Source organism: Filicampus tigris, chromosome 17 (assembly GCF_054856515.1).
Source record: "Filicampus tigris isolate MCC_2025a chromosome 17, RoL_Ftig_1.0, whole genome shotgun sequence".
Lineage (NCBI taxonomy): Eukaryota > Metazoa > Chordata > Actinopteri > Syngnathiformes > Syngnathidae > Filicampus > Filicampus tigris.
In genome coordinates this window covers 3,525,458-3,597,546 of record NC_141233.1, presented here as the reverse complement: position 1 = coordinate 3,597,546, position 72,089 = coordinate 3,525,458, and the positions used below count along the sequence as shown (strand labels likewise).

The following is a 72,089-nucleotide window of genomic DNA, read 5'->3' as shown; positions in this document are numbered from 1 at the left end:
AGCCCATTGCCATGTTCGAGAAAAGATGTGGATGAGAACAATGATTTACAGTATAAGATTGGAATCAGCCAGGTAATGGATGGCGTCAGGCATTTCCGATAATAGAGGAAAAGGTCTAGAATAGAAAGTCATTAATAGACTCAACAAATCTATTCATTCAGAGAAAATGTACCTTGTCCCTCCTCCAGTTGAATCATAGATCATGCTAATGTTCTGTAAAATGTAACCTGCCCTTTTGACTGACTCTCCCCTGTTGTAATTTTGGATTATAATGTTTTCATCAGATTCACATTAATACTCTCTTGTGTTTTTTTTTTTCTCAAATTATCGTTTTAGTTGATGGGATATCAGACTTTCTTGGTAGTACATATTACATTATGTTCAGTCACATACAGTATGCAGTTAAAACCTCAATAATTCATACCAAGGCATAATTTTGAGTTCACCTGTTCTGGATTAGAGACATTAATGGCATTTATTTTCCATTATCATAGTTTTTTTTTTTTCTATAATTCAATCGAATCTAATGATTTTGCTTATTTTCTTCACCTTTTGTCTGCAATTGGCTGACAACCAGTCCAAGGTGCTCACTGCCTCTTACCCAAAGGTAGCTGGGATAGCGCCCAGCTCACCCGGGACACTTGTGAGTGTAAGCAGTCCAGAAAATGTATGGCTTGAAAATCTTTTGCACGGTTATTGTAATTTTGAGCATAATCTATAGCATGTTAATTAACTATGAATTTACAACACTGGATATTCTTGTACTGAAAATTAATCATACTACTGAATTAATGATTTACAAAATCATTTTTTGGAACAACGTATGAGTAATGAAAGTTGTAACCAATGATAAAACAGAAAACATATATTGTACAGTATTCCACACTCACTCAAACTGCTCATTAGCTCTTGTTTTGTATCTCATTAGATTGTCAAAGTGTACTAAACACTTTTTCCCAGTGAGTGTAATGTTTTATGCAGGCTGTAGTTACAATAACTGCACAAAGCATGACTGATACCATTGTCAACGCCAATCTCTCATATCACACAGGTGTGGATATAATATGGGTTGACCTTAAAGTGACCTGGTGAAAAATAATCCAGAAAGTAGAAAGGACCTCAGTAGAGTGTCGTCGGCCAGCAAACTTGAAGACTGCGGTTTGCATTATCAACACAAAGGAAGACTGACAAAGAACAGTTTTAAAATAAATATTTATAATCACATTGTTACATGTATAAAAGGAGAAGTATATTCAAGAAAAAAAATATGAAAGCAAAACTACAGTAGGTGGAAGTGATAACTAGACAAAAATGAATGAGCAAACACGAGGGAATGGCACAAAAGAATATTGTCGGTGTCCAGTGAAAAAGACGTACGTCCATTTTTTAAAGAATTTCTTATTTTTAACATGAATGGTGTTTCCGTGTTACAGACATCCCATTAACGTGACTTTTTTAAATTTTGGGCATATGTGTTTTTCACAGGACATTGATGATGTGTGTGAAGCGGGGTACACAAATACAGATTTTTAGCATCTGGAACAATTTCGTCATACATTTACTTACTGTTCAAATAATGTGTCATATCTACACTGAGAATTGCCAGCCAAGACTGACCTGTGAGAGGCAGCATGTGGTCTCAGGGTAATTCAGTCTGTAGAAGAACAACAAAATAGCAGTAGTATCCAAACTTCGAAGAAGTCATAGTAGTAGTTGTAGTCATCGTCATTAATAGAGCAGACTGTTCAAGTAATGACTGCATGTTATGGTGGAAAAGACTTATCCTTGTCATTTTTATTGTGATGAATGACTATACAAACGCTCAAACATCCAATCAATTGTTCCTGTGTTTGAGTCAGGCAACAATGCAAACTTCTGGTTATTCCCTCAGTGTGTCACAATCACAGTTGGTGGTTTAGCTGAAGTTGTCGTAGACCACGCACATAAAATTGCACCATTACCTGTATAAATATTGAGCTGGTTTAAAGAGGAAGTCAACCCAAAAATGTTCTTTGCAATAGTATGTTCTATGCGCCTTCACTAGTCTAAACATGGCATTCTGAATAATAGCAGACTGAAAATGACATCACTGTTGCTCAGGATAATGACCAATCATGGCTCAGCTCCAGAAAAAGGTGAGCCATGATCGGTCGTTACCTGAGCCCTGAGCAACTGTGATGTCATCTTTTTGTCGACAGATGGTGGCGAAATGGCCGCCCAATGAGATGGCTAAATATGGGTGGATTTTAATGCTTAACTCATATTCCCCAAAAGCAATATTAATCAGAATGCCGTGTTTAAACTAGTGGGGCTGCATAGACATTTTCTTGTTAAGAACAGTTTTGGGTTGACTTCCCCCTTGAATATTTATGATTGTCAGCCCTGAAGGTATTCCAAAAAAAATCACTCTTAAAACTCATTCACTGCCAAAAACGTTTTTATGTGTCTTTTCACAGTCCAACCATTCAATCCAAGGAATTTAGGTAAAAGAGGGTCTGAAAATATCTGGCAGTTAATAAGTTAACCTGCCCCACACCACAGGATAATCGCTCAGGATCATATTTTAGAGACATCTGACAATTAGACCTTGCTAACTTTGAACAGAAATGAGGAAAAATGCTCAAATTAGGCCTGATCATCATCATGTTTTAACATTACTTTGTTGAAACAAAAATCTAACTACAAAAAAATAGAACAGACAGTCCAAATCAACATTTAACTAAATGTTTTTCTAAAAGCTAAGTTACTACAAAAATTACTCCGAACAGATGTCAAGTGCTGATGACGTGTCCAGTGCAGTAACATGCCACAAAGTAACAAAGTCACGGTTGACTTTACTGTGTGCTTGATGCAGAATCTAAATGGTATTGTATCAACTTTGAACAGGATAATATAGCCAAATTGTAAAAGGTTCAGGAAAAAAAATGTATCCTCACCAAGATGTAATAATAATGAACTCCCTACAAAGTTACGTAAAGTTGTGTAGTGAGAAAAATAAATTCCATTAGATGTTTTTTCCAAGGTGCACCAAAAATCTGCCACTACTTTAGACACAGCATATTAACGGAAAATGACAATATTGTAATCTAGCTAATCAAGGCCATGATCAAAAACTATATTTCTACATTTTTATTTTGAAATGGTCTTGTCTAAACAACCGCAAACCAAGACAAACCAACCTGCCAAATCAAGGTCAAACAGGCGGCAGACTCAGATCTCAGATTTGGCTGTGACACCTTTTCTCCCACTTTTCATCTGCCTGTGAATGCGCGGCCTCCTGAATTCTCCAATATTACCAGCACTCATACAAACAAATCAATAACGCTGCACTTAAGGCTACTTCACCCCCTTAAAGATTTAAAGCCCCGCTCTCTGTCATCACTGCCTCCACAAACTTCATTAGTGCACTGTGCCAGAAAATATTTGCCACATCTAGTGTATTGCTCCCTTTCCCCTTACCATAAGTCTCCCGCAGTTTCACCTATGGGCACCATTTTGTTGTGGGCACTAATAAGACTCCATAAATTTCTGTGTTTATCATTGACAGGCACAGACAGGGAACAGAAGCTCTCTACTGCCACCTTGTTCATCAGACACTATAACCCACTTGCTTGCCCCTGTGGCTCCGGCCAACTGGCCCTGATGCCCCTCTGACACATCACTGCTATAGTTAGTGTCTGTGTGGTGGTTGTAGTGTTGGGTGCGGGGTATGGGGCGTATTTAATGCTGCTGCTGGTACCCACACCACTGCCTGCCGCAGCCAGGCCCTCAATGGCCCTCGGGCTGTTCTGTCTGTTCAGCATCTCCCTTTAACCTTCATCTCGGAAACAATAAAACAAGAGAACAGACGGGAGGAGGCGGAGGGAGGGGGTGTGAATTTGTGTGTGCGTAAGTATCCGTGTGGTTGGAGAGACGGAGAAAGACGCAGTAGACATTTGACACATCTCCTTAAGCCAATGTCTACTTTATTATCTTTGGCAGCCCTTATTGGTAGCACTAATCAAGCGGAAGGCAGGAGCGCCGTGTCGGAGGCTAACACTGCGTGTGACAAATATATTATTAACTGGAGGGAGACGGGCGACCTTGGCCATGTCACCTGAGGACCCCACTGGCGCTTGCTCTGCCAGCAGGAAACGACCTTCATATTAAATCCCCACAGAGGTCAATAAACTAAATAATTCACAAAGGTTATAATGCTTTGCACCGAAATCTGCGAAAAGAGAGTCAGAGAGAGAGGGGAGATGGCAAATCTTTTAACTTGTGAGCAGCTAAATGAGAAACGGTGTCCTTGTCACCGTGCAGTCCCTTTATCATTGGGGGCGTTTATATGAGCGTGTCAGGGGACGATGTAAATCCTGAATCTCTCTATTTCGTCACCGCCGTCACTCTTCCATTGATCTGTCATTCTGTGTCTGAGGTGGTGGGGGTTGACAAGGAGGGATCTGGTAACACAATAGCATTTTTCAACATAACGACTCCATCTATAATCATATTGACAGCCTGTCTGTAGTTGATGAGTCGTTCAGTATCACTTCATTTGAACACACCAACAAGAAGATTCACTTAATTATTACTGAGAATTTGTGTTTCTGGATCAACAACTCATCAACAAATCTCATCAACACCACAGAGCGACTTCAGTTCATTTCAGTGTATTTAATGTGACGCCGGGCGTTTGTGAAAATCAAGGAAAGGCTATTCTCGCGGGCAGCAGACACGACACAGCTAAAGGTCACAGTTAGAAAAAGCCACTGTGTCATTGCCAGACGGCAACACCAGGGAGTGGTCAGTAATTTAATATGTGATATAGTAAATGGCTTCAGTTCACGATTCCTAGGAATGTATTTTAACAGCCTATGTAGGCTCTCGAAATATGTGAACTGGTAGTTTGATTTAACTGTTCAAGTAAGATGATCTGAACCTGCAGCTATGTTAATGACTACAAAGGGGCACCATTTGCTATTGCTTCAATTGTCATGTAGCATGTTGTGTCCTAACACTAACATTTTTTTTTACTTGATTATTAACTGATTAAGTTGGCAAAACTGTCCACCTTTCCTGTTAAGAAATCCACAGCTAAAGAGTTTGAAAGGAGCATCATCTCATCGCCACCTGACATTCAGAGGCACACATTGTTTGGCCAAAGATCAAATTTAACCAAGTGCATGTAAACTGAGACATCACAAAGTGTGAAAATGGGCTTTGTGATGTATGCTTAAGTAAACAACCTTGTAAGGTGATCATCATAGACAAACAAACATGTACTTTAATCATCTAAACCAATGGCACCCAACCTTTTTTTCAAGTACATGTTATTCACGGACCGGCAACCATTTGCCCCTTTGTGATGGGGTGAATAGGGGGCATGTTTGGGTGGTAAAAAACCCACAATGAAGCAGTGAAATACTACAAATTTCCGCCTCAGGAATAATAAACATTATCATTTTGAAGTTATGATCCTACATATGTAGTTAACATCATTGCTACATTGCTGTATACACAGGTGGCTACATGGCTATAGATAGTAGCGGCTAAACTGTTAATGCAACTGGGGCAGGCTTTGCAAACTCCGCTCTCACACCCCCACACACACATACACACCCCCACACATATATATATATATATATATATATATATATATACATCCATTACCTATACCGCTTGTCCTCGCAAAGGTCGTGCTGGAGCCTATCCCAGCTGTCATCGGGCAGTAGGCGGGGGACACCGTGAACCGGTTGCCAGCCAATCGCAGGGCACATAGAGACAGACAAACATTCGCACTCACAATCACACCTAGGGGCAATTTAGAGTGTCCAATCAACCTACCATGCATGTTTTGGGAATGTGGGAGGAAACCGGAGTGCCCGGAGAGAACCCACGCAGGTACGGGGAGAACATGCAAACTCCACACTGGAAGGCCGGAGCCGGGATCGAACCCACGACCTCTGAACTGTGAGGCGGACGTGCTAACCAGTCGATCACCGTAGATACCACGTACATGTCATAACGCGCTGCTGTCACCATGCATGCCGCCATCTTGACTGATGAGGAAATCATTTTGTTTTAAAAGAGTAGCGCCAAAGGACCGATAGGAAATTTTGATATATTTATTTTTATTTGGTCTGTCTCTGTGTGACCCGGTATCAAATGGCCTACGGACAAGTGAATTGCCCATTTGGAGGAAAAAATATGGGCGCACCTAAATGTAGCAGCAATTAAAATACATACAGTATATAATTTCAAAGTTACACACTTTTTTATGTAGTAAGTGACCATTTCCGTGCAGAAAGATTTGATAACACACTTGTAAATATTAAATTCAGAAGGTTTCTAGTCATTCTTTTAGAAATTGAAAGGGGTAGGAGTAACAACAATCAACCTGTAATACAGTTAAAGAGCCAAATACAGTATGTCACAGCCCAAAGACTTGTGGGGGGTACTCTTTAATATAACCAGGTAGTATCTGCTGCTGCCTTTGCATCATGCTCATCTGCCTTTGAGGCGCACTAGCAGATCGGACACATCAAAGCCATCAGGGCTTGTCACGAGGAGTAATCATGTCTTGAAATAACACAAACAGCCGTGCTGAAGGAACAGACATGAAAAGATGACATGCATATCAAACTTTCTGAAGGCCGTGTGTGTGCGTTGGTGCGTCCATGTCTTTATGCGTGTAGATGTGTGTGTTTGTTTCCCACATGAATAGATGAGGAGAATAAGTGTTACGTTAGGTTCTGGGCATATGTGGTATTAAATGAATCTAAGTGCTTGAGAAGGGTGGCGAAGAGAGTGAGGGATAGAGAAAGGAATAAGAGAGACAGGTGGGGGTGCAGGGAGGGGATGAGAAGGATAGACTTTAACTGTCTGAAGGACAAAGCTACTGACCCGCGGATCATTCCGAGGATTGCCTTTCAGTTTCAGAGCAAGGTCAGGCTGCTTATTTTACCTCAGTGTTTTCGCTAATCTGTTTTTTGTGTGACACAAACAAACACATGCGGCATGCACATAAACGTGAATAGCACACACGTATGCAGATGCCAAAACTAAGCCTTCCCATACTGCCTTGAAAGAACCACAGCCAATGTAGGATTTGCTATCAATAAACATTAGATGTGCAGGCTTTGTGCCTACATGAGTATCGCACTTGTCATGAATATCAATTGCTGGAAAGGGTCGTCACACACGGCTAATGTCTGGGAGACATGAATAAAAAAAAATAAAAAAAGAATAAAATATTCATCTTTATTTTAATCTATTGCTACACAGCGTAAAAGCATAATGAGCTAAAAATCTACCTTTGTATTATATTGACAAGACTTAAGGAGCTGACAGTTGTCGTTGCTTGGCAGCTCATTAGTAGCCACACTACATTTATGTCAACACATTTACTGACAGTCAGGAGGGGATGCTAAGCCAAGGCCATCCCGAGGGACGAGGCAGCATCTGTGAAGGAGACGCACCGATGGGCGCTGAGCTCCTGCTGAATGGTTCCGCGGAAACACAACAACACAGAGGCAAGATTACTGCCCTAATGTGATTCGAGGGTATGGTTTGCACTTTGCAGCTAAGAGGCAGGCCAAAATACTTATCAGTGTGTGTGCTGTGTGTGCGTGTGTGTGTGCGCGTGTGGGTTAAAGTGCCCCAGCATGTTCCATGCTGATCTGATAATGAGTGAGCAGGGTCAATAGGATGTTAACGGCCCCGTGGGAACAGCAAGTGGTGGATGGGTGGAGGAAGGACGAGGGCCTCGGGACAGCGAGCTGTGTTGTGAGTGTTCTAACTGATCACCATACGTGTGAGTGCATCGGGGACAGTAAAGTACCTCTGTCCCTGATATTTGACTCTTTAGCTCTCCCCCTGCTGTGTCCTCTTTGTAAAGCATTAGTCAAACAAAGGTGCAGATTTAGTGTAAAATTGTCATCAACACAACAACTTTGCCCAGGAGTTAGTCTTTAAACCTGTAACTAAATATGCCTATGTGTAGGTTGACTATAAAAATCAGAGTTGGGCAGTAGCAGTGTAACAAGTGGTGGTGTTACTAGTTTAACTACATTTCTCAGTAGCATGGTTGTAGGAGTTGTTGTTTTTTTTTTAACATCAAATAGCTTTTCAGTAGCAAAAGCCACTTTTGAGATCAACTCTAAACAGATGGGTTTTATATATATATAGGGATGTCAGTTTAGCGCGCTATTCTCGGCGTTAATCCAACCCCCTTTTGACGCCGTCAATTTTTTTGATCGCGTGATTAAGGTTTCCATAGCAACCAGCGGCTGAATTGATCAAGAATGCTGGTCACCACGATCTATACATGTATATTAAAAAAAAAAAGCTTTAGAGTAGAGGAGTGTTACACCTGCTTCAAAACATTGACGATGAGGATGAATTGCTCGGCAGGCACATGCACGGCTGTGTCCCCCTTAGGGGTGGCCACCGAAAACCCGGAATCAAGTGGATTCGGTTCCATCATTACAGTTCACCCGGAACCGTTCAGATTTTAGAATGTCGATGCTAAGTTTCGATTCCTAGTTAGCTGCGCGGAAGAGCTACTAACGAAGTACGACCGATTAAAAAAAAAAATGTGTGCGCGCGTGGTGCGCAGCCTTGGGCTCCTGCCGCCGAAACTGCGTAGCAATAGCACGTTAGCTCGTCCCCACTCGCGCTCAGCTCCTCGGCTCGCTTCGTCCCGGCCGGCAAGCGTGGGCAGCGGCGGCGACTCTGAGTGTGCTCCGGGCCCTTCCCACGGATGTCCACAGCTGCAGTGGCCGCTGGATACCACGGTGGCAGCAGTCACTCTTCACGCGGTCGGTGATCCTGCCTGGGGCGGCCCGGCCGGCTCATTCGGCCGACGCCGATCCATAGAATGACGCGATGTGGCTCATGACCCAAAGTCAGAATCGCCTAAGTACGTCTGATTGTAACATTGAACCAACAAGTTCAACACACAAATGCACATATATATAGCTAATATTTATCTTATATCATATGTAGTTGCAGCATATACATAAATACTGTTTATACAGACACATCCTATGGTTACATAGACTGCTTAGATTAGATAGACTTTCCTTGCTTGCCCTTAAAATGCAGCGTTGTGTTTGTCATATATATTTTCTTTCTAAAGCAAGACAAGGTTAGCCAATCAATTGGTGTTCAGTTGAATCCAATGCTTGTTTTTTCAATTGAAGGGAAAGTCAACCCAAACATTTTTTTTTCAAGAATATGTTCTATGCCGGCCCCCTAGTTCAAACAAGGCATTCTGATTAATATTGTGTTTGTGGAATATGAGTTAAACTGTAAAATCCATCCATTTTTTACCATCTCATGGGTCGGCCATTTTATTATTTCGCTCGACTCAAAATGACGCTGAGGGCTCAAATAACGACCAATCATGGCTCAGTTTCAGAAAACAGGTGATCTGTGATTGGTCGTTACGTGAGCCCTGAGCAACTGTGATATAATTTTCAGTTGAAAGACGTGACAAAATGGCCGCCCCGAGTGATGACTAAAAACAGGTGGATTAACTCTTATTCGACAAACGCAATATTTATCAGAATGCCTTGTTTCAACTAGTGGACTTGCATGGAGCATATTCTTAAAAAATAATATGTTTGGGTTGACTTCGCTTGAATAAAGTATTTGCATAAGAAAATCAATCATCTTATTCATGTTAAGGGTATTAAAATTCAAGAAAATAATGGGACAGAAAAATCAAGGGATTTTTTTTTACAATAAATAAAATATGCGATTAACTACAAGTTAACTATGAAAAAATGCGATTAACTATGATTAAAAAATTGTATCGCTTGACAGCACTAATATATATATATATATATATATATATATATATATATATATGTATATATATATATATATATATATACATATATATATATATATATATATATATATATATATATATATATATATATATATATATATATATATATATATCAGTGTCGCTCTGATCCAGTGGGTCAATATGAGCAAAAGATGCTTGCATTTATGTGTGTGTGCCAGGGGGATGACAGAGGGCTCATGAAGAGAGAAATGGGTCTGGAACAAAAAAAAAATGTGTGTTGCGTTGGCAAGCATTTCAGTCAAATCCCTTGTCAGTTCTGTGGCCCCGCCTTTGCCATCTGATATTCAAATGCACAGGAAACTGGAGGAGAGCTCCTCCCAGACCACCCGCAGAATCACTCGGGATTAGTCAAAGAGAACCAACTGGGTCAACAAGATGCAGGGCCGGTGCATGTGCAGGGGGACAACTCACCCACACAGGAGTCGGCCTAGTCCTGTCTGCTTTTCTATTCACATGTGTGAACTCTCTTACACGCTCAAACGCAGAGAGACAGCTACACTTATGCAGTGACCTGTTTTCCCATACTTTGACAGTTACCCAAAAACAACTCCAAAATTCCTCTTGATTTTTCTGTTTCAGAACAGGCGGGTATGGGTAAAGCGTTAGATATGAGGACAGGCGCAGGGAGATGTAAACATTCCCACTGCTGTCATCCGCCTTAAATTGGTTCTCTTTGCTTTACTAGGTTAAAGAAAGATTATGAAATTGATCATTTTGGTAAGTAAGTGTTGCTAGCATGAGATGAGAACTTGTTTTACCCCTTAAAAATCACACTATGTGTGTTTGGGTCATGCTGCCTATTTGAATAACAACTGAGTCATGTGGTAATCCTGCTTTAACAAAACACATCCAGCAATGGTGTTTTGGTGAAGTTGTTCTTTCAGTGACCTGTTGTCTCAAAGTAAAAGGTCTTGCAGCCTCCCTCATGTGCCAGCAGTGGAGTAAACAAATCTTGAATGGGAAAGAAGACACCATACTCACTATGAGAGCATGATATCCTTTCGCAAAGTAACACGTCAAGTCTGGACCATTTGATGTACAAGCACAGCAAAGAAACCCAACACGAAGCTGTTGAACTAAATAACACTGACATACCTGAATAGGGACTGTAGTATCGACTGTCTGTGCGTCAGTGCCCCCGAAGCCATTTCTCAACACCCCATGATGACCTCAGTCAAATATAATTTTTGCTTTCCTGGAGCACTTTTCCTTGGAGTGAAAATTCAAATAACTCACATACCGTGCTGCTTAATTCTCAGACAACGAAATAATGTAAATCGAGAGAGATGGCGTTTTACAAGAGTTGACTATCAGGCACAGTTTAATCTCTCTGCCACACTTCAATGACAAAAGCAGAATATTTACTGAGATGACTGAGATGGCTGTTTAGCATGTCCGCCATAATCCAGTTATAATCACTCTTGTCTGTTTATTTTGCACAGAGGTCAAGCGCTTTTTTCTGCTTCCACGCTTTGTTGCACCAATAAAGACAGTTTCACTCGTTAATGAATAATCTACTCATCAACAGTCCGTTGAAGCAATGTCATTGTGTTTTATGTTTGTCAAGTTCTTTCTCTAACCTTGTCTAAATTCATTTTTGGAGATAAAATTGGTGTGGTTTAATTGCTTTAACTAAATATGGCTCAGTAAATGTTCATTTTTAAACAAAGATCATTGTCAAAACTCATTTAGGTTTCACCTGTCACTTGTGTTTTGCAGTGTCATATGGCTCAAGATGAACCTTCCCTGCAGTTCGTGGGGAATGTCACAACTGTCCCAGACTGATTTCAGTTCAAAGGTTACAGTATGGTGTGACTTCCAAAGGGCCCTCCCTCTGCAACTTGCACCTGCCTCCTCCCAAAGAGGCTCTTGCTCTACTCTAAACCTTGGGAGTCACTGTGCCTGAAACTGGGTAGAAAAAGGTCAAAGGTGGAAGGTTAATGTCTGCTGACACTCTGGCTCCTTTCCTCAGAGACAATCAGGCGTCTGAATCTAAACTCTCTTCTGTTTGCACTGCTGGGCCAGGAGAACATCAGTGCAGAGCAGACCTTTGACCCCAACATTCATATGTTTTCCATTCTGGTTTTTGTTGACCTTTAAATATTCAATAGAATACAGTATGAGTGCATTATGAACATAATTCGCACAGGGCCAGGGTCATATTACTGTAATCCCGAATTGAGGAAACAATCTAAAATGCACAGTCCATTCAAAGGTTTGAATGCCCCAGTAATCCAGTGAACTGGAATCAAAGGCGAGACTCATATACTGGTAATTAGCAGAGCTGGGCATTTTACTAAAAATTGAGCGTCCGTTATTCGTCATCTCTTTGCAGCGTGGGTACCCTTCCGTCGTCTCCTTTTTTTCGGAAGGGAAAAAAATAGTAGCCACCTTTAGGCCAGTCCGCCTCTGATTTTAAACGGGCTTCTGTCAGCGATTCCGACTCCAAACATCAAATGACATCAATGCCACTGTCTCTAAACCATACATCATGGTCACAACATGCTGAACTACTCCACAGCCACCTTTCCTAGATGCTTACCTTCACAGGTATATCCATCAGGACAAACTGCCTTTCCATTTTTCACATCCTAGAGTCCCCTTTATTAAGCTTTACTACTTCTTGTTCGACAACAATCACCTCTTCAACTTTTCTTCACTCGCTAGCTATCCAACACCTTACTGGCCACCTTCCTTAATCACCCTAACCTGCTGCAGATCCTTTTCCAGGTCAACCAGTATAGATTTCACTCCCTCTTTACTATCCAACCTGGCATAAGTCGTTTGCCTCTAGTTTGGTCTTTTCCATCTCTGTCTTGGCATTATGTCACATCTCAATGTATTTTTGTCTCCTCTCGTCAGTGGCCCCACTTTGAGGTAACTTATATCCCTGTATGCTCTCCTGCACTTGACGGTTCGACCACCAAATCTCCTTCTCCCCTTTCCGACCGGAAGAAATGCCAAGTACTCTCCTGCTTGTCCATCTCTTCAATTTTGTTGCAGTCTTCCAGTTTTCTGGAAGTTCCTCCTGCCCACCAAGAGCCTGTCTTACCTCTGAATGCCACACAAGACTCTTTCTTTCTCAACTTCCACCAAATGGTTTTCTGCCTTTTCTTTGTCATCTTCATCGTTCTCACAACAGAGTTTGAGTTAATGTCTGTTGTTGCTAACAACCACAATTGTTAGCAACAAGCCAAACATTGCAACCAGCCTGTTAACATCTGTGCACAATCCTCTTTTCCTCTGGCCCTGATAGAGAGTGTTTAAATCACATACATAAATACAATCATTGTGTGAAATGTTTTTTGTTAGTTAAAATCTTTCCCTCCACCTCAGGTCAAAGGACAGAGTTCTCAGAGCCACATTTCTGTGAAAAGATTCAAGGGCAAAGTTCAGCATGTTGGGGGAAGGAATGGAAGGCAGGATATTGTATCTCCATTTATGTGGCATTCAGGGTTGGAGTTCAAAGATGAAAGGTCACACCAGTGCAAAGGTTACTAGGCGAGATACCATCCATAATCCTGAACCAGTCAAGTTCCTCTAACTTGAGGCTTATCGTAATGGCTGAAGCGCACTGCAATAATAATATCCTAAACAGGATTTGTGGCGCAATAAGATGGCAAAAAATAAAATGGCGTAACGGCAACTTTTTATGTATCTGACTTTGGTCAGGACTTTGAGCAGACTTTTTATTGTGTTGTAGCCAATCATGCAAATTGCTAGAAACACCCACTGTGAATTCTTTAAAAAAAAAAAGGGAAAGAAAATGACTGTTTATGATAATGGCAATGACTTGAATTAATCTTGTTTAAACACTAGAATGAGGTTACACCAGGTTAGAAGGGACAGGCTAAATATAAGTGGTCAAGAGTGTGGCACGATGACAGAGCTGCTGGGAGGGGCGTGCGCGCACACATGCTACTAGCCACAACCACTTTTACTTCTACTACTACTACTACTACTACTACTACTACTACTACCACTACTACTATTACTGGTAATTGTACTCCCATTTTAAAATGAGACAATGTGGGTAAAAATAAATGGAAAATGTTGTGTTTTTCTTCCTTATGAGAACACTGATGTTCCCTTGGTCCTTAGAGACATTTTGTTCAAGGCCATGTTGACATGACAGACTGCAGGCCAACAGACTCGATATCACAGATTAGCACAAGATGTTTGTGAGGAATAAATAAGTGCATTTGCCGCATAATTGTGAGATATCCATCATAACGATCACTTTTAAAACGATCCGAGGTCAATAAAAAGGGTCTGTGGACACATCTGCTGTTTGTGAATGGCTTCACACTTTGGTGACATGCTTTCACACCTGGGAGCAGCCTCAGTTCCCGATCAAGGGCACCCTGCAGCACTAATGAAGTTCATCTTTTATTGGTTACTTTGTGCTCAAACATGCAGCACATTCAGGTCTATGGCAGGTACGTTCATATATTGGAACTCATTCTGTGATTTATTATAGATGTAGATAACTGAAAGCTTTATTGGTCATCATCCTACTATTCTGATTTAATGGAAATACTGTATTTATATCATCTGAATTAAGATATTCACCTCAATGCCAATGTGTCTTGTACTGTTTGCCATGAATGCTTATTAGGTGATGACATACAAAGACTTGGACACTTTGAAATGTGAAAATGTGGTAAAAAGTAATAATCAGAATAATTATTATTAACATCATTCATATGTTTTAGCATGAAGTGCAATGTTTTTTGCAACGTTATTTTTGTATTTACTGTATGTAGGAAATGAGTTTAAAACAAGATGAAGAAAAAAACGGGAATTACCTGAAAAGCATGAGTGATTGAGATAGCTCCAAAAATGCAAAGTGAAAACCAAAATAAATAACAATAAGATATTCAGAAATGAGTGAAGATACAGAACACCTATTTAATGCTTCCTCTTCTACGTAAATCATAGTTTACTGCTCTTTGTCCATCATCATATCCAATAGTGTAACAACCAATTCTTCTCTGTAAGATATGGAAGACGTCCGTAAAGATGACTGGTTCATGCATTTGACTCCAAATATAAAATTAAGAGCCGGTGTGAGCACTGTAAATACTGAATAAACAACACCCCAAATAATTGTAATATTATCTACTTCATTATTTTTCACTTTACAAAAGTTATGCGCTCTTTGAAAAAATACAAGATGCACGCATTATAATATTGAATACACAAATGAGTACGTAGATTACCCCAATACGATCTGATTCAATCACTTTTGCAGAATGGATTGTAAATGTTATGGATTGTTTAATATTCCTAAAGTCCACACTTACTGTAGTAAATATGGCGATGCTTGAGCTAGAACCCCCTTTAATATACATATATATATATATATATATATATATATATATATATATATATATATATATATATATATATTACATGGCAGTTTACCCTCTATTTTTGTGTAATTTATTCAGATTTTAAAATATATATATGTATATTTTTTAGAATTATTTTTTGTTCCCATGCATAGTTCTTTGTCTTATTGCATGTGACGATTAAATTCGTCACATCAGTTGACACGAACCTGATGACGTCACCGTTGTTGCATGTTCCAGTCTAGTATGTCAGAGACATTCTACCTTCAAACAAAAATACGTTTTGTGTAACGTTGAACTGCCTGTGCATGGTGTATTTAGAATAGATACTACATCAATTGGGGACAAAAATGACCTTCTAATCACTTCCGCGTCGTTCATCCAACGTCTTCACTTTATTTTGATTGTCATGTGTGGGTGGTGGAAGTGCGTGCGTGTTCCTTTAAGGGTGGTGTCAAAGCAGCAGGCGGGGAGGAGGAGAGCGATTGTCCCCGCTCAGTGCTCCACAGAGAGGGGACACCGCGAATAAACAATTCCCACAGACTAGCCACACGCAGCACACCTTCGTTCAGGCTGAAAAAAAAGAGTCACTGAGGCATTTCTGGACTATGTTTTGATTTCGAAAGCCCGACTCGCCATTTTTGGGTGTCGTGCCCGGAGTGACAAGACAGATGTATGCCGTTTTCAATGGATTTGCTGCCCGTGTCGAATATTAATGCGCCTCTCCGGCTGACTGTGGGCTGGACACCGCAGGTAGGAGATTTATACACACGAGAGAAACATAGTCACATATACCGGGGTTTAAAAAAATGACACGGTGACTCGCAACGGACGCGGTGTGGACTGTTCTGCCGTATTCTAACGTATTTTATTGAGGGCAGGCGAGGTTGGTTGTTTGGGTGTCGTAAGGCGAGTGGAGCGTATGGATGTAGCACCGAAAATGCTGCATGTGATGAAGTACAAAGCCGCCGACAGACGCTATCTGCATCGCCGAACAATAAACTAGTCCCGGGCCAGGCGCTTTTTATGTGGAAAATGTTACTAGAAAAAAAAAATACAAGTTGTGAATAATGGATCGTTAACTAGAAAGCCACTGGAAAAATGAAAGCAACGGCTGCTACTGGAACGTTACTGTTAAAAATTCATTTTAAGGCTCTGAGCATCACCGTTGTTTTAACGTCAATGCCATCCCACCGAATGGTTTCGTCTGAGTGTTACATTCATTTTTAGTTAAGTAGTTATAGTAGTTCAAACACTACAGGCAGCCTCAAATATTGGCTAGTTTTAACACCATCAGTGGGGTCGAAGGGGGTGCGCTGGGGGGCAAAATTGAAATGTTTATGTGTTAGAAATTACAAACATTAGGTTTGTAATGTAATATTATCTTATATATTTACGTATTTGTTTGTGTCCCAATCAATGTTTATTTGTATATTAATTTTTGCATTACGAGTCACCCACTCAGTGATAAGTGAGGACGACGTTAACTGTAGAATAAAAAAATAAATAAAAACGCCTTTAAATGTAATTTACAAAGCCCAATAATTCATGGCTTGGGTAATGAGCCATAAATGGAAATTTTGTCTTGCCTTATAACTAGAAAATAGAGAGAAAACTCGTGGTGGTTCTTTCTTGTGCTGGTGAAGTGCATCCTGTAATGTTTGTGTCATCATGACGTGTTGCCGGAGTTCAAAGTTTTGCGTTGTGTAAGTAAGCAGCCTTTGACTGGCCTTTGCGTGTGGTGGTGTGTTTTCTTCAGTCGTGTCCTGTTGCTCCATTTGACTTTGGCAGTGAGCAGAGACAAAAGGTCATCCGCTGGGGTTTGCGACAAGTTACATTAAAGAAGGCAAAGTACAGCACCGTCTTAGGTTTGAAAAGGGCATATTTGAAAGCCTCCCAGCAGCGGCATGATGTTGCAATAAAAGTCGACAAAGGAATGGTGTATTCAGCTAATGCACCACCTTTCACAAACCTAATTTAGCATCTGTCAAATGTAGAATAATGTAGAGAGGAGTCTTAACTTTTTTAAAAGCCGTGTCTGGGGTTCGACCATTTAGCCTTCCTTTTGTTGAGCATTTAAGCTGCTTAATTATTTGACCTGAACTTAGACAAGATTTTCAAGGTTGTTCAATTTGGTCTTTGTAGTCACAAGAACCAAAAACCTCCCCATTCAGAGCCAAGCTCTGTGTATTGTGGGTAAGTTGAGTTGAGAGTTATCTGCTATTATCCTGGAAGTTGCGTTTGAGTGAACGAGCCTACAACAGAACCAGCGGGCATTCATCTACTGACTTCAAATTCTTGGGAGGCTGCTGAATATTCACTCAACTTTTTCCCATGTGACTTTTTGCAAGTGTGTTGTTTACGACGTCATCGGAAATGACACTTTATTTTGTGGCAGCCTTGAAGTACTAATACAATGTAAAAGTATGTGGATGACACATTAGCACATCATTCCACAGGAAAAGGCGCCACAGACAACAAACTTGAACTCCACAGTGTTTTACAAATGGCAGTCACACACCCAAGAAAACGTTGAGGGTTGAGTCACACATGGGGTGGGGGGGAGGATGGGGCAGTTGATCTAATATGCAATCTACTAGAACAAGTGTCAAGGCATTTACTGCACTTTTTGAATTATTATACACCTGGGAGCTGCCCAGCACTACGTTTTGGCCACTAAACATTGTTCAAGGGCACTTTGACAGTAGATGTTAAGGAACACAAGTGCATTCTCATCTTTTTAGAGCAGGCCAGGGAATCGCACCAGACATTTTAACCTCAAATGTATTTCTCTAATTGTCTGGGCTTTATATTTGTAAACGATGCGCATTGAGTCAGATTAAATAAATCTTTGTTTTATTGCAGGTTTAGTAATTGTATTTTGCTCCAGTGCTGTTACTGTACTGATGTTTATATCATAACTAAATAATAGTGCTATCACCAACCTGTACGGAATCAGTGATTGAAATAAACACTTTTCAGTAGTGGATCCTGAGATTTTGAATGTCCTAAAAATGTTTCAGAAATGTTTGCCTCACAAGTCTTACAAAATAAAGGGCGCCATGGCATGGCTCAGTGGTAGAGTGGTCGTTTCCCAACCCAGAGGTTGTGGGTTCAATCCCCGGCCATTCTGACCATGTTGAAGTATCCTTAACTAAGATACTGAACCACCAGTTGCTCCTGATGCTGCATCATCAGTTGGTATATGAGGTACTGTGTGAAGCGCTTTGAGTAGAAAATCGCTATACAAGTGACAACCCATTTACCAAATAACGGAAAGTGAAGTACAGGCTGTGTATTTTACTGCTAATTTTCTCTTCTATCTGCTTTTCTGCTTGTGTGACATCCACTGTCATCCTCATTCACGATTAAGGTTAATATTTTTTATATAGTGTTTTATTGTATTAGCATTAAAGTGGTGATGAACTGATTTTTGCAACTGTATAGTTGCTAATAATGTTAATGTTTCTCAAAGCATTGCTTGTAAAGTTTTATTATGGTGACAGTTTTACGCTGGGACAGATTCATTGAAAATTCGGTATATTTTATGGGAACATTTTGTAAAGCCGAACAAATTGGAAGTTCACCAGTGTCCTAGAATGGATTTTGGCTTTGCAGGTTGTACTGTGTCGTATAGCAACGGTGATGGCATGAGATTTACTCATACATGCTGGTTTACAGTAATATGCGGCTTTCAGGATACACAAGGGTTAAAAACCCCACAGATAAAACTTCTCAAGATTAATTTTTAGCTGAAATAATACTGTTGCTTGGAAGATTGCATCGTAGCGAAGACCTCAGCTATGGGAGCATTATCTCATTGACAGACGATTGTTCTGGCTCCTGTTGGTGCTTCTGTCGTGAACAGAAGGCGACCAAAGTCAATGGGACTCATTTTGATGACAAGGCAGGAACGGCTAAATGCGTTTTTACAGCTATCGCTCTTGGATGCAGGCTGGGATGATGGAATGAGAGGAAGAAAGATGGACACATCCACTGCAACCCTCAAGAGCTATACAAGCCAGGGCTCTTCTGTTGGTTTTTCAACCACCTGCAACCCTCCGACCCCCTTCATTCTCATCCCCAACCATGCTCCTTGCATGCTTGCACAATGACAGGCCCAATCCTCAAGTGCCCGCATGGCCAACTAGTGGATTGAAGTAGGGGGTCTAAAATGGTCATTTTGTCCAGTAGCCATATTTGGACGAGTGCCCTGCGACTCTCTAATTACATAGCAGAGTTCCCAAATATGATGATAAATCAGTTGGAACTCAACCAACACAAAACATTTACAAGATACGGACCCCCAAAATGTAAAAAAAAGTAATGCGTCATTAAAAAAAACATCCACATTTAAAGGGTTAATATCTCTACAAATAGTACACCTGTGTTTTAAGTGCAGATTCTGATAGTTGGGGTCAGAATACATAGATGTAGCTATTTACAGGTCTGTACCTACCTTAAAACAAAAGATTAGAGCCTCCAATATGGTCCAAAATGTAGTGTGCAATTCCTGGATCCCCAAAGTGGGCGTGGCACTCAAACTTTGATGGGCAATAACTCAAAAACCGTTTGAGCTAGGAGGCTCAAACTTCGGACCCTTTAATTTGACATCATATGACACTAAATGAATAAACATCAGGCAAATTCAACCCTAACCCTTGTATCACACCTTTGTGTTTTGAGTAGTTCATGTCAGGCAAATTTAACCCTAACCCTTGTATCACACCTTTGTGTTTTGAGTAGTTCATGTTTATTTTTCCAGCTCCCTTGTTCCTCAATTCAGGTCACTTCTTCCGTTTCAAATCACAATTTACGGAGTCGTGATTTAGGAGTTGTCGGCTTCTCCCACAAACACAGTTGTGGGCTTCTCCCACAGGACAAATTCACTATCAGCACATATCAGACCACAGGATAATCTTATAGGCTAACATAAAATAGTTTATCATCCTTGGTCAGAAAGGATACAAATAGCGACAATAACAGACCTTGATGTGTATACCAAATCTAAACTGAAGAAAGACAATATGCAGGTCAAATGAATGATATGTCAGCCCTGCTTTTTAAAGACAAGAAACCAACTAGACCTGTGCAAACCACGAATGAGCTTCTCAACTTCCAATCTCTGCTGCCCCTTTATGAAACATTAAAGACAGAGGAATTGTAGAATGGAGCAGTGATGTGAGAGGAGCTGACTCCTTTCCCGGCTGGGCTGGTGTGGTCAGAGCAGAGGAGTGGAGTAGAAGTGACTACCTCCCCTGCTTCTCCTCCTGTAGCGGAGCTTCTGCCCTTGGGCTGTTAGAGGTGCAGTAGGAAGGTTTCTCTACCAGTATGACAAGTCTGCTGCTGCAGTCAGACAAGGGAAAGGTCTCCGTTGCCACAAGCAGGCTAATGTCACAGCCGTGACAGAGTGGGCGGGTTGCAAGGGGAATGAGGACAGAGTTGCTCTGAAATAGGACGGACGGACAGTTGCGTTGCATCTGCAAAGGAAGTGCTGTACAAAGGAAAATGTGTTTGTCTTTGTGTGCTTGGAGCATTCGAAGTATCAAGTCTTGAATAATAGCTCCAGAGAATGTTCAAATATGTCCCAAAAGGCCATGTGATGGGTGACAAACCTTTTCTACTGAATGATATTTATGTTGTTACATAAACGGCACCATTTAAGAAGTCTTTGGTTGAAAGCTAGAACAATGGGTCGCACAATCTAGAGAGAGACAGAGGTCGGCTGTTATTCAACTGTGTCTTATTTTAACCAGTTTATGTGCCAGGAGTGAAGGCGAGTAGCTGAGGGCTAAGTGAAAATGCCACTCATTCCCGAAGAGTCCCTGGCCTCTTCAAGGTTAGTGTCTTGTCTTTGGAAGCTGAGGTATTGATGCATGAGGCTGTCTGGCGCTAAATTCAAAGTCCAAGGCTGTCACTGCAAGCTGTCCCCTCTCTCACTATGCAGGCTATCACCAGGCCCTGGCCTTCCCAACTTCTTAGCAGCGTATCCTTTTGAGAACCTTGAGCAGCCTAGGCATGGGCAAAGTGTCTGGTGCAGTAAGCCGGCGCAGGGAGGGGGCGGGGGGGGGGGGGGGGCTTTACGTAACAATCGACGCGATACATGGGTGGATGACTACCTTGACACCTTGACACAGAGCAGTGCAGTTCACAGCAGCATAGCTTTCAGTTAATGTACCCCCTCAACGTCACCCCCACAGCGGGGGGGGGGCGCTAGAGAGATCCCTGCAACTTCATTATATTTTTCTCTTTTAAAAGCTTTCGTTAGGAATTACATTTTCCTGAGCAATCAACTAAAGAGGAGTTTTCAGAATTTATGAATGAATGATGGATATGTTGCACAGGAAGCAGGCATGGGAGGGAGAAGAGGTAGCGGGGTTGCATATGCATTATAGGTGGCGCGCTTGCCCCTCCACGATTTATTTCCATTCAGTAAAATAGTAAAAATGGTTCAAATTCAGGCGTCAAATCTTTTTGTAGCTAAGAGGTACTTTGTAGTTTTTCAGGTTAAAGCACATGGAAAATCTGGGTTAAAAGTCACTTTAATCCAGTATACTTTTACAAGTAGTTTGATGAAACTCTTATCATATGCTTAAACCCCAAATCCAAGTTGACATAGTGTGATGAACTGAGTTGTTGCTAAGCAACAAGAGATAGCTGGATTTGCAGCACACTATATACAGTGCAATATACAGTGCGTTGTGTAGAATAGGATTGTCAGAGTGATCCTGAAAGATCTTTTTTTTTTGTCTGATTCTCTACTGATTATCAATGCGTGTCATTTGATTTGATACATTTCACATTTCTTGTCTTTTTATAACTGGGACTACTTACTACTAAAATATATTGCAGTTACTCATATTTCCCAAGTGTATTTACAAAATTATAAATTACAGATATATTTGCTTTCATTCATTCATGTCTTCTAAGTTTAAAGGGGAAACAAGGCAGTCTGATTAATACTGCGTTTGTGGATAAAAAATTGAAAGGTCTAACTCATGGGTCTTCGATCCTGTTCCTCGAGGGACGGTGTCCAGCCTGTTTTCCATCTCTCCCTGCTGCAACCCACACCTGATTCGAATGATCAGGATCGTCATCCGGCTTCTGCAGACCTTGTTGATTATATGGTCATTTGATTCAGGTGTGTGGCAGCAGGGAGAGATGGAAAACAGGCAGGACACCGCCCCTCGAGGAACAGGATTGAAGACCCATGAAGTACACCTTTAAACCATCTCTACTTTGCTAAATGGCTGGAGTGATTGAAACCGCAACAGTAAATGAAGGACCATTCTGAACACATAAAATGAATGACCCTTGCTGTAAAAGACAGAACAGTTTTCAAATGAAAGCAGCTACCAACTGTCACAGCTAAAAAAACACCATCTTTTCCAAAACGGGGGACATGAGTGTGCATGTGCTTCACATTAAAAATAAACTTTTGGATGAGTGAGGGCGGTCAAGATTGAAAATGTTGAACAATTTATCACTGTAGATGTACAAAACTTTCGTTTTCCATGTAAGTTACTTTCAAATTAAAGTTTGGGGTTTTTTTTGCCTTGAAAGAAAATGTTAAATATTTGGAGATTGGTTGAGTCTGACAAATGTCGGTTTTGTTTCTCAGAGTGAGTCCTTGACACACTTGTTTTGTCATTGTTATATTGTGTCCTCCTTTTGAGGAGATGTTGAAGGAAATTATCTTATGTCGAAAACTTAGACATAGCTTCTGTGATGGTTGGGGGATTTATAAACTGCAGTCTATGTTAATAGAACATTGGAGGGGTACATATCTGAAACAAACCATTGAAATTACAGATTAAAGAGGAAGATGAGAAGTTTTCAACAAATGTTTAAATCCAGATTAAGAATAACAGACATCCTGAACTTTGATTTTCTTTTATCTTTGTTGAGACTTTTGTGCTCTGCAAATTTTGTTTTTGTTGCTTTGATGTTTGTGCGTGTTTTTGTGTATATGTGCATTTGCAATGTTGATTAATTGTGTTGTTTTGGGTTATTTTTCACTGTGGTGATGTTGCGGTCCTCCTCCTGTGTAATATGTTGACTTAAAAAAAAAAAAGTCTATTATGTGTGTCAGCCAACCGCATCATGCATTTGAATATAAAAAGAGCATTCCAAGATGCACATATTTGTCAATTATTAAGCCACGTTTGTTTTAACTTACTTTAAAATGCTCTAGACTAGAGATGAAATGGTTAATAGTTTACCACTAAACTTAATACTAAACGGTTAGTATTACCATGATCCATTTTAATTGTTGCTACTCTGTTTAGGATAATGATTTGCTTTATACGACCCCTTGCAGTGTGTGCATGATGCGCGACACTTGTTACAACATGATACGCGCTAACAATAAGAATGTGGGTGCAAAGAGAAAACCAAAACCATAGTGTATGTCCACTCGTTCCTGCAGTGGAGGGGAAATGGGGAATTAGCCCTGAAGTCCCGGAATTACTGATTTCAGCTCTCAAGTAGCAGACAGCTCCAATGGGGTCCTCTTGCGGTCTTGGAGGCTTCAGCAAAAACAGCTCAGGCCAAAGTAAAATGTTAAGGGTTTACAACAAGTGTTTTAAAAGATTGAATATAGCCAATGTCACTGTAGGAATGAGAACCTTGTAAATGTCAGTTCAGAATTTAGCTTGAAATCATTCGTATTAGGATGCCGTATTGGGCCGGATACTCGACATGTGTATTTGTATTTGGACAAAAAAAAAATAGTACATACTGATACTGCCAACTGCAAAATATGCTCTGCAAAATGGGTTATGAACACCGCTTGAGGGGTGATGGAAGCAGTCCGGAAAACACCCAAGTTTCTTGAGCACAAGCCAGCCATGCTCCATTCACGAAGAAAGGGGCAGAGAAAGCCTGGCGGGCAACACAATTAAATGATAAAGAATCGATAGTATCACCTCAGCTGTCCCGTCATGGTTATATTCCATAACTTGTGGTATTCTCAAGAGGCAGTGGTGTATTCCTTTATTTCACTTTATTTTGTCGTTAACACACATGTACTCCTTTACATAGTGCCACCTAGTGTTCAGACTGAGACAATACATAACTGATATGCCTTGTGTTACAGGTTACATCTAAGGAAATATGTGGCAAGGTTGTTAGAAAAACATGCCATTGAATGGTAACATTTCAGAAAGGACAAGTGATTACTTTTAAGAGTGTTTTATTTAAGTGAAACTTGTGCCATGTTCAAGAAATGTTGATATTTTTTAACAGTATTTGAAATAAAAATTTTCATCATGATTGTGAGCTGTCATAGCATTATCAAGTACTCGTACTTGGTATCGTTGAATACTCAAATACTGTAAATACTTGAACTAGTATTCGTACAGTGAAAAAATTGTGTTGAGTTTACTCAATTTTATTTAGTCAAGTCATTCAAAAGGTTTTTTTCATTGTGTTCATCTAAAAAAGGAAAACAAGTGGTATCAATGAATCCCTAATTTACACTTGTACAGTTAAAAATGGCATCGATATGTGTGTATTTCGTAGCTTTTGGAAAAATGAACTGTTCTGACTTGTATTTTAGTTGATCAAAATCTAATTAAAATGTTGTTTGTTGTATCAATATGTGATTTGAATTTTTCATACCGCTTCATCTCCACTCCAAGCATTTCACAGAGCTGTCCATCACCAGCTGCACTGCAATGCTACATTTCTGTGACTGCTTTTTTTTTTCTTAAGATTTGCTGGCTTCAGCTATATAGTACATACCACTTTTTTTTTTTTTTTTTTTAAATGATAGGTTTGTTTCCAAAAGATTTTTCATGATTCAAATGGGTACCCAAATGAAGTAAAAGACTTAGTATTTATCTACTTCAACATTTTCCACTGGATATTTTGGATGCTCATTCATATTGCCACACAACCACACTTGGTAATGGCTGAGCATAGCGAACATAAATCCTGGTCCATAATATTCATGCAAACATGAAAACAAATTCTAGGCCTATTTCTATATGTTGTATCTCAACGGCACATGCCAGTTTGAATTATTGACCTAAGTATGGTACAGTGTTCAAAGCACTTAACGGTTTACGTGTTATGGAGAGTATTTTTTCGGTAATACTGTGATGTAACAATTGAATAGAAGCTCTGTGACCGTTTGTTTTTTTTCTTTTTTCCCAAATTTATACTACACTGAGTTTAAAGCATTTGCTTTTGAAACTTTTAGGAGTGAAGAGAACACTTGAATTGGGGCTTACAGTTTGCCTACAAGTTGTGGTTTAAATCTAATGAATTTTAAATAAAATATCCCATGCTGTTCTATTGTTTGTAATGTACGAAGAGAACTGGGGCCAGTGGGGGAAAAAGATAAGGCTGGCAAGATTCTCAATTTTATCTCAGAATTCTGCAAGTCTTCTGAGAATAAAGTCAGAATTAACACTTTATACTTTATTCTCAGAATTCTGACTTTAAAGTCTTATTCTGAGAATAATGTGAGAAATCTGACAGTCAGAATTCTCACTTAAAGTGACTTAAAGTGAGAATTCTTTAAGCTGACTTTATCAGAATTCTCACTTGAGATAAAAGTGAGAATCTTGCCAACTTTTTTTGTCCACTGGCCCTAAGCCTCTTCCGTATTATTTGGCCTGTGGAACCCTCTCAAAATTCTGAACGCTTTGACATATTTGGACAATTTTCCAAACCAATATTTATTTTGTAGCTAAATTACATTTATGAAAGTGTAATTCAGTAACAATTTGAATTAGTTTTGGAGGAAAGGAATTACAAACTAATACTATTTAATTTTTTAAAATTAATTTGCACAACACTGCTCATTTCTGTTCCCATACTTCAGAGGTCAGTGACATGTAATTGTAACCCCAGTTTCTTGTAACCCCCACTTGCCAAGAGTGACCCTTGAATTGCTCTACATTTTTTTTTTTCCTTGTGTAAACCGCTGGCCCACTTATAAATCCATTAGCAAGGTGACGATATTCAGTATGTCCATTCCAGAGCAGAGTAAACAGACCGCAAAGCCACTTCAGAAGTACAGCTTTCTCCTAAACTGTGTTAAAAAGGAGGCCATTTGAGGAGGAGATGACGAGCACAGTGCTGATGACTTGAGGCAGCCATATGACCTATTACTTAGGCAAAATGGACTGGTGACCAGAAGATTGCTGGCTCATACTCCACTCACCCTCTGCCCTTGAGCAAAGGCAATTAACCTGGATTCCTCCAGTAAATATCCAGCTGTAGAAAGGGAAAGAGATGTGCAAGAGTGACCACCGTGTAAGTGACTTTGAATGAAAGTGTCCACTAAGCAGGAAGATTAAAACAGATAATCAAATTAGAGCTTATGATGTCAAGCTATGAAAGTAGGACTATGAACATGCATATCACAGTCACCCCTCCACTTTCCCCACTGTCTAATTGTGCTCTTTCACACTTGCATGTACTGACTTTTTCCTTTGGCATTCTGGCTAGTGTATGACCTTGACCTGATTCTTGAGGATGATTTTTAAGTAACTAGCCAGAAGGGATCCAATCATGTGGCACCCTTCAATCCTATAAGCTCTCCTTGACCTTGTATGCATATAAGGATGAAGGGGGTGGAGACCCTTGTGATGGGCAGGTTTGCAGCTGTCAGTCAATTGAGTAATCAGTCCCAAGGTCAACAAGGGTTGAGGTCGTGCTAGATTTAGCAACGTGTCTCCCAACAATCATTGCCCTTGTGTCTAATTGGGGAATTCCAGGCTACAAATGTTCACTCTGATTTTAGTAAAGTGATAAACCGAGTAGGTTCAGTCATCTTTTCAGGAAAAGTTTGTTTGATGTCCTCAGTGATGCATAGGGTGAGCTGTCTCTTTTAGCTGACTTGCGGTATTTGTTATCTGCGCTCTCTGCCTACAGCTGCTCGGAGGTTTAAACCCGGCAGTCTCACTGTCTCATTGTGGAGCATGCTACTGTCTCAGGTTGAGAGTATTTTTAAGCTTGCACATTAACATGTCTGCCACCTTTATATTTACCGTATGGCTGGCTTAATCAGGATCTGTCTCAATATGATTGCATAAATCCCCTTCACCTTCAGAATACATTCAACCTCTAAAGGCGTACAGTTTAGAGTGTGACTTATATGGCTCTAAAGTTGCACACAAACACGGAGTTCAAATCACCAATGGACATAATGTCAAACAAGACCTCAACATACCTCATGTGACTTGAGCATAACTCTTTAAGACCTCAGCTGTGGAGAGTAAGTGAGCATAATGGAAAGCTTCACAAGTGTGTGTTGTTGCTGTTAACTCTGGCTTTTTTGTGCTAATGGACTGGGAAATTCACTATATTTATCTTTCATGAAAAAATTTAAAAAACGTTTTATAGCCACACCACTTCCATATTATAGACTGAGGCTTCTCCAAGTTTCTCGGCCCAAGTTTTACTGCCATTTATACTTAAAAATCATATTTTTATTAGTTTAATCTTTTCAAACTAAATGTTTAAAGCAGAAGTCAACCCAAACATATTTTTTTCAAGAATGTGTTCCCAGCAGGCCCACTATTTGAAACACGGCATTCAGATGAACTTTATGTTTGTAGGATATAAATTAAGCAGCAAAATGCACTAGTTTTTAGCCATCTCTGGGGGCGGCCATTTTGTCTTCTGTCGACTGAAAATGACATCACAACTGCGCACACCGACCAATCACGACTGACCTGTTCTCTGAATCTGAGCCGTGATTGGTCATTGTGAGCAGTAGTGATGTCATTTTCAGTCGAAAGAAGACAAAATGACCGCCCCCAGAGATGGCTGAAAACGAGTGCATTTTGCTGCTTAACTTTTATTCCACAAACGCAAAATTAATCAGAATGCCGTATTTCAACCTGCTGGGAACATATTCTTGAAAAAAATATGTTTGGGTTGACTTCCGCTTTAAGTCATGTTTCATATAATGTGTGTGTTTTATTTAAAAAAAAAACAAATTTAAAACCAAATGAAAAATTGCATTTGGATTTTTGCGATGCTAAGAAGCATTTTTGTGCACATGCATTGCTTTCATAACAGTCTTATACAGTATATAAATGCTCAATAAGGCATTTTACCAAATTTTGCTGGTCCATCATTCGTCACCCTTTAGCGGCCTGGGTACCCATCCGTCATTTGTCAGTCTGTCATTTTTCAAGCCTAATCGAATTGGAATCATCTGTTGGTCAGTTAAATCGGTCAGTCCGTCCGTCAGTCAGTAGTCTGTCGGTCCGTTAGTCCGTCTCCCCAACCCACCCCACAGCCCAAAAAACATCAGCAAAACGGGCGTTAATTTTCACATTAATCCGATGTCTGTAAATCTGAAACACCATTCATGTAAAAACAAGAAAATGAAAAAAAAACTGGAGAGAAGTGGTTTTCACATGACAGCGACGATTTATTAACTTAAAATTTGTTCATTGCCAATTCTTCTACTGCACTGAGACCAAAGAGACTGTACAAGTGCCACTCATTATGCGTTATAAAAGCAAATATAATACAGGAAAACTTGTATACTGGGTTTGTGATCTCCTAGTTGCGCACACACCTACACATGCACAGGCAAAGAGGAACTGCCACACTTTTATAACGGTGTTTACACGTCTGGGGCCAGCGCTGGCGTAGGAGCCAGACAAATGTGGTTTATTCAGGGCCATTTTCATTCTAATCCACCTTTTCTCCCATTCAGCGTTGACCCTGGTGCTTATGAGGAGGCAGGGCTTGACCTACATCAACCCCTTTAACTGGAACTAGAAACCCAACCAGCCTCTGGTGAATAAATAGACCAGGCACCTTTTCAAATTTTTAATAGTAATTTTGTATGTGTCTGGTCTGTTTTTGTTCGACTTTGTACAAAGTATAATGCAGCAGAGCTTTTCAGCATCTCTGGCACAAGTGAAAAGTAGAACACCAGGCTCCATCACTCGTCTCAGAGGCAACAACATGTCTGTGTGCACCAGGTCACCATTAGCACGCATGGGCTTAACACTTTGCTGGTGAGATTTTAGTGGCAGGTCAACCTTCCTCTGGGTTTTAAAGGAGCATGGTGAACTGATACTAATGCAGTGTACATAGAGAAATATGCGTACTCACTAGCTACTGGTGGAATAAAATTTACTTTTAGGCAACCTGTAAGACACTACTATGCTCACAAAAGGCAGGCTAATATTTAGAATACAGTGCCACAGTAATTATGTGTCGTCCTATGATTGTGAAGGATGTAAACTGTGATGAGTAATGACATATATTTCAAAGGGGAAGTCAAGTCAGAAATGTTCTTTACAATAATATGTTCTATGTGTCAGTAGTAGTCTAAACACGGCATTCTGATAAATATTTTATTTGTAGAGTATGAATTAAGCAGCAGAAAAATACAGGGAGTTTTTTCTCAAACAGATTCAGACTCAAATACATCTGCGATTTTCATGTTTTTCAGATCCACAAATATACACAATCTTCACACGGCGTTTTAATGTTGTGTGTTTATTTACCATGACATATCATTGTAAATATTAAATTATGCTTGTGAAGTGTTGAATGTGCATTTGTCGATGAACGGGCATGCGCATTTATTTTTGAGACACAACGCTGTTTCAAGATATTCACACACACAGCAGTTCGAAACATTCACGTGTGGAAAGGCCATTCCTCCTCCGTCCTCGAGGAGGCAGTGTTGCTGTCTCCATTTAACGGTAATGAGCCGACTCCTAGAAATTGAAGAACTATTATGTGTGTATGTAACACAAATCGGCAAACAAAATACGACCGGAATTTGTTTCCCCTCAAGCTTGTTTTGCCTATACACGGAAGACCTTCTTCTCTCTGACCATTGCTGCAGCAACATAGAGGAAGAGGTAGCAGCAGAAGAAGGTCTCCATGTCAAGACAAAACAAGCTGGAGGGAAACAAATTACGGTCGTATTTTGGTTGCCGACTTGTGTTAAATAAGGACATAATAGAAGATCGGGTAAAGGCAATTTCCAACTTTTAAACGAAAAGCAGGAGATGGCTCGTTTCCCTTCAGTGGAGATAGCAACACTGCCTCCTAGCGGATGGAGAAGGAATGACCTTTCCACACGTGAATATCTGAGTTGTGTGTGTGAATGTCTTGAAATGATGCATGACGTTTGACAAACGTTCTTCCACAAATGCACATTTTACACTTCACAAGATGAATTTAGAGATGATAACTCCCGATAAATGCAGACACATAAAAAAAACAAAAAAAAAAACGTGAAAATCGTCCATATATTTGTGGACCTGAAAATCGCACATCTGTTTTTGGGTCTGAAAAACATGAAAATTACAAATATATTTGCGGGTCTGAAAAACACACATGAAAATTGCGGGTGTACCTGTGTGAATAATTTTGAGACAAATCTTTCCCCGTAGAAATATCCACCAGTGTTTATCCATCTCAGAGGACTGCCATTTTGCCACTTGCTGTCAATTGAATATTACATCACACAGTGCCTTATGCTGCATCCCAGGAAGGTGGGAAGCCAGAGTTATTTGACTTCACGTAACACAGTGCTTCTCAATTATTTTCTGTTACGCCCGCCCTAGCAAGAAGAAAACAATTCGCCCCAGGGGGGCCCGCCCCACTATTTGAGAAGCACTGACGTAACACAACGTGATTTGTACTTTGACTGGCTGAAGATATACCGCTCTCTCACTGCATGAAGTTATTTGGTGAAATGTATGAAACGCTTATGATATATGATAAATCCTTTATTTAAATAAAGAAAAAACAATGCAAAGGTTTGCTGCAGGTCAAAATGTGTTTTGATTAAAACAAAAATGTTGATCAGAATCAGCCATCTTTGTTGTGTACATGTGCCTGGAACGCTTTGAGGTTGCAACTGGAACAATATGAGTGGGATAAATCCAACTAAGCACCTTCCTGGAATGCAGAATAAGGTCTCAGTTTGCAAACGTCACATGACCAAACCCAGAAAACATGTGAGCGGTGCCGGTCGTTACCTGAGGCCTTAGTTGCTGTGATGTCATTTTCAGTCGACAGCAAGTGGCAAAATGGCAGCCTCCAGAGATGGATACAATTTTTCTGCTTGAATCGTATTATACAAACGCAATAATAATCTCAGAAGGCTGTGTTTCGACTATTGGGGGCGTGTAGTACATATTCTAAATAAAATTTTTGACCTGACTTCAGCTTTAACAAAAGCGGTTCCATATTTTACACAGCAGACTTTTGAGTACAGTTCAGTGTGTATCTCTTAAAACCATACAATAATTAAATGTCACTCTTGTACAAATATAGCTCCTTAACAAAAGCTAAACAGAGGTTGCTAGGCAACACTAAATCCCCCACAGAGTGCTGATTTTTGTCTGGCATGGTAATACATTAAATAAGCATTCAAAGGTGTGTGCTGATTAGTAATTACACAAGGTGTTTAAAGAGAGAAACCGCATGGTTGAGGATGCATATTTTGTGGATGATAGTGTTGCCATTTTCCCATTTTATGTCTGAAAGCTGTTGTCATAAGTACGTGCCAGTAGAAGAGATCCGTGTTAACGTATAGAGGGATTACAAAAGCATTGCATGAGCAATTGCAAGCTTAATGAGTGGAGGGTTTGCATGAGAGAGCTGTGCGTGATCAGCGATATGTCATGAGCTGACCAGACCCACACAGGGGCATTCAAAGGGGGCCAGTGTCATGCTACCAGCATCAGCACAGGCCCTGGCGCAACTTGTCCCATAATATCTCTTGGAGCCAAGAAGTTCATAATTTGTCCTTCTGGGATGACATGTCGTACTTTGCAACATGGGTGTTCAATGACTGCAAAAAGCAGTCTACAGTATGGGTTTAAATAAAGCAGAGTATCCCTTTCACCATTCTGAGTAGCCGATGAGATAAAGGATACCTAGAAGAGATGTAAAAATTGGGATGTGGTTAGATGAGTGTTTAACCTCAGCAGCAGTTGTTGTATTAAGGCGTAGGAGGGATTTCTCCAAACATACAGCAGGCCAGCTGATAAGGGTCAGAGCTATTGCAAAGGCCACAAGAACACATCACCAAAAGATCTCAGGGTCTGCCTTTTAAACTCCTGTTCTTTCTTTGTCTTCCTCTCTCGTTCTCTCGCTTGTACTGTCTCCCTCGATCATGCTCAGTAGAACTCCTAGCACGATCTTAGGGAGGGGAGGGAAAAAAAAAGTGGGTCAGGGTGACCTATTTTTTTTTTTCTCACAGTTCACGGAGGCAGAGGGTGGTGGTGTTATCGTCAGTTAGACGAGGAGCAGGGCCTGATGGGGAGGCAGGGCCTTGTCGCTAGACGCAGCCACTCAGAACTGGGTCAGCAGCAGAGGCTACGTCTTGTAAACGGCTTGTCATAGTGGGGAGAAAAGCTGCAAATGAACCATAGATTATATGCCCCAAGCTGAGCACTGAGGTCTCATTGCACTCCCAGCCTCACACTTGAAAAACACACGCACATATAAGCCTTACAGTACAGCGCAGGAGTCTCTGAAGTACCGCCTCTGCCTTTGAGTTCCTCTCTGGCCCTCTCAGTCTCCAGTAATGGCGTTTGATTACTGCAGTCAGACCTGACAAGCTCAAAGCCCCCAGCTGCATACGCTTTTAAGTAAAGGATCTTTTCACATTTCAATTGCTCTGACACACGGTTCGCTGTTTGCTAAATTTAGCCCGCTTCATCCCAGATTTGCCCGACTTTATTCAGGTCAGGTTATTTACTGTACCAAGTTCAACTGTGGTTTAGACAGAATGATACAGATTCTTATTCAGCTGCACTGTGCCAAAGGTAAATATCTGAAAAAATAATTTGTGTGAGATACCCAGAATTTTGGGTTTTTTTCCCCCCCCCCCCTGATTTTTCCACATCCAAACGAGACCCATCTTGATAAACGATTTTTTCCAAAACAAACTTTGTCATCGACAAAGTAAACTGTATGCAGGGTGTCGTGTTAAAACTTTGACATTTTAAGTTTGAAATGGTTAAAGGGGAAGTCAACCCAAACATATTTTTTTCCATCTTATGTTTTATGCAGGCCCACTAGTCTTATACATGGCATTTTGATGAATATCAATGCCAGTCTCTTTTAGCTAAGAGACAAATCTTTTAGCTAGCTCAGGGGCCGGCCATTTTGTCACTTCTGTCGACTGAAGATAACATCGAAGTTTGTCGACTGAAGATAACATCGAAGTTGCTCAGGGCTCAAATAACGACCAATCATGATTGAATCATATTGTGGTTGTGGAACACGAATTAAGTAGCAAAATCCACCAGTTTTAGCCATCTCAGAGGGATTTTGTCACTTGCTGTCAACCGAAAATGGCATCACAGTTGCTAAGGATAGCCAAACGCTATTCAGTTTCAGAAAAAAGGTGAGCTGTGATTGGTCGCTAGCTGAGGCCTGAGCAACTTCGATGTCATCTTCAGTCGACAGAAGTGAAAAAATGGCCACGCCCTGAGACGGCTAAAAGTGGGTGCATTTTGCTGCTTAACTTCTATTCCACAAATGCAATATCAATCAGAATGCCGTATTTCAACTAGTGGGCCTGCATAGAACATATTCTTGAAAGAAATATGTTTGGGTTGACTTTAACTTTGAAGGAGCTAATTATATGGTTTAATACTGATTTTATAATGGCCTGGGTCAGGGCTCCAGACAACCCCTTTTTTTTTTTTTTTTTTTTTTTAACTAAGAGAATTTTATGGGTGCAAGTAGACGATTTAGTGGCACAAAGTGTTAATTGACTAGTATATTCATCCCGCTTATTTTCACTATATTACTAATACATGGGCTGAAGTGTGGAGCATAAATTTGTCAGCAACAAAAAAAAATCCAGAATAGTAATTATAAAAAAAAATACAAAAATTCAAATTCTCTCAAATTTTAGAGGTGGAATGCCACCATTTAGGCAGAGTCCTACATTCTGTCATTTTGGTTCCTTCTAATGTCTCTCTCGCACATATGAGATAAACACCGGGTTTGATCTCCTCCCTAGCAATAGTTTGTCGTTGTTGTGCTGTACCAACATCCCCGAACTGAGGCTTGTTCTTGTCTTTGGAGCAATGCAATTTTCAGGCAGTAGCGCTTACTCGTGTTTCACTATGTGGAACAAATCTGCCTGTAATGAATCTCCCAGGACACTGGTGCCTCCACAAACAAGTCTGCTTTTTGGGATCTATTGTGGGCCATTTCAGTCTATCCATTCACTTAACATAAAACCACAAGTGTAGTGTTTGTGAGGTATACATAAGCAGCATTTATTTCATGTGTGAGTTCTATTTTTCTCTCTTAACAGCAGCCCCATTAGCAAAGGTGTTACACTAACAAACAGCCTAATGTCCTGGGGAAGGGCTAAACATGTTGGGAGGATCGGATTAGCAGCAAGACTCCGGCTAGTACACACACTAAAGTCACAGTGCCACAGCTCACAAGCCCTACCACTGCTGTAAGCACAACTGTCCAATGTTATTCTTAGCCCCAGAACTTCATGTCTCTGTGTGAAAGCCCCTTAACGCAGCTAATTGAGGAGACTGCTCATGGCTCATGTCACTCATCAACAGCTTCTCAACAGCATATGTGTGGTCTTTCTCTGCGCTTGTGTGTGTCAAGCCAGTACGCGAGTAACTGTCTGGGATCACTGTTTTGATCATTTAACAAAATGTTGAGGGGTTTCTCTTTTATTGCGATACAGCGCCGCCTTTAGCGAACAGTTTCCAGGATGTCTGAGTTTAACATTACACTTTGGAAAGGTCAGGCATGGAGAGAGACAGTGGGCAGTCTCTTATGAGGTTCCAACCCTCCAATACGTGGGCTTTACACTTTGTTTTATTGATTTTAAAACACGGTATAGCATGTGTTTCTTGTTTCCCCACTGCCTACTTTCACAAAGCAATCGTTACAGTCACTTGAACTTTGTTGGCCTGACTTACACTTGGAGGAAGGGTGCCGCAATATTTTCATGCTGATAACAAGCCTGCTGTATGTTTTTACAATAGTCTACACTTAGCCCTTGTTTAAGAGCTCAGTATGAAAGTAGAGCAGCTGACCCAGACATTGGACCGTGTGTTTACTTTGGAAAATCAAAGGTCTTTATTGGGACGCAGCAGGTCAGCCATCAGCTTGTCAAAACAATGGGCCTAAGGTGCTTGAACACCCCATCCCATTCTTAATCAGAGAATTGTGACTGGCTGGTAAACAAGGCGCTTATCCTCAGAAGAGAGACTGGCATATTTTGGGTGAAATAACAGGTCACTGTGTGCTGGTGACTCAGAACACAACAGGGAGGAAAGAGTGCCTGGAATTTCCTCGTACATAAACACTGCTTCTGCAGTCATCATTCAGGTGTACTCCGTAAGGTCGCCCGCTTCTTGAATGACTCATGGATGCTACTTGAAGGTCGCAAGATGGATGGGGTTGCAGATTGGTATTTTGGTTACTGGTCAGAAAAGTTGAAATTCTGTTTCTGTCCAATAGAGAGGTTAAAGATGTAGCATCCTGATAAATCCCTTCCCGGGAAAACAGATAAGGACTTTCTTAGATTGACTAAAAGCTGTGGAGAATAGGTTGGGGGAGTAAGAGGAAGACTGAGATGTCTATCAGGCTGCTTTTTTTTTTTTTTTTTTTGCAGATCCAGTTCAAGGGCGCCCGTAGGCGAGGCAGCTCTCGCTCTTTCCGTGCCAATGCTGCTGTTCAAGGTCATATGAGCTAGCCCTGTGACATTAAAGAGGAACAGGAAAGGGGAACAGGGAGGAGGGTCTGTGTAAAACCATCAACCACAGACATGCACGAACACACTCACACACACCACACCGAATTGAGCTTTGTAGGTGTGTCAGGGTCTACTATGGATTTGAGAGCAGTAATGCAAGTGTCTTCTATGCTCCGGTAGACATATGTACATACATACCAGTTACTGTATAGATATATTGAGCGTGCAGAAAGACTGGGGCAAGAGGAGTCAGCGATAAAACACATGGGAGTGAAATGAAGTTATTTAAAGGGGAAGCAGTGGTGCTGGCATCCAAAGGATCTTCATTTCAGAATTTAGGCACACATTGCTATATTATATTGCTATTTGACCAATGTAAAAAGTTAACGTCTCCATGGACAAGTTCATTGCATCAGCAGATGTTTGTAGTTTCCCACAAACTAACGGCAGTCACAGGTACCAGCCTTAATATTTAATATACAGTGGTACCTCTTCTTACGAGCGTCTCTTCATACGAAATTTTCAAGTTACGAAATGCCTCAACAGGAAAATATTGCCTCTTGTTACGAAAGAAATTTCAGGATACGAAAGGTAAAAATACAGTAAGGGCTGCTAGTCGCAGCTCTGGAGTTTCCTGAACGCAACATACTCATAGCTGCTCTGCCATTGGCCTCCTTAGTCTCACAATCAGCCAAATAAAACATGCTGTAGTGCACAACAAAATAGTTCATACAATTTGTGGCACGATGTCCACAGAGATTGCAACCCACTTGATTTGAGTGAGATGCTCCTGAAAAATGAATTACGGGGGATAAAATACGACGAGATTCTCCCGACACCATGTTCTAATTTGAAAGCTTTATTCTCCAACCTCCGTTAGCTCCACCTACAAGACATCATCAAGGAATTAAGTAGGTTATCATATTTTTCAGATTGTAAATCACTCCAGAGTATAAATCACATTTTTGGAGGAAATTTATTTTACAAAAACCGAGACCAAGAACAGTAGAGCTCGGACTCGCACCCAACATTCCCATTCCCTAATTGTTGGTGCGTTTGGGAATATGCTCTGAGTGCGCTCTATTTCACTCCGACCGCTCGGAAGCTCTACGTTCACGCTGCAGGGCATGATGCCCATTCAGATTTTTTGTTTAATCCCATCTTTTTGTGTACTTGCTCACATTACAAAAACAATTGTCTTCTATTGTGAACGGTTCGCGTCCGTACTGTAAAATGCATGCGCACAAAATATGACATCGATCAACAAACAATGGCGCAATGTGTACGGAAGCAAATATAGACCCGCATGTAGTGGCTCATTTCACAATGACAGAGGTGTGAGGCGCAAGGCGGTAGAATTACTTTGGGGATATCAGATGACGCACTTCAAGATCCTCATTTCATGGAGATCTGGAGTCTACTAAAGATGATGTTATGTCATTGCCATGCGTATCAACACACACATCCACTTTAGGTTTCATGTTTGAGGTGGGATTAAAGTCAAATATTTTGCAGATTCCGGGATGATTGTCAGTAGTCTCCCAAGTACTCTTCCATGCCCGTGCGGAGCGCATATTTGGCTTTTGATGACATATAGGTCGGATGTGTACGGATGAACGTTCATACTGCAGACGCAGCGAAAACATATCCGATTTATATCAGACAAAAAAGGCCCAGGTCAAATTTGAAAAAATCTGAATCTGTTGCATATCGTCACTGTCATATGAAAAAAACTTATCTCCATTTTTTTTTTCATTTTCTTATTTTTACCTGAATCATGTTTCCGCGTTACAGAAATCACATTAAAGTGAAAATTAAAAAAGTTTCCAAAATTGGAAAGTGTTTTTCACAGGACAGCGACAATATGCTCAAAAAATCTGAATTGACCTGCAGCGTGAACCTAGCCTCAGAGCGTTCAATGATCAGGATAGTATCAGGCTCCTTCAGAGTTTGCTGATGAGCTGATCATTTGAATCAGGTATTTTGCAGCAAGGAGAGATGGAAAACATGCAGGAAAGCGGCCCGTTGGGGACCAGAGTTGGACACCTATGCTCTCGACACTGACACAGGACGGTAATTGAACTGTTGTCATTTGGGGGCAATGATAAATATAGCTGTGTGTCATCTGAGTAGCCAGGATAGCCAACATTAGGGTTTCAAAGTATTTGACCCAAACCAATGTAATATTAATCAGAATGTCGTGTTTCATGTGACATGGATTATTTCAAACTGAATAAAAGGGGTCCAACGACTGACCCTTGAGGGACCTCACAAGTCATGGCCATTCGATCAGATTCAAAACTTCCAATGGTCACACATTAACTCCAAGTAGAACCTGAACCATTTTAGGACTGTTCCATTTAATCCAACCTGTTGAACAGTATATTATAAGCACTTGTATCTTGTGCTGCACTGAGATTCAATAGACTAGCACCGACACCTTCCCTCTGTCAGTGTTCAATCTTAAATCATGTAGCACTTTCTGTACTATGATGGGGTTGGAAGCCTGATTGGAATTGATCAAAAGATTAGTTTGAGTTAAAAAATTTGCTGAGTTGAAAAAAAAAAAAAAAAAGAAAGAAAAACCTTGATAATCTTGATTTAAAAAGGAAGATTTGAGATGGGTGTATAATTTGGTAGCAAGGAGACATCCGGCATTCTCTTTTTTTAGAAGTGGCTTGATGCTACTTCCAATGTTTGAGGAGGCTCGTCTGACTGAAGCGAGCAGTTGATTATTTGCTTTAACTCGGAATAGATTTCACAGTAGTGTTGAAAAAGTGAGATGGTATTGAGTCAAGACAGCTACTTAATGGTTTCAACTGCTGAAATAAATCCATTCGTTTTTGGATGTACTGTATGATATTCTGTCATGGTAATTTCATTATTCCTGGGTGATTTTAAATGCTGCATGGTTTTTTGATTTTGCTGGTTTGTGATAATTGACAGGCAGGCAAATCCGTTGTATTTATTTGCTGAGAGGAGTTCTGGCTCTATTTGGTTTTGGGGATGTCTGAGTTTGTCAACCGCAGTAAATAGAGTGTGCATATTGTTGAGGTTCTTACGAATGATTAGAGAAGAGTGTTGTCTAGCTTTTACTAACTCTTTGTGAACATTTCGGAGGCATTGTCTGTACAAGTCAAAATGAACTGGGAGTTTAATTTGTCTCCACTTGTGCTCCGCCTTCTTGCACCGTGATTTCAGAGTCATTTTGCTTGTAGTCCACCTCCAAGGTGTTTTAGGTCGGCATGAGATGATCTTACTTTTAATAGGAGCAACAGCATCCAGGACATTTAAGATTTGCTGGATGCATTTATCAACAGTCTCTGCATTCAAGGTTGGTGACACAGCCATGATTTCCATAAATGTATTGCTTGTGTTCTCGTTTATGTGTACTTTTTTTTTTTTTTAAAAGACACAGTAGATATCTGAACATTCGGGATTATTTCTTGTAGAAGACACAGAAATGGTCTGAGCTAGCCAGATCTTTATCGTCAACACCTTGAGATAATGAGGTCAGAAATGTGACCTATAGTAGGTGTCTGACTTTTTACATGTTATATTGTATCGTATATTTAACAGTTTATCTTACTTTTTCATAGTTGCATTGACCTATTATTACAGGTTAAATATGTATTAAAATAAAATGACCTAAATCCAACCTTTTTTCTCTGGATCCTTATTTTGAATAATAAAATAAATGAATAAATATATTCAATAACTATCTATCAATCAATATGAAATACTTAAATCGTGATACACTTTTCAGCCATATCGCCCAGCCCTAGTGTGTGTGTTGTAAATTCAGTGGTGAGTGGCGGCCGGATTGTGCAAAAGAGGATAACTTCATGTGTTTGGGAGGCTGGGGTGGGGGAGTTTGTGTGTCATTTTGCGCTTGTTTGTCCTTGACAGTGGGGCCCGGCTCCTGTCTTATCTCTTGTTGTGAATAAGCTTGCCTGATGCTTTGGAAGCCCCGAGTGACTTAACACTATAAAAAAATATTGTTGTATTTGTATATACCGTATTTTCCGGACTATAAGCCACACCTTTTTTATAAGCCGCACCCACTCTATTTTTTTTTAATTAATGAAAAAACATAAATAAGATGCACCATTATATAAGCCGCACCTATCTGTGTTGAAAATTTTGATATATACTGCATTCACTGAACAATTTTGAACTGTGAATGCACATGTATGTACCTGAATAGATTATTTCCTAACAGTGCCTTATAACATGGCAGTAAATTTGCTGATTAAAATGGAACAGAACAAAGTGAAAATAAACACGATTTATCTTCATTTCTGTGTTCGTGTTTAAAATCACAAGTCACTTTAATCATCACTGAAACCTATGAAGTTCTCTTCTATGTAGAAAAAATTGATATTTACTACAGTTACAGAACGTACGTATTTGTATGTAATTGAAAAAAAATCTTTCCTAGCAGTGCCTTTTAACACGGCAGCAACTTTGCTGATTAAAACGGAACAGAATCCAGAGAAAAACAGTACCGTACTTATCGTCATTTCACTGCCTGCTGCCGCTCCAGTTTGTCAATTAATGTCCATCGTTTATTGTTCTACTACATACTACGTACCACCTAATGCAACATCCTAGTGAATAGCGCCCTCGCCTGTTGAACTCCTCCACCTGCAGTCACATCCTGTTAATGGCGAATGTATTGTATTGAATTCTACCGTAACTCCGATTAGAGGAAGAAAAGGAAAGGAAAATCCACAGAATAGCCGCACCAGACTATAAACCACATGGTTCAAAACCTAGGAAAAAAGTAGCGTCTTATAGTACGGAAAATGCGGTAATATAAGTAATTTCACCCCTCAATTATTCAGACCTGCGTATTCCAAAAACATGCATGTTAATTGGAAACACAAAATTGTCCCGAGGTGTGGATGTGAGTATGGATGGTTGTCTGTGTGCGTCCTCCAGTTATTACAGGGTGTAACCATCGGCACAAAGTCCAGCACACTCACACCTTTAGTGAGAATAAATGGTACAGAAAATGCATGGATAGGTTGGCTATGTAAATCAAAACATTTTGAGGTCCGGACCCTTGCCCTGAGAAATTCGGACGCTCTTAAGTTACACCCCCGGACGTTGTCCAGTAAAAGGTGATATGCTGTGTCAAATAAAGCAACGATGTATTAATGAATAACCCCAGTGAATGTGTATTTCATCTAGATAAGATATAGGACGTTATATAGATCATCGGTGATTGCGTTCCATTGAGCTTTCTTGTCACTCGTAAAAAAACGCGAGAATGATTCCGGTTGTGTTTCTTAGTGGGAGCTTTCGCTTACGTGTCACTGACAGAGTAACATTTGCTGCTGCGTGTCTCAGTTGCAAATGCTGAAAAAAATAGTCTTGCTAGTATTCACTTTGGTTTCAGTATTTTTGAACATACTTTGCAGTGTACCAATTCTAAATGACTGACGAAACGGTGCCTCTTTAGTAAACTAGCTCATCTGCGTTTGCTGCCATGTCATCAGCGTAAACAGTGTGTGTAAGCAGGCTACGGAAACTGCTAAGGGGGGAAAAATATATACTCAAAAACTCAAAAAAATGTGATCTATTTATTGTCCAAGGCAAAATTTTTTTAAAAATGCTGAAATTATCCTTACAAATGTTAGGATGACTTTCACTTTTAACCCCTATATTTACACCTTTTTACTTTTTACTTTCCAGTGAGATAATTCATATGAATTTACCCCTAACCACCTAAGTAGTGTGGTTGTGCTATAGCACTTTTGTTTTCTTTGAAACAATTCCATTTTAAAATATCAAGTAACTATCTAATAGTCAAGAATAATCTGCAGTCTTTTTATCCTAGGTTTTATAGTAGTTTTATGTGAATACAGACATGGTCACTGCTTAAATGCAAATATAATGTCCTGTAACGATGCCATCCTTGTATTGATAATGGCCATGTCAGTTGCAGCTACATATCTCAAGAATGTCTTGATAGAATTCCTATATTTGGCACCAGCTAATCAGGTCATTACTTGGACTAAATGATGACCTGATTTAATTTTGGTGGTCAAAGGTGAAGTTCACTATAATTGCTGCAGAAAACATGTTCAGCCCTATATTGAGTGTAAAGGTCAAGTTCACTGTAATTGCTGCAGAAAACATGTTCAGCCCTATATTGAGTGTAATATTCGTATTTCCTCCAGACAATGTCTTCAAATTCGGGTCTGAAGTGTGAACTGAAATTTATAGTCAAAGAGCAAGGTCATTTTGACCTCACAAGCCTATTTCGGGGAGTCATACCTCAGAACCGCCTCGGGAGAGTTGCCTTATATTTCGCCCAAATGTTTTTGAAACCGATAACGTGCAATAGTCGTAAATGTGAAGCCACCATCAACGTGAACATGCCTGTTTACACAGAATGGCAAATTCCACACAAGTGTACTTAATGTACATCTGTAACAGTTATGTCACAGTTAATACGGTTCTACTACCTTTGTTAGCTAATCCGTCTTCAAAGTTTGTCAAGCATTGTTTTGTCAAAAACAACAACCATTAATGGAATTCCATCAATATATTGTAACTCAATGCAAACATTGATGGAATCTGCAACTAGATAGTTTGGTGGAGTCACAACCCCCACATGGTGGTAAGTCCTGTCAACAGTTGTCATGTGTACAACTAGATAGTTTGGTGGAGTCACAACCCCCACATGGTGGTAAGTCCTGTCAACAGTTGTCATGTGTACATTGATCAATGAGAGTTCAGTTTATGGTGTCCTTTAGAGACTCTTTTGCACTATGAGAGCAAAAAGCTAAACTCAAACATATAGTTGTAACTTTGTAGGTCTGATGTGAAACTCAAGCACCAACTTTCTACTTTATGGATGTGAAACTCAAGCACCAACTTTCTACTTTATGGAATTTGAAGCATGTTGTGTGGTGTCATCATAAGGCCCGCTAGGTTACTTGGCCCAGGTTTTTTAGGCTAGCATGAGCAAAATGCCTTACAGTCATTGTTTCATGAAAGATATTAAAGGTACCCTATTATTGTTTTTTTCTTTTTAAAATAGCCTTTGATAACCTTTTATATGGTTTGATAGATGATTAGGGTTGAAAATGACCAGGATGTCCTTTTTCCAAGCTATTTTTGTTGGTCAGAAATAACTGATTTTGAATGGTTTGTTTTCTCGTTCATATGAAAAGTTTAGGGTTAGGGTTGCTCCAATTAGGTTTCTAATATGGACATCAGTAGGAGTGTAACGATACATCTATTTTATCGATCCATCGATGTGTCTGCCATGCGATCCAGCTACATCGATCCGCGCTGGACTAGTTTACATCATTGCCATATGTTATTGATAGATTTAATCAATATAATTAATGAAATAATTTTATACTCAAAGTTCCTAATACCCTTCTTAGGGCTGTGCAATTAATAGAAATTCAATTAGATTTTGATTATTACACTCCACGATTACAAAATTGGCATAATCGTAAAAAATGATTATCAATACTAATTTTGAGTTGTTTTGAGGCATGCGCACACGAGTTACTCCGCTGCGCCGCCCTCTCCAAGCTAGCTAGCTTGCCAGCCAGCCAGCCCGCTCCCCGCACCCTGCAAGTCATACTGCACACGCTCCTACTCAACGTTTTAACAGAGTAACAGACCTAAAAATGGCACAAGACCCGCCACAGGAACGACTTGTAAACAAGCAAGGCAAGGCAAATCGCTTATTTGGTTACATTTTGGGTTTGCCGTGGAAGACGGCGAGCAAAGACGTATAAAGTGCAAGTTGTCGCTGCATCCACCGGCAACACAACAAATCGATTCAACCATTGTTTGGTTTACGATGATGTTATGATACACCAAAGCAAGAAAACACCCAGACATCTTATGCAAATATACACTACTTTTATTAGCACAAAAATAGAAACCATGCTAAACATTATTACTGTGAAGTCAATTTTTTTGTGTTCACTTTTGTTTCAAATTGCTTCAAATGCAATTTGCAAACATATTATTGGTCATTATATTGTAATACAGTTTATATATGGCCTACTGTAATTTAGAAGTATTGTATAGATTACATACTAGTATGTCAAAGTCAACATTTAAATTAGTTTGACCCAATCAGCATATTAGATTTATAATTTATCAGAAGCGAATTAGTTTAACTTTGTTTACTATGTGTAAATATTACTTTAAAAACAAAACAAAAAAGGCACCAGACAAAGGTCTAAATGTATAGATGAGTAGCATGTCTGTTATTCTGTCAAAATTGGCATTTTACACCAAGCAGTTTACTACTTTGGCAATTTATAAGTGCATAGCAAGTTTGTTTATACAAGGAAACCATACTTTAATTTATACCTTTGAACCTTACATTAAAAAAAAAAATAATAATAATTTAATAAATGTTGTTGGGTCCAAAACGAACTTAAATTATTATAGCGTTTCAAAGAATTTTGTCGTAATATATTTACATGTTTAAACCTTTTCTTGTTTTGTAGCAAAAGAATAAATAAGCGTTTTAATAATCGTGATTTCAATTATTACCAAAATAATCGTGATTTTATTTTTTTCATAATCAAGCAACCCTAACCCTTTTCTTTTTTTTTTTCAAGTTTGAATGTTATTACTATGTTTTTTTGCTCAGAAATGGTAGCCCCCGGGTATTTACGTCAAGCATGCATTATTCATCATGGCGGCAAAGAAGAGTAGATTTTTAAGATGACACAATGCATTGCTTGTGTGGAAACACTTTGGATTGAGCAAGAAAGGAGATCGTTTTGACAAGACGGTTGCCGTGCATAGCCTTTGAAAATCCCGTGTAAAATGTAACGGGAACAAGACAATTTGTCGGCTCATCACAAACAGTGACCGCCGCTGTTTATTCATTCAGGTTGGTTGCTGATTGTGCATGTTAGTAGAACAGACCAAAAAGGCATTGTTGCCTTATTTATTCAAAAACTCGATAATAGATCTCGTGCTCAAAGAACTACTTATTATTGCATATGCATGTTTTGTGCACAGATTGGTGTGTGCGCACGGTTAGTAAATGAGGACCATTGAGAGCTCGTAGAGAAGGGTCTTGCTGCCAGACATGTAGACAGCTCATATTGTAAGCCTTCGGCAAAAATGTTTACTGTCACATAGAATTTTTTTTTTTTGTTAACCCATTAAGGACTAAAGCGCCTTTCTCAACAGCTCCCCAAAACGTAAGGTCGCCTTTGGAATTACCCTTGAAGACCTGAAGTTCTCCCAGAAATTTAACACTTACAAAATGATTAATATCTCAGCCACTGTAGCAGACAGAAACATAATTCCAAAAGAATTAAAGAGCTTAGACATATGGCTTTCACACAGGCATCATTTATTATTATTTACTGTTTCAATCGAAGATGTTAAAATAACGTGTCAGTGCAAGAGAAGCATTATTTTCATTTTTAAAAAATCGAGTGGTAATTACCATCCTCTATTCTGTTACAAAGACGTCAATATCGTAATTGTCTACAAACCATATCATATCACGTTCAACTGGTCGACGTCGTCCGCCATGAGCCTATCTACGTCTCGAAAAAATTCCACGACATCCTCCGCGGTCTCGCGACACGTCACGTGTATATTCTGATGCATTAAGTTGGCTAAGAGACGGAAAATTGGATTAAAAAAAGACTGACTTATCCGCTCCCCCGGTTGAAAAGGTAGAAAGACTCAACAGCGCTCCCAGCTCTAGTGGTAGAAACATGGTTATGCGCTCCTGGGGTTAATGGGTTAATTTAATTGATTAATAATAATTATTAATAATTAATTTAATTTAATTTGAAATATTTTTTGTTCCACAAAAGAGAATGTTGAATATTTTTCAGATAAATGAAGCACTTTAACAGGGTTTGTTTACATTGATGTTTTAATGCATAAAAGAACGATCTTATTCTGATAATAAGGCAAGTTAAGAGTATATTATGAGAACTAGCTTGTTGTGATATCACTGTTGTTTTTTTTATATTTTATAATCAGTAAAGCTGAGTTTGTTTTAAAATCAAATCCAATGAAAAAAGCTATTGTTTATTTTGAGTTACCTTTGATTAGGACTGGTTTATTTACAGAAAAAAAAAAACATTGATATATTGTATCAAAAATCGCCTTTATCATATTGCTTTGTCTCAAATCGTTAGGCCTTATATCGATAAGTAGCCATTACTTGTTGCACCAGATTGTGTTATCAAAGTGTTTTTCATGTTGTTTATTTGTCAAGATTGTGCATATTGATCGCTAAGTCAGCAACTTCCACAACCAGAAGTTTGTATTTGTATTTCAGATACAAGTGTTGCCAAATGAATAGCGTTTTTCATATCATTTGCAAATGTATTCACTTTTTTATTGTTAATATTCATCCTATGTTTGGGTTTACGTACAAAACTGTATTGGATGGATTTTCCTAACTACATTCCAAGTGTGAAGCCCCAATATATACATTTGTTTCCTCTTTATTCTCCTTTGTTTGTATTCAAAAAGAAAAGTGTTCTTATCCCCCCGATATATTTGTTTTGGATTTTTGACTGGGGTCATGGTTTATTTTTGGATGCAATTTACATATTTTGTTTTGAATGTTTCTGTGTTATGGCTTCACTGACCTCAATAAATGGACTTTTAACTCACTGACAATTTTATTAGTGGCCCTTTAGGATTTGCTTTTGAGCACCCTGACATATACTGTACTGTAGTACACTATATTATTCTTTATAAATTCACAAATAACATAGATCCAATTAAGAGGATATTGGCATAGCTTGATAGCCCCAATCATCAGCTGCACTTTGTGCTGCACTTTGTGTATTTCGGCAATAGCTTTTCAACCACAGATACAAATGAAATGATAAATATAATATAATATGACTGGGCGATAATTCAATATCAATGTATTGTGATAGACATGTGATCAATATTAATGGAAAAATTGCCTTCGATAATTTGTTTGATAGAAAAAAGAAATCAGGAAGCAAACCCCAACCCCGGCATTGTGCGTGTTGTAGGCAGAGAGTACGGTGTGGCGTTAGATTTATTCCATAATTACATATGAGGAGATTCTGAGCATAAAAGTGTGTTTTGAGCGCAGCTGACTCCAGACACGAAGAAGAATCGGTTAAACAAACGAACAACGAGTGCGTGCACGTGCTAACATGTAGTGTACACGCACGGAACGAGAGTGTGGCTTAACTTCGTAATAAACGTGATTGGATTACCTCCTTTGTAAGGAACATTGGTTTGTGTTCTGCTCATGCTCTAACCGCAAGGAAGCTTGGTCTTTTGAGTGCAGAAATGACTTGTATCCGCTGCAATGCTGCTTACTTACTTGTAGCAAGAAGGCCAGTCACTAAGCAAGCCCAACTTGGAACGCATTGATTTCTCCGCGGCTTTTACACGTTATTTTCTGTCTCTATGGCGAAAATGACACAGGGCGTATATAGACACATAAATGTGTGTATGTAAATCCGTGCATCTGGCACGCAACTCAACGGAAATACACAAGCAGAGGTATGGCGAAACTCAGACGCAGCACAGAGCCACTTTTTTCAAGTGAGGAGGAAACGACTGCTTTAGTACTGTGGTGAGTAACATGAATATAACGTCTTTTATTGACGGGAAAAAGTAAGAAGCGGAAATAATTGGGATATCCCATATCAATTATCATGTCTACGGGAGAATATCTGTCCGCTTGCGCATGTAAAGGGCTTATTCTGAATTTTTCAGAAACCGAAATTTCCTTTACCTGAATATTGACGACATGTCTACATCACAGTCACTGAGTCATTATGATAATAAAAATCACAAAGGTGGGTGGAGTACTGCAGTCAAACAGACTTTTAGAAATGATTTGCGTATTCCTTCGAAATGCTTCAGCTTGATTCGAATATAATCAAAAACCTTGAAATTGATTCAAACGTGTATATTAATCTCCAAATTTTCATTAATATGACCATGTCTGATTATTCCGGAAAAATTCAAATATTATGACCATTAAATGTGGATTTCTGCTTTCAACAGTCCATTCACATCCACTGTGTTACATCTAGTTAAAATCTCGATGCAATGTACTCTCTACTCAGACAGGATTTACTGGATAAGTGTCCCTCACACTTGTGACGCAATCCTTTTGACCATCAAGCACTCAAAGCTGGATTTGAAGTGCTTCTGAACCCTCATGAACTTGGGAATATAAGGAGGAAAAGAGTCTCCTGCACTCGATGCAGCCCACAGTGCCCCCCGCCCCAAGGTCTTTAATCAGACCCCTATATCAACCCAGCTGGCATTGAACCATTATAATGCTTTCCTTTGATTAAAGTAAATAAGAGCACTTGACTGTACAATCAATAAGTACAGGCATGAAGCAATGAATTTCTGTAACATAAATCTTCTTGCTGCGTCCATTTGTGGAGTCATCTCAGTTTCGTTTTTACTGATTAGTTTCCCCATTACTCAAAACAGATGTCTGTTTACAGGTGATAGATGATGCAATTATAGGGTATTTGTCAGTCATTTGGTATCTGCTGCAAGCCAAAGATTGTAAAGTATTTAACTGGCTACTGTAGTTTCGGTACATGTTGACCTGACCCTTGGGTTGGTTTTAATGGCCAACTGGAGTATAGAAAGCCTCACTGAGTGTCTCGAATCCAAGTAGCATCCAGCCACGGCTGCAGGATTTTCTGTTGCAGCTTGTCATTATAGGTAATGCTCAACACTTGTTTCCTTTTGTCAAAGGTAATCTCCTTGACTTAAAATGTCATTGCGCTATTGTCTACCCCGAATGTCCGGGCACCTTGCTGCCCCTTTTGTTGACAGGCCTCAGATAATAGACATACGTGTCTAAACTGTAGCTGACCCCACATCTCCTTCGTAGCAAAACAATACACTGACACTTGCAGCTGAAAGTGTTCTTTCCCTCCTGTGGACAGTAGGTTCTTGCATTCTCCCTCCTTCACTCCTTCTATAATGTTCTGGTGTGTGTGCGTGCGTGCGTGCGTGTGTGACAGCTGCCTAATTGGGCATTCTCCCCTCGTCGTAGCGCCTGCTCTCCTCTCTCTCCTCCTGGGCTGGGGCTGCTGACGAATGGCAGCGGATTACAGATGAGGACACTGTGACCTGCCTGACCTTGCTGCACAGCCGCGGGGGAGAAAGAGGCGGATGGGGAGGGGAGGGGAGCAGCAGAGCACAAGGGGTGGGGAAGACAGGGTGCGAGGACTGCAGAGGGGCGGAGCAAGCGGGGGCGGGCTCTGTGCTCACAGGTGGGAGGAGGGGTATCAGGTCAGCAGAGGACGAGGTCGCACAAAGGTGGGGGGGGGGGGGGGGGGGGGGGCGAGGATGGGAGGGGGTGTGCCAGGTGGCTGGGCTAGGTGGGTGGGTGATCAGACAAATGACAAGTGTAACATGACAGGATCTGCCCAACCTCCTCTTGCCTTCCCTCCCTCTGCCCATGTCAGTATGTCAAGGGCATGAGCCCACAGCATTGCGGCATCAACACCCCCACCCAACTGATTTGTTAATGTATTTGCCCCTCCTCTGATCTTCTTCTTAAAAAAAATAAATAATTATAATACTGTATATATACAGTGTGTATTTCAGAAGCTTCTACACGACTTTTGGGTTGCCTCCGTACTTTCACCCCGAGCTCTGACAGACAGTCTTAGGTTGATCCTTGAGTGTGGTGAATTTCAATTTGAGTGTAGATGTTTCCATGCCCTCACCCCGTTGGGTGAGACTGCCAAGGTGAGGTTGTGTCCTCTTGTTAAGAGCGATTAATGGCACTCGTTACCTACATAATGAAATATCCCCGCCGATTCATAGGGAGCTGTTGTCTCCCTCCCTGTCAAGATCAACACTATCGGTTTACCTTATATCCCAGAATACGTGGCTGTCAATTCACAGAAGATTTTGTTCTTTATTTATTATTTTGACACGCAACATACCGCAGTTCACTGTGTGACATGTCTGATAAAGAGATGGGTTGCTCATGCGGAGTCCTATTTTGACTGGCTCAGTAAATTTAGATTTTATCTTCCTCTGTGTGTTCTTTTATAACCAGAGAATGCTCGCCTAATATTAGCTTCCAAACTCGACCTTGTTGTTAGTGTTGCATTTTGCATGTGTGTGCTTGGGGCTCTGCTGGCTTTCTTGTAGCTTTGTATTTTGACCTGTATGTGCATGTAACACCATTCTCTGCCTGAGTCAAGCTGCGCAAGCTCTTATAATCCCATGCCCCGGTGCACGTAGGCTTGATTAGTGGCAGCAGTTATCTGCGCGCAAGACAGCTCGCCCTGCTTTAACATTTGGTCAGGTCTGGGGCACGGGGGTGGGGTGGGGGGCAAGTCATGAGAAAGGTGAATGAGGAAAGAGAGAGGTGGGGGGGGTGCACATCGGATGGCTAGTGAGAAAAAGGGAAGAGGGGAGGGCGCAAGCCTGATTAGTATTCCAAAGGAGCACTTTTGCCAGTGGAGCAAATTGATTACTGCACTTTACCTGTATCAGCCTCCACAGCTAAGGATGACAAGGTACGGGAGCATGATGTGTGTCTTTGGTCGCCTCCCGACCACAGTTGAATAGGAATGTTAGCATTTGGCTCATTAAGGATTCTTTTTACCTGTCCTCTAAGCAGATTTTATTATAATTACCAGTGGATAGTTTTCTTTCTCCGCTTAATCTCCTTCATTTCAACAAAATAATAGTCTGGTTGCAGTTGGGTGCTGGCCTTGTCTTCCGCACTGTATAATTTAACACTCAATGACTGTTAATGGGGAAAACACTCAATAATAGTCCTTGGTGTTCATGTGGACCATCCAGGTGAAGGTGTTCATTGCTGTAAACCTCTACTTGTCTAGCTGTACTATTGCTATAGGAAAAAGGTAGGACTTGTTCTTAGACTTTTTTTTAAAAAATTTTTTTGACAAAAACTCAACTGTAGCTTCTAGTGACTGACACAGTAATGAACCCAGAAAATTCTTCATAAAAAAAATTACATTGAAACCGAAAACATTTTGTGAAATGCTCAGCCATAAACTCTCATGAACACTTTGAAAAGTAAGTGAAAAGTAATTAAAGGAAGTTATTATGTATCAAATGCCTGCTTTGTCAGTTGAATAATGTTGCTTCAAAAATGTTTTGCTACAGATATGTTCAACTAATTGGTGGAGTATAGCCCTTATAACCAACATAGTACAATATCATCTTGTGTATATCTTTGCATACGTATTGCAGACATCTGACTGTTAGGACTGCAACTTAGGAGGAAGCTTGAATGGAAGGAGGAAGGAGGTCAAGCCTGGTGACTATGGAATATAGCAGTAGTTGTGTCATTGACACGAGTGAAAGTCATGGTAACAATACCTCAAGAAAATATCCAATGAAAGAAATAATTTCACTCTTGGAATCCCCGCAGTTTTGTCTTAACATACAGTTTACATTCATTTTATTATTTCATATTTAACCTGTGCTGTTACGAGTCTCACCCATGGACTACAGAAAAATAAACAATTGCATTAAGTGATAATTAGCAACTAAATGGCATGGGGCTTGAATATATTTGGACAATGAGCTGATACTGATACAACTGATACTGCTTTTTACTGCGAGTGTGCTCAGTCGCAGAAGATGTGGATTATTATTTTTATTTTTTTTGCTTACAATTTTCTCCCACAATAATAACTATGGAGCAGTGGTTGACTAACTGGTTCACTAGTGTAAAAATCGGACACCATACCCAGGTTTTTTTCCTGGTTCACTCGGATTGAGGCAGAGGTGTTACCATCCTGACCATGTGCCATGATTTTTTTTGTTTGTTTTTTTAATGGGGATGCTATTACATTGAACAAAAACTGTTAAAACGTCCTCTGTTGAACTTCATATTTTTATTATCCTCCTATTTTTTTCCCTCCCATTTTGAAAGTGAACTTGGTAGGCAACACTACTCAACGTTTTTTCCCTCCATCTCATTTGCGTCAAAGTGCATGTGTGAGATGCACGTAACCGGTATCTCGCTTGCCGAATGTAGTCTGTTCAGTCGCTGCGTTCGGACAAGCCCTTTATCGTTCGCACAACCGCGTGCCCTTATTTGGAAGTGCCCACATAGGAGCCGGTGAGGCTTTTCCCACTGGTTTACAAAATGTATCTTTGTTACAAAAAGAAAGCCCAGGCTTTGCTCATTTTAAAAAGGAAAATCAAAAGGAGGTAAGATGTATCTTTAATTGTTACTTTATCAAGGCTTCCTCCATTGTCCTCATGCCGTGTAAATAAGTCCGCCAAAATAGCAGTAAATCGCTTGCCAGCGCCTCCCCTATTGAAAGCGCTTTCTGACGCCACGACTGCGCCGCCGTGAAGTAGAATGTGTTTCGATCCGAGGGGATTTGCCGTCGTCCGAGTACACGCAGCGTCGCTCAGCAATGCTCTATTCTGTGGTGCCGCCCCTCACCACATGGACATGAATGGGGTTGACAGCGGCGCACTGCAAGTTCAGAGCAAAAAGGAGCCGCATGAGCTTTATGAGCCGCATGAAACCGGGCAAAGAGCCAGGGTTGGCCAGGCCTGATTTAGCGCCTCCATAGTGGCGAACGCTGCAACTGCAGTTAAAATATGTTGTTGCCGCAGAGGGACATCAGTCGCGCTGTGTTGAGCAATATCAATCACTCTGGCTGGAGGCGGGTACACAATTAGCTGGAGGCGGCCGCCACTCAATTTTGAATGCAGGAAAAACCCTGATGCCCTCTCAACTCCTGGTGAATGTGATTCTATACACCTTGGTCAAAGGCACCAGAAATCCAGTCTTCCATCCATCCAAATGTTGATGAAAGTAGAAATACAGATATAATACATACATTTTAATCTACTCTCTTTACAGAGGCTATTATCAACTGTGTTAGCTAAATTGGTCTACATCCAGCGCATAAAGCTACAGAGGATATCCTGTATTTGACTTCTAGCAAATTGAAGCCAAAGCTGTTAATGTCTCCTTTCTGCGAACTTTACTGCATTCTAAATTATATAAATCACTCTCTAGCCTGTAATGTAAATCACGGATTCTGAAATCCATGTGGTTCTTAATTTCTTAATTTAATCTGTTGTGTTTTGTCATAAATTATAATGCCTAATATTTCAAATAGACGATCAAGAGTTTCCCCTTTGTTGATGTGGCATATTAAAGGGCTAATTTAATGCTTCTGCAAAGGCAAGGATGGATAATGATTCTACTTATTTTGCCTCTAATGTAATCTAACATCTAACGTCTCTAATGGAGACGTTGGACATTGGCTTGTCTTTGTCCAAAGGGCAAGTCTCCATGATAAACTCTTACATAATCAAGTTGGAGTGTCCAAAGTTAATGTTAGGCAAACACATTTTTTCGTCTTTATGGTCAAAATTAGTAACTACATTTACTAATATAAATTTCTAGTTTGGGTCCTCTCCAAGTTGTGTATCAGCTGGCCATTTCTTCATGCCTTTAAAGAACAAGGTACCAAATTAAACCCAGATGCTGACAGATGTGTAGTATGCCATACTCATTTCATATTTTGTTCCGGTGTCTAAAATATAGGGCATTCTTTACTTGGTTTCAAAAGCAACTGCTGTGTAAGTACTGGGTCGGGAATCGGGATCAGACACAGCACTAATCTGATTGAAGTCTCCTGTTCATTGGCTTGGGTTCAGCTCTTCGTTGCCAGCTGGACTGGTGCTGCTTGATACTTTATTGTTAGAGGTTACCCGTAATTGTTACATACTTGATTGGGTTAAATGTATCCAATTGAACTAATTAACATTATAAAATAGTGCGTCTTAAACTAGCGCCGACTCTTTTGTGAGACTTAAATACATTTTGTTGGGAATCAAACCTGTGTAGGAAACGTAATCATACTTTATCGTCACACGGAACAAGGTCAAGAGGAGTTTGGTTTTTCTTAAAGGCAAACTCATTGAAGAAATATGTCCTTTATCTTTTTCTGTCTTCTAGACCTCTGTCGCATTGGATACTCCTTCAGCGCATCCCAAATTACTCACAGCAAAAGGGAGGAAAAAGCAATACTCATAAAGATGGACATCTTGCTGACTCATGGCAAAAGGCCTCTTAAGGGCTAATGCCAAGGATATTATGAAAATGATTCATTAAAGGCCAAGGATTTTAGCTGGTTCTACCTTGCTTTCAGGGCAGCCTGGCAGTGGGACATTTGATCTCAATTGCAAAGTGGCCCATTTCCCTCAGAAAGCACTGCTGCAGTCTACATCAAAATGCCGAGGTCTTGTCTTTTGGCGTGCTGGCTATGGGGCAAGCGGTTGTTCTTATTTCCAGCCCTGGTGTTTACGAATGGAAAATTTGTGTTGGATCAGAAGGGAAATGAGCACCATTTTGGAAAGACGATGTAAGCAAAAGATAACCTCGGAGCCCAATTGGAATAAATCGTGTAGCGATTGATGCCAGCTACGGCTCATTAAGAAGGAATGTGTGTGTGTTTAATTGATGCACTAATTTGCAGCCACTCAGGAAATGGCCGTGGGTGGGTCTTACAAATGGCACACAAATATTTACTATAGATACAAATACTTTTGTAAACATATCTTTCCAAACCGGTCAAAGAATGTATGCGGAAAGTATTTGGGGGTCTGTGATATCACTACTGGCTGGGTCCCATTCAGATGACTCATCTGTATGCATCAGTTGCCAAATGCTTACCCTTAATCTTAGTACTTTTCCTACGGAGGGGTTCAGATGAAGTGAAAAAAAATCGACCTCACAAACTTTATACTTCAATAATATTTTGGTAATATCTGATCAGCATTGGCTCCTGTTTATCAGTATGACACCTGTCCATAACCTGAGCATGAAAGAGCCTCATTTAAGGAGCTCGTAAACTACGCCCTTGTTTGGACTTCCTGAATGGAGTGGGCCGCATGCCACCCACAGCGTCTTGTCAGTAGCGTGTGTGAGTGTATGTGTGTCAATGTATGCTTCAAACTATAGTAGAACAAGTGAGTGTGCACTCTTTTTTTGGATACATTTTTTTTTTCCCCTCTGTCAACCACGTGTGCCTAATAAACCTTTGAATTTTTTTATAACTTATTATTTTCTTTAGGCGATATGGGTGTTGGACATTGCAAAATCGATATTATTGCGATATTTACCATCTACCTAAAGAATTGACATTTTAATCTAATTAAATCAATTGTTTTCATGTGGCAAAATAAGTAGACTCAGTTTCTTAATTTATCTAACTTATAATTATTTTCATGCATACACTTTTTCATGTTATTTAGTGTTTGCTCCCCTGGGGGGAAAAGCCGAAAGGATAACAACAATGCTCCCAGATACTGTTCTCCTATTGAATGGTGACGTGCTTGTAAGGTTGCATCTGATTGGTCCAAGTCAAATAAAAACATACAATTCTATATGAAAGCACGGCTTTGCGATACATACCTACTCAGAAGTAGATCAAGGTGCTCTGGTTTTCATTGTATAGCCATGCATTTGCCTGTGGATTGAATTTCTGTGTTGTTTTGTCCTGATTGACCTTTCTACAAAAACATTTACTTCTCCAAGCTCTCCCGCTGTTTGCTGCCTAGGTATTCTCTTGTTTACCGCCTCTCAAGGTGAACAAGAGCTTTTAATTCAACTTCCTTCTGGTGCACTCACTCTTTCAAGAACTGCATTTGGTCAAGCAGCTTCTGTTTTGCCTTATTTAATCATGCCCCGCCATATTGAATTTGCAAACAGCGGTCACACTGCATGTGTAAGTGGGCTACATTGTTGTGTATGTGCAGCAGGGATGGGCGGCAGATTACATGATATATTGGTGTTCAGGCATCGCCTCTCCTTTTAAAATTCCTTTAACCTTGACTCCCCTAAACAACAGGGAGAACACATCTGCCAGGCTGGTGTCAGACATTAGTACACTGCTCGGGCAGCATTGTCACTTTTTATTAACGCCGAGAGCTTTTCTATGGACACCAGCTGTTGGATCAAGTGCAAAAGCCTTAGTTACATAAATGACCTTGACTTTAAAGACTTTACTTCAGCTCCGCTCCCTTATAATTATTTTGGTTGCTCTCCTACATTTTAAATGGATTACTGTTCATGACAATGAAGGTCATTAAGGAACTTTTTTTATTTTGAGATAAAAGACTGCGTAGGCAAGTATCTTCATGTGGAGGTCATGTGGAGGGGGAGTGAAGGTCACGTTCTTAGATCTAATATGTGCCATCTGTGTCAAATTTTCATGTTGGTGTCTCATGTTTGGAAGCACTTAAAGGTTCTGTGACCTTTACTGTTCAGTTACTTTTACATATAAGAGACGATGGAAAGAAAACTAGATGAAGAGGCATCCAGTCAGGCTTGGTGGAGCTTTTAGCCCTCCCCATTGCTCTGCTTGTCCTATCACATTTATGTGGCAGAGAGTAGGGATGAAAAAAAAAAAATCACTTTAGAATTGTGCCTTCTCCGTCATTGGCCGACATTGTCAAGGATAATGGATAATCACCCCTAAACTGTAGAGCAGTTTGTCGGTGCTCTGGCGTCCCATGGGTGGGAGGAGACGCCGGCCAGGCTTTTTGGGTGCCACTACCAAAGAGGTGACATGTTAACGGATGTGGAAGGTCATTTTCAATGTATACACCAGGGGAGATAATGTAATACTAATACACGCAGCGCACGCTATGAGAGAGGAAAAGAGGAGGCATTATGCTTTAGGCGCTGAGTATAGACGTTAGAGGACAGCTTTCCCTATATTAATGTAATGAATTAGTTAACTGAGTGTTGTCACTGAAAAACATGTTTTTTTCATGGCCCAGCTGGGGCTCTTTGAATCTCACAAGAGCCCAAAGATACCTACTTTTTTTTTTTTTTTTTTTACAGTTGTTGATACATTATGTGCAACACTGGATGCAGTAGCTGGATTAGTGTTCCTGTGCTCCTGTATCTTCTTGCTTTTAACGTTTCTTAAAACAAATCTAGACAAGGTCAACCACAGTTGGCAAGATTAGCTGTATTTCCCCCGGTTGAAACAAGACAATGAATCATGATATACCTTCCAGCCAAGTTGAAAATACATGTGCGGGCACGTTTGCTGTAAGGATCAAATGGTGGTTGCGGAGGCATTCTATTAAAATTGTGTTAAGCTCACTGGCGGGAAAATAGCCCTAATCCTGTGTATCTAAGCAGCATGACAGCAGACGTCAGATGGCGCAGTATGACCAGGTTGGCTTTTGTTGTCATCAGATTTAGGTCAACATCTTAAAGATGGCCTTTATCAGTAATTGATGCCAGTGGCCCGGCCTTATTTATTCCCTTTTTTCCTTTATACATTATTACACCTTGTGCTTAAACCCATTTGTTGATTATGTATATTTGTTACGTAGAGGTATACAAATTGCTAACCAGATTGTTTCGTTAGTGCTACTCAGACTTAATTGCTCCCAACTTAAATCCAAGTTCTAATCCCAGCTCATTTTCAAGGTGGAGTTAAAAGGACAACCTTGTTAACCTTTACTGTAATGACAACCTGTGTTTGTGGGGGTGGATTTCAACCGGAGTAAAAGTTCACCACATTGTTGTTTTGAACCTTACTCGCATTTTCTGTTAGGTATTTAGACTGGCAACTGCATGGGTTGCCATAACCTTTGGTCATGGTCAAGGACTGCTGTCCAGTCGTGTGACCAACTATGTTGGTCCACCCAGCAGACACCTAAGGTGAGGACAGCTGAAGCGAGGTGGAAACTCTGTATTAATTAACCTTTATGGGAGGTGGCCATGACTGTTGAAGGTGTTCTATATCCATGGAAACCATGCTGACAAGGTTCAGTGATGAGGTCTCCCAGGGCTGCGCCACTGACACTGTCATAGTAACTGGCACATCCAGTGTCACTGGTTCTGTCCCCCTAACAGTGGTGTTGTGTGACGGACACTCCTGATCCACGTTGATCCACCTTGAAGTCCTTCAATGCACGTCCTAGATTATTCACACACACGCACGCTTGGTCAGCAAGTGCTCTCGCTGTATTTGTTTCTGTGTGTTCAAAATGAACAAGTGTCACATGACATCAGTTTTATGTTTCACTATTGTTTGCTGATATAAACACATGCCAAACAGAGATAACTTGAAGCCTTCATTGCTGTCCATGCGTTATTAGAGATAAATACGAGCCCTTGCCCCCAACATTCTGTGGTGGGAAGTATGCATTTTTGTCTTTATTAGTGTAACCACAATATAAGAATTCTAAATACCAATACCACTTGTAAACCTGTAGAATGTACCTTGATACAGGTACTGAAATGATGAGTGCAGCAACATCACACAGACGTACAGTACATATACTCTCACATACAGTCTAGCTCAGGTTTGGGCATCTTAAATAATGGAGGGCACCGCACTTTTTTTATCAGTGATACTGCAGCGCCATATACAGTAGGACTAGGACCCTACACTTTGTAACCAGATCTATGACAAAAATGTTTTCTTAAATATGGACACGTGTGCAATGCATGTCCACTATCCTAATTCAACAACAAAGATTTTGAAGCAAACAAAAAAATAAACATACTGTCATTTTCTTTTTTTCTTATGTTAACATTAAACTAGTGGGCTTTCGTCAGAGGAAATTGTGGTTTGATGGAACATTTTGATGCTTTAATAAATTGCACAAGTCTCTTTTTTTTTTAGCTGTCAGAATCAGTACGGCGTTCGTTCTTTCCACAAACAAATAATGTACACATTTTACTGGAGAGACTAATAAACATCCTTTAGGAAGCACACTTAGCCTATTTTTCTATATGCTGCACAAGTACCGGTAATAAAAATAATGTTATCATATAAATGTTGACAGTGAGGTATTGCTGTACTCTTCTAGTACTTGGAAACCATGCAACCTTAGTCCTTATACACATTTATGCATACATCTGAACATAATGCTAGTGGGTGAGTGGGCGGATGCATCCTTCTTTGTGTAGACTGAGGGTTGCATGGTGTGAGATGCTGCTCATGTAAGGATCAGGAGGTGGTGAGGGGGGATAATCCACTGAAATGACAAGATGCACAAGAAATTATTCACATCTTTCACCATGCACTTCTTTTTTTTGAACAAAATCGTTCTGAGGGGCTTATGTCTCAAGACCTGTTTTCAGAGTAGTGGGCTTGAATTTTCAATTTGGATCCAATCAGAACTAATCTACATTTGTCATCCATTGGGTAACTGTGAGGTTGGGGGTGGTGGGGCAGTCAATCTGAAATGTTGCTAAGTAACAAGAGGTGGCAGACAAGGTGGTGAAATGAATGGGATGTAATGGTGTGCCAATTCTTGCTTTTAATAATTTCCTCATTTTCTTTGTCTCTGCCCATCTCTTATAGGTCCCCCATGTGAGATGTGCAAAGATTTACCACTGACACCCAGGGCCATGGAATGTGAAAACATCTTTCCAGCAATATTCCTCTGACTCCTTATGTTCTTCATGGAAAGATAGAGGAAGACATTCGGACAACCTATGGCGTTTAAAGGCATCCAGTATTGCCTGGATTATCTGTAACCATGGTTGGTGTTTCACCCCTGTGTTGAATGTGTCCACCAGAGAGTGGTCACAATTTTTTAGGTACTTGAGAAGTGCACGGCACTGTCAACCTGATGATTTAGTTGACATTTGTTTCCTTGTAGCGCTGCTGAACCATACAAGGGGATCCTAGTATTGAACATGACTCATGGGGAGGAGCCTGGCCCTGAGACACACAAGGATTCAGCTGTTTTAACTTATCTGGAAGGTTTACTGATGCATCCAGTGGTGGCCGGGCCTGGGGCCACGGCAAGCAGGAGGTCCGAGGCTGCCCACAGCAACCAAGATCAGGGAGACAAGGTGGGCGGTCCATTTCAGCTACCTACTCATGGCCCCACTGCTCCAAAGGCTGGAAACAGTGGACCAACCATGGGTGCTTCACAGCACTTGAAGAAGGCTCGCCTCTTGCGCTCTGGAGCTTGGAATGATCCAGGGAACCACTGTTTGAGTTCACCACCAGTGGAGCTTAACGGCCAAGCGGGAGGCCTGCAAAATGGGTCACAGGAGGAGTCTCCTCATGGTGGGGAGAGTACTCTTTTGGCTTCCCTGCTTCAGTCATTCAGTTCACGGCTTCAGAATGTGGCAATGTCTCAGCACTCAAACAAGCCACCAAGTGAGTGTTCCTCTCCTTCCACTGCGCCACCTGCAGATAAAGAGCCACTGCCTGTGTATGGGACAGCCTCAAGCCGCTTGAAGGGCTTAATGAGAAAGAGCAAACTTCAGAACCACAGCAACACCCCTTACAGTCGTCGGGGACACAGTCATGACAGACCACCAGAATCACCCCGGGCAGCACACAGCGCCACACCCCCTTCTGCCACTACAGCTCCTGAATCAGTATCCTGTGCAGACCGGTTGAAGGCTGTCGCCAACATGGTGAAAATACGTTCCAGTCCTGCCCCTTCACCCAAGCCCAGTGTTGCCTGCAGTCAGTTAGCCCTACTGTTGTCCAGTGAAGCTCATCTCCAGCAATACTCCAGAGAGCATGCGCTCAAAGCCCAGCTCTCAGGAAGATCTGCCAGTGAAAGACTCGCTGCCATGGCAAACCAGCAACATGGCCTTGAGAAAAGGCCTCAGAGTGTGGGCGGGACTTTGCCAGAGACTCCAGAGACACTAAGTTCTTTAACAACCCAAAATGGAGTGACAACAACAAAGACACTAACAACAACACTCCCTCGGTTGGCCTTGTCCAGTCCACAGAGTCCCCCTTTGCTGTGTGGGCACATCCAAAGCTCGTCACCCACTCCTCCACATACTCTGAGCCCCTTTCACAGCCAACCCCCTCGGGAAAAGCGAGGCTTTGATTCACGACCAACTCGCCCCCCACAAACATGCAGCAGTTTGCTGTTGCTATTGCTCAACAACCACAACAATCAGAAGCAACTGACAAAAAATGGACACCTGGAGGATAGCTGTAGCGTTCTACCACCTAGCGGCTCTTCTTCAGTCACATCTGATAGTGAATGTTCCACCCATGAGAAAAGCCTGACCAAGGACAGCAGTGATGCAGAGACTTCCTACTCAAGTTGCTCTCCCATGGATCTCTCGATGAGAAACTGGGCCAAAAAACAAGACACAGGGCCAAAACCTTCCACAGTTTGTTCCTCTTCTGCCTCGTTTTCCCCCTTTACACACGCTGTATCCAATTCGACCACTACTGTATCCTCCAATGCGACGACATTCTCTTGTCATTCTTCTGCTCCACCCACTAATGCAGTCTTTTCACCGCTGCCCACAGTTGTCTCTTCTGCCTCCAATTCTATTTCTTCATATTCCTCTTCATCTGCCTCTACCTCCTCCTTGGACAAACTCACAGACTCTTTGTTAAAAAAATGGAAGCCTGAGCCATCAGGAGCAAACACGGTGAAGAGCAAAGAGCATGAACTCAACCCTGACCTAAAATCCCAGTCTAAGGTAACACTAATGCAGCTTCTGCTTGAGCGCAGAAATAACGATATCGTAAATAAGAACACAGATGAGGATTTACCACTTGATATAACTATGGCCACCATGTCTCGAAGTCAACCTAGCCTTGTTTCCTGGGAGGAGTCCAGGACGAAAAGCCCAATAGATAAGCCTGTTGCCCCAAATCAGCCTACGTGCTCCCTTAGTCGGGACCCAAGCGGTACATTGTCCCCGCACCCTCCCTCTCCCCAGGTCCAGTCAAGCCCATTGGATTTGTGCAAGTCGAAAGCCTTCCCTGCTGAGAAGGCTTCAGAGCCCGCCTTCAGTGCCAGTAAACTGTTACAAAATCTGGCTCAATCTGGAATTGCTTCATCCTCCCCACCAATCCCATCTGCCAAAGGTTTGAGTCAAGAGCTTGATAACAGCAGGCCCTTATCCCTGTTGGAAAGACTCAATGCTCCTATTAACAGGAGTACCACCGCCACCCCACTCTCTGACATAGCTGCAGGAAGTGGCACTCCTTTAAATAGAAAAGAAACATTTCTTCCACCTTCACAGATAGAGAACCTGTTGGAGAGGCGCACGGTGTTGCAGCTTCTTCTTGGAGCAGGCTCAACTACAGCTTCAGTTGGCCGCAAAGAAGGGAGTGGCAGGAGGAGTGCAGAGTTGGAAGGTGGGAGTTATGACAGGAGCCCCGGTGTCTCAAACATGTTTGATAGCACTGACGTCTCTGCTGTTGATGTAAGAGTCAAAACAGAGGAGGGGGTGGGGCCATCTTCTGCCATGTCTGAGGACGTAATCAACAGAAAGAGGCAGACCACTTTTGAAAAACCTAGCCCCCTGTCAGATACGGACTTAAAAACAGAACATCGACCAGCTGAGGTTATCGCAAAATATGGTCTACTTAGCCAGTTGCTGAAACATCAGACGACTACGTACTATACTAGTGCTGTTTTGCAGACTGAGTCACAAACCAGACAGGTAAAAGAGGAAAAGAGAGAGTACCCAAGCCCCAGTCCTAAAAAGAGACGCTTATGTTCTGATCAGACTGACAGCTTGGACAATTCCAAGTCTCCGAGAGCATTTCAAAGGGGTGACACAAACATTTTTACCACTCCTGGTGCTCACGTGACGCCTGACAAGCAGAAGCATCTGAAAGACGAGGAGTTTCCAACCCGAAGCCCACCAAGAGACACTTTTACCAGAGAGAGTCGGGGATTCAATGTGCTCAAACAGTTGCTGCTCTCTGACAACTGCCTGAAAGAGTTGTCTCAGCAGCACCGTGGGGCATCCAGCCCTTCCTTCCTGCAGACCAATGGCAAGGCAAATGGCAACATCCTCAGTCAACCTGCCCCCAACCACAGCTTCCTCCACCTGCCCAGCTGGCACCCTCACGGTTCGCTCAACTCAGGGCTTTCGAGTAACGTCAGAACACTGCCCACCCCTCCTGCAAGTGATAGCCTTCTCCGCAGTCCCCGGGGTCATCATCCGGCGCCATGGCAAGGTACACACAAAAGAGACCCACCGAATCTTGTCAAACAGGAGCCAGAGAGCCCCGTTCAATGGAATAGTCAGGAGAGCGATGAGGGCTGTGACTCAAATCCGGAATCTCCTCGGCTGTCACGTTCCAACCCTATCCTGTATTACATGTTGCAGAAGGGCAGTGTTCAACTCCGAAAGGAGGTAAACAATCAGGCTGAAGCACCTCGGTCTGTTGTGAAAATTAAAGAAGAGCCAATCAGTGACATGCATGCCTATGAACAAAGCTCCACCCCACAATCAGCAACCAACCGCAATGACAAGCACAGCCAGGACAACCAGAGGCTGAGTCAGTCATCTGAATAGAAGTTGTATTATCAAATATAATGTGATGAATTATTGAATCTTTTTTTGTATGTTTATTTTTTTTCAACTGCTTGCCAAATTGGTTAGAGAGAGCGAGAAATGACAAAGGAAAAAAACAATGCTAGTTGAAATTGCACACTGCTTTCTTTTAAGTCGTTCAGTACTACAAAGATCTATATTTGGCTAAATTAACTACTGAAACAACCAAAATTCACAAAATAACTCACCAGTGATGCTCAGGCCTTTTATATCATTATTATTCTATCTATTCTTTCCATTACCCTGTCATTCGCTACAATTATGTTACACTTCTGATTTGACAGTAAAAAAAATAAAAATGGATTTCATCTGATTCTTTCATAAAACACATCACCTCCGTGTTTGCCTGCCATAAAAAAATGACGGTTCCAAAAAATGGTAGCGCTCAGTGCAGTTGTATTTGTTTTCTTCATCCAGCAGTTTTAGCTAAATCAATATTCACACCGCAGCTGATACAGTAGCCTTGTTGAACGTTAACTCAAGGTTCAAAGTGAATTGTAATATAATGACAGTAGGATTTTGCCAACAGAAATTTGAATGGTTTCTTTTTATTTGATTTCAACTTTCGACAGTGCAAATTCAGGGAAGTGTGTTAGCAGATTGTGTAGTTTTTAGTAAATTGGTACCACGGCGCATGTGTGGTTTTCTGCAAAATCTGCAAAACTAAGCTTACCGCCCCAGTTGAACACGCACCATTTATATTTGTGCACAAAGTTTGAATATGAAGCACATCGGCTTTTACTCCTAATTTCTTCTCAAGGAGCACCCAGAGTTTGCACTATTGAAGCCAAATCCTCCTTGTCCTTTACAGAATAATTAAATGGCATGTGATAAAAATGTCAGTATTGTTATCTGTTGAGAATTTGACAGCTAGTGATTTCCCCCTCCATTTCTTGACTTGTTGTGCTTTATAGACCTTTCTGTGGTCGTCTCTTGATTCATAAAAATGTCAAAAAGAATTGCATGATAATGAAGAGAAGACCACAGGTTGTTTTCAAATCATTGACTAGACTGTAATCTTTTCATTTTCATTTCACAGGCCGCTTTCTCCACTTAGTAGTGTGATCTTTTTAAATACATATTCATACTCTTGTCTCTTCAGTTGTTGATACAATTTCACAATGTTTCAATGTATTTGTGTAAATAGTACTTTCAGGATGAAAGATGACTATTTTGTAATGTTTAAGCAAAGATATTACCCTAGTTTTTATTGCGCTGATATGTAAATATGAATTATATGCGTACCGGTGTACATACAAAGGAAGAGGATGATATGCCCATCTTTTTTTTTTTGTTTGGTTGGATGGTTTGTTCTTTGCATGTGTCTATGTGGTAAATGATAATCTATTCTGCGCTGTGTTGTGTAATAATGTCTGAAACTCCTCACTGCTGCCTGTTGCATGCAGACGCATGGGAACTACCTGTGTATCCCTATTGGTGATGGGGGAAAATGTTAAGTCTTAAAAAAATAGGTCTCTTTTTTTAATCACACAGAGAGTTTCTTTGAGAAGATGCAGTCTTTAAATAACCACAGACTGTTAAACAAGTTGATGAAAAATATGTGAAGAATATAAATGTGCATTGAATATTTTTGTGATTTTTTTTTTTTTTTTTCCTTTCTGTTACTGGTTAACGAAGCTCTGTGGAAGGGCTTTAGTGAAGAATTGACGTACAATCATAGAGTCGCATTGTGCATCTAAGAATTTGTAGCTGCAAATACAAAAAAAAGGTGGTTCATTTTTTTTTTTCATGTGAAGACCTGAAACAATTCGTTTTTTATGTTTTCATTTTTTGGTGTTCATTTGCACTGATATCTCTGAAATAAAGCTCTAAAATGCATGACCTAGAATGTCTTCCACTTTTTCTACTTTGCCTTTCAGAAGCTGGATTGGCTCATGTTCAAGGGTGTTTTGTTTAGTGAGCGGCATAATTGATTAATTGAACATTAAGAATTTGATTGTCAATCGTGTGGAATTGATTGTTGCTTAATCATGTTTTGAAGCCAGCAAGGCACTACTTGCCTGCAAACATGGGTGCTGTTGATTCAGTGTCAACTACTTCGCAACAGCTAAGCACAAACCAATGCAATGCTGATAATAAAACGTGAGTTGAAATTATATTTGAAAACATTGACTACGTTTACTTGCATCCAATCAATACAATTGAGAGTAACGTAAGGGTAATTGAAGACTAAAGCCATTAAGTGTGAATGTTTGTTTACTCCACATGCCCTGTGATTGGATGGCGATCAGTCCTGGATGTTGGCTGTCTGAGATGGCAAATGCACAATTTTTGTGGAAAAAGTCCGTCATTGCTCACAAATGGTCAACGTACATCTCTGCGTGGAAGGAGCAAAGATAAGACGAAGATGGACCGGTCGTGCGACCACAGATCTTTGACAAATAGAGGATTTCAAAGTGTGCTGTGTTCATGTTAGCTGGCTAAAGCTAACTCTGTGGAAGCAAACTTACATTATGTAATGAAGTTCACCTCCAGCGCTAAAACTGGCATTCCAAGTTGGCATCGTTTTCACCACCCACGGATGTGATCACTCTCTTCCTTTTCGTTGTTAGCGTAAAATTTTACATAAACACTGCTATAGCAACTACCGGTATATCCTTATTAGGATCGCAGGTGAGCTGCAGCCTCAGCTGATTGTGATTCACACATTCACAACGTTAAGGCTTCAAATAACCTAAAATGCATGTGTTTGAAATGTAGGAGCTATCCAGAGATAACTGATGCAAGCATGGGTAAAACGTGCAAAAGCTACACAGGAGGGCCTGGGCCGAGATGGGAACACAGAGGCTGACAAGTATTTACTCTGCCGTAACCAAGATTTGATGTTACATCAGCCATGCATAAAACTGTAGTGTAAAGTCTAAAAAAAAAATGTTTGGAAAAGGCTGGTCTTTGCTTCATAACTTGTAACTTTACTTTTCTATGTATTTTAGAGATAGCATCTGCAAATCTTGCCTATCAACATAAATGTTTTTGTCACTGTAGCACAGCAATGTTTAAAGAGAAGTCAACCCAAAACACATTTTTTCCATAATATGTTTTATTCAGGCCCACTAGTCTATACTAAGCATTCTGATACTGTGTTTGTGGAATATGAGTTAAGCAGCAAAATCCACCCAGGGGCAGCCATTTTTTCACTTCTGTTGACTGAAAATGACAACACAACTACGCAGGGCGCAGTTAACGACCAATCGCGGCTCAGCGTTTCAATAAACACTTGGTGGTATCGTGCGTATTTAACGTGATATATCGTAACATTGAAAAAGTATATTTTCAAATTTAACTTTTAAAAACAAATTAAAATTTCCTTTTAATAAAACACTACCTTGTAGCAGGGCCAATTCCAGGATCAGTGGTTTAGGGGTAATGAACTCCCGGCCAGGCAAGATAAATGCTTTCAAGTCATTTTGTACATTACATTATAACACACTTTCAATTACACATTTATGGAAGAGAAGCATAACACTTTTTGGTCAAGGGCATTCAATCAGTTGGCTTGTCAGTAGAACTTTGGATTCAATATTAACACACACAGGAGATCACAGCTAGCTTCTCCCATTCCAATTCAAACGGGAAAGTGGTGCTGTTTCCTAGATAGAAATAATGTCATGTACCAAACAATCAACAAGCTACAATTAAATTTAAACAATGAGGACTGGTAATGGTAAGACTGTTGGTAAGGTACTGAATGGTAATAGGTAAGAAATGGACCACATAAGACAAGTTTATGCGACTACGACTGTGATTTATGCGTATGTACGACTTAGACCACAAGCCTATTCTGTCTGTATATCACTGGAAGGCAGTATTATTATATTCATCTTTGCAAACTAGAGATTTGCAATTTATGGAGAAATTGTGTGTGAAGGCGAAGGAAGCTAAAAGAAACTGCGGAATGCGTTGGAATGAAGCTGAATAAAGTGGAATAAATTTGAATGAAGTTGAATGACCTCGAATGATGTACAATCGCCTGGAATGAGGACATAAAAAACAGAAGGGAAGCAAGAAAAGAGGAAGTCAGGAAACACTTAACTTCTGGGTCACTTCTGGGTGACTTACAGGTCATTTGGGTCACTTCCGGGTCAATTGAGTTCACTTCCAGGTCACCTAGGGGTCACTTAGGGTCACTTCAGGGTGTCCCAATACTTTTGAACAATATGGCCGTTCCATTAGGGACACCTGAGGATGAGAATTCTGGGTGTCCCAATACTTTTGAACAACATGGCCACTTCATTAGGGACACCAGGGGATGACAATTCTGGGTGTCCTAATACTTTTGAACAATATGGCCGCCACACCAGGTGAGGCCAAGCTAGCTAATGTCCCTGCACAAGATGGCTGCCCCAATGGAGAGACCTCGGGGTGAGTATCCCCGATCTAGCTAATGTCCCTGCTCAAGATGGCCGCAGCACTGGGGAGACCTTGGGGTGAGTATCCCCAGTCTAGCTAATGTCCCTGCCCAAGATGGCCGCCGCACTGGGGAGACGCCGGGGTGAGTATCCCCAGTCTAGCTAATGTCCCTGCCTAAGATTGCCGCCGCACTGGGGAGACGTCGGGGTGAGTATCCCCAGTCTAGCTAATGTCCCTGCCCAAGATGGCCGCCACACAAGGGAGACCTCGGGGTGAGTATCCCCAGTCTAGCTAATGTCTCTGCCCAAGATGGCCGCCACACAAGGGAGACCTTGGGGTGAGTATCCCCAGTCTAGCTAATGTCCCTGTCCAAGATGGCCGCCGCACTGGGGAGACCTCGGGGTGAGTATCCCCAGCCTAGCTAATGTCCCTGCCCAAGATGGCGGCCGCACTGGGGAGACCAAGGGGCAATAACACTGGGCTACTGGAAATGAATAGTGAAATTTGTGTGGCTCTTTTAAGAGTGATTGAGTTGAATGTGTGGGAAGTAGGAATCTGGGGTGTTGAATCTGCAATTGGGAATGAATGGTGAACTTTTTGTGGCTTTTTTTATGAGGGTGAATAAGTTGAATTTTTGGAAAGTGAGAATTGTGGGTGTGTTGAAAAGCTTTACCAATGTGAGTTGAATTTTGTGAATTTGAAATTGGAATGGTGGAAATGGGAAACGTTAGAAGTGCTATTCGAAATTAATGGGTTTTTCTGGGGTGAAAAATGGGAAATATCAGGGAAACAGTAAATTACACAATAAGGCACGCAGAGTCAGGGAAAATTATGAATTATACGGGTGCTGGGATTCAATTTAGGGGTACTTGAGCACCCCCAAAATTCAGCTACGAACACCCATGCTTTGTAACATTAAATTTGAAAACAGTAGTTTTTTACATAATATTAAAAGGTGTGATATCTTGTAACATTCAACTTTTTCTCATGTGGTCTGAAACAAAAAAGATCTTCAAATAGTTTAAGTTTGTTGCGTAATCTATGGCGCCCCAAAGGTGACATCGAAGTAAAAAAAACAACTTTGCGTTCCCCTGCAAAAAACATTGCAAGATAACACAAGTTTTTTTTTTTTAATTAAACGTTTTTTTTGTTGTTTTTTTTTAATGCGCGTTTATGTACTTCCGGGTAAACGAAAGCAACAAAGATGGAACGTTTTCACTCGTGGGCGAGTTTAATTGAAATTAGTTTGAAATTCGCTTGAACTACAAAGACACAAAATCAGTTCTTGATACTAAGCACGGTTTCCAAATAAGCGAAAGACACCTGAAGCGAGTGCTAAACATAAGAGGACAACTATTGACCGCAAGAAGCGTTCCAGGTCCTCCTCCATGATTCTTGCCATCTCCGACGTACTGTCATGTCTCAAACAGCCGAGCATTTAGAGGCTAGGCTAGCTGCCGAACTGACCTCGAAGTACATAAACGTGCATTAAAAAAAACAACAACAAAAAACGTTCCCACAGTGTCATCTCGCAATCTTTGCGAGGGAAGGCAAAGGTTTTTTTTTTTAACGTCCATGTCACCTTAGGGGCTTCGTAACCTTCTGATGCAGGCCATGTTTTTAATTCATTATTAGAATCCGTGGCAGGCCACACATGGCCCCCGGCCCGGACTTTGGATATCTTGTACCTTGGATGTGAGACTCAGGCGTCCATAATAAAGATTATTATTTCAAAGGACATCCAAGTCAAGCAGTGACTGTCACCGAAAGCTGTGTGTCTTTATTAAAGTAAAGTGAGAGGATGTCCTGTATTCGCTCCCAAAACAACGGCTCCTGAATTGACTGCTGCCCGCTAGTGCTGAATGTTAACAAAGGCAGGAAAGACACTGGAGGGAGGGAGGACACGTGGAGGTCAACACATGTACGATGAAAGCCTGAGGATTTGCCGCACTAAACAATTTACTTATAACCTAAAATAAACATATAATTGTAAAGTAAATGCATGATTAATTATTTGGAGTAGTGGAGAAGGTCATACGTGCTGTGCTGGGCTACTTGACAAAGCGTCTTTCACACGAGACCTTTTCACGGTGGTGTTCAAGCTACTTGGTTTGAATGTAAAATCCAGTGAGCAAACAAACGGCTTTTTGTCTGCAGTGCACTTCTGAAAAAGCAGCACAGTTCCCTTCAGCCTTGACTTCCTCTTTTTTTTTAAATTTAATCCTCCCCATGACTGACTGCACTCTTTAAACTCCCAGTCACCCTTCTCCTCTATGAACTTCTCCATTTCAAGATTCTTATCAAGCTTGAACCACCAGTAACCTCTTGATTTCCTCTAATTGCTGAAGCGGCGGCAAACATAAAGGAGGGAGTCACAAGTTTAACCTGAGGTCAATGTGTAAAACTTGACAATTGACTGTTTGTCCGTATGCACTCTCGTTGGATTCTCTGACCTCAGCTTGTGGCCAAAAGACCAGCACACATGCGCATATGTAGATCCCCGACCGCCCTCACTGCGCACAGACGCGGTTTATTCAGATTCATTTCGCAGTTGGATAAATAATATGCATGCTTGAAATTAATAACAACAGTGCCTTCCTTTGTTCAGTCACTTAAGCCATTTAGCTAGGCGACCCAGTGCTAACATTTGTCCAAAGTTGCTACAGTGGTGGTAGCTAGCTCACATTTGTCCTCATCTCACTCCTTGTGTCAATATGAACTTTGAACCTCACGTGTTATATAAACTGTTTTTTAAGGTTTATTTACTTCATTTTATATTCATATAATACATGTCTTAACAGTGTTTGCGTGCACACACACACGCTGCAGATTGTTGTGTTTTATAGGTTGTCTGATCATATTCTGTAAATGAAAACACAATGTACACACACAATTAGGTGCACTTGCATATCTATATGACTGCAAACATCAATCACCAAAATAATAATAGTAAAATAAATAATAGTATTGTTGACCCCTTTACTGGCCACTTCTTGGAATATACTGTACACCAATTCAACTTTTATTTGTATGGACATATTGGTTCAAACCAAGTTGGGAATTAAATATTCAGCTGCAATTAACAATTATTGTAATGACTGATTAATCTATTGATTATTTTATCGATGAATGGAATAAAAAAACATTTTTATTTGCATTCATCTAGCAACGTTATCCTGTTTTTTGTTTGTTTTTTTGACAGACTGCAGTATTAAATTGTTGAAAAAGTTGTTTCACATAAGATAAAAAATTATCTCCTGAACTCCTGGATGAGTGTTTAATCTGCATCTAAAAGTCAGACAACAGTGAAAGAGTTTAAACCACACACCTGGGGAAACTCTGACTCTGAAAAAAGAGGTCAAACTGGTTTATTTTCCCAACCTTTTTTTGCCAGTTCCCCTGATGGGGAGGCTTAGCTTTTGAAGATGTACCTCTTTGTGAAGTCTGTTCCTTCTCTCCAGGGGCCAGGACCTTTTTGCCACAACTCCTTGACCTGACCGGGGCGATCCTGTTTCCGGGGACAGGATCAACTGTTGGCTTGCAGCTGTGTGACCTCCCCGCCCTCACTTGCTCCCCCCACTTCTTTAAACATTGCGTATGGGGAAAATATGACAAAAAGAGCACAAATCTTTAGTTAAGCAGTCACTTTTGCTTGCTTCTTCTTTGGAGTTAAACACTTAACATGGTAGCAATACATGTGCAGCATTTAATCATCAATCTGGCTCCAACTTTCTCTGATTGCTTTTGCCAGACCAGCTTTGCAGGTTGGAGCCTTGTCATGGACCATTTTCTTCAACTTCCACCCAAGTTTTTCAGTTGGACTGAGGTCCGGGGCTATTTGCAGCCCATGACATTGACCTTCTGTGTCTTTCGTCAAGTGAATGTTTTCACATGTTCTGCTCTCTGGCTTGATGCATTATCATCTTGAAAAATGATTTCATCATCCCCAAACATCCTTTCAATTGATGGGATAAGAAAAGTGTCCAAAATGTCAACGTAAATGTGTGCATTTTTTGAGGCTGTCTTGACGCTTTGATGTCATCTTTGGGCTACCAGTATGCTTGCCTTCAACAACCTTCCAACATTGTTTGTACTTGTCCGGATTTTGGGATCTGCTTTTGTTTTTTTTCTTTCTTCAACAAAATTAAAAAACTGAATGAAGATCCTCTGAGACTGGTGATTACATAATTTTTGCCAGGGATGGTAGCACATCTACTACTAATGTAAGTGACTCAGTAAGATGCTATATTAGCCGTTTTTTTTTCTTTTATATAGAGGATAAATAATACATACCTTTGACTATTGTTACATTATCTGTTTACATGTGTTCCAGCATTTGTATTTGATTATTTGTTGCTTCATAAATTGTGATTATCGATGCTAACCGTTGGCATGTCAATGGAATTGTGTTTTGTTTGTTCGTATTCAGCGCCTTTCATTGTACAAAGCTGATGTGGTTGT

The 72,089-nt window shown here is 40.7% G+C and overlaps 1 protein-coding gene across 2 annotated transcripts; it reads left to right on the top strand.

Annotated features, from left to right (window-relative positions):
* The first annotated feature begins 15,531 nt into the window (after window positions 1-15,531).
* On the top strand, window positions 15,532-65,096 carry nrip1b (nuclear receptor interacting protein 1b). Of its 2 annotated transcripts, XM_086012947.1 has the most exons (3): window positions 15,532-15,966; window positions 59,272-59,452; window positions 59,573-65,096. In XM_086012947.1, exon 3 carries the CDS (start codon window positions 59,610-59,612, stop codon window positions 63,216-63,218), a length of 3,609 nt encoding a protein of 1,202 aa, XP_085869073.1. In that variant the 5' UTR covers window positions 15,532-15,966; window positions 59,272-59,452; window positions 59,573-59,609; the 3' UTR covers window positions 63,219-65,096. The 2 variants fall into 2 exon arrangements, with proteins under 2 accessions (XP_085869073.1, XP_085869072.1); XM_086012946.1 differs by having other exon boundaries at window positions 59,272-65,096.
* Window positions 65,097-72,089: the final 6,993 nt, after the last annotated feature.

What these genes read in the sequence shown, in the direction of transcription:
- nrip1b (XM_086012947.1), top strand. Translation starts at nt 59,610, where the DNA reads ATGACTCATGGGGAGGAGCCTGGCCCTGAGACACACAAGGATTCAGCT.